The sequence below is a fragment of the Papaver somniferum genome, unplaced genomic scaffold (genome assembly GCF_003573695.1).
Source record: "Papaver somniferum cultivar HN1 unplaced genomic scaffold, ASM357369v1 unplaced-scaffold_15, whole genome shotgun sequence".
NCBI classification, from domain to species: domain Eukaryota; kingdom Viridiplantae; phylum Streptophyta; class Magnoliopsida; order Ranunculales; family Papaveraceae; genus Papaver; species Papaver somniferum.
Window position 1 is genome coordinate 5,948,845 of NW_020624376.1, and position 50,584 is coordinate 5,999,428.

General features: G+C 37.9%; 2 protein-coding genes across 3 annotated transcripts; both read right to left on the reverse strand.

Annotated features, from left to right (window-relative positions):
- Positions 1-5,825: 5,825 nt before the first annotated feature.
- On the reverse strand, positions 5,826-10,496 carry LOC113335540 (inter-alpha-trypsin inhibitor heavy chain H3-like). Of its 2 annotated transcripts, XM_026581578.1 has the most exons (14): positions 10,428-10,496; positions 9,815-10,307; positions 9,035-9,196; positions 8,720-8,932; positions 8,523-8,627; positions 8,308-8,424; positions 7,948-8,217; positions 7,693-7,855; positions 7,440-7,517; positions 7,244-7,344; positions 6,936-7,106; positions 6,732-6,806; positions 6,404-6,511; positions 5,826-6,280 (listed from the first exon to the last, which is right to left on the reverse strand). In XM_026581578.1, the coding sequence occupies exons 2-14, from the start codon at positions 10,256-10,258 to the stop codon at positions 5,942-5,944; spliced, it is 2,346 nt and encodes a 781-aa protein (XP_026437363.1). In that variant the 5' UTR covers positions 10,259-10,307; positions 10,428-10,496; the 3' UTR covers positions 5,826-5,941. The 2 variants fall into 2 exon arrangements, with proteins under 2 accessions (XP_026437363.1, XP_026437364.1); XM_026581579.1 differs by lacking the exon at positions 10,428-10,496 and having other exon boundaries at positions 9,035-9,183; positions 9,815-9,944.
- A 37,704-nt stretch (positions 10,497-48,200) lies between these two features.
- LOC113335740 (trichohyalin-like) lies at positions 48,201-48,770 on the reverse strand. Its single transcript, XM_026581752.1, has one exon. It carries the CDS (start codon positions 48,768-48,770, stop codon positions 48,201-48,203), a length of 570 nt encoding a protein of 189 aa, XP_026437537.1.
- Between the last annotated feature and the right edge of the window lie 1,814 nt (positions 48,771-50,584).

Sequence of the window (50,584 nt, forward strand, 5' to 3'; positions counted from 1 at the left end):
TAGAAATGACTTTTAAGCCAAAAGAATCTTATTTTAGACACATTACAACACCTTCATGAGTGAAGGTTCAATAACGGTCTCGGCATATGACTTTTGAGACCCGGTTGGAGATATATGGTCTTAGACTCCTCTAAGTATATGCTGGTGGATATCTCGTTTTCATGGTTATGTGACAAATCCATCAGATAAATTTCGATCAAGATAATCATCACCATCATCCATAGCGAAGTCGTTAAGAAGAAGAAAAAACACCCACGACATCCAAAAAATATTTGGGGTAAGGTAACCAATCAGTGGGATTTGCAGATTGTGTCTATTATTGAAGATCATAATTCTCTATAGGGGGAACACATTGGTAAAGGTCAATAAATAATCTTGTCGACTTAGAATCTTATTTGTGTTTTTAACTTCTTCTTGTTCTCTTGTTGATTTTGATCTGATTTATACTTGCCACTCTCAAGAAATCACACTAGTAATTGTGTTTCGTTTATCGAATAATTTTCTCATTTATTTTGATAATGGACATCATGAATCCCCCGATTGACAATTCTCATTTTATTGTCATGACCGTAAAATCGATGATGTCGATAATTCGTGGGGGAAATGATACCCTCACTGTCATCATGAATCCCACGATCGACAATCCAACGCCAATGAAAAGTGGGATTATCAATGGATAGATGTTTGAGACGGTCCGAAGTGGGCTCACTGAATCTAGCATTTCCGGCCAGTCCCTGGTTTATTTTTTAGAAAATGGGCTATATAGCCAAAATTGTGTGTTTCCTAGGCTAAACGGACAGTTAGGATTCAGCCTGGGTCAAATGGACAGAGAAATCTTTTTAATTGAAACCGACCCAATTACCCCTCTCCAGATCTCCACCATTTCCATTCTTTCTTCTTATGCTCTCGATCTTCTGTTTCTCCACCACCACCGTTTCAGTCATGGTTTTTGTTACTTCTATGAGATCGAGAATTGAGAGATTTGATGGGAAGAGAAGATGGTGGTCGGCGTGATGGGTATGATTCCTAAGATCGAGAATCATAATGGGTTGACTCGAATTTGGATTATGAAATTGAGAGTTGCAGTGAATGAATGAAGTTAGGGTTTTCTTCTTCGGGTAAATCAGATGAAGAAATTGTGAATTGATAAGGGTTTCCGAAGATAGAGAGGATGAAATTAAGATGGGTTCGATCTGTGAATCCATGATATGAGAGCTTCCACAATTAAATTGATTCGGGAATGTGTAATTGATGGGTTTAATGACCGATTGAGTTCAAGAAGATGAAGTTGCAGAAATTGATATGGGACTGAACTTAGTTACAGCAATGGAAGATTGAGAAGCAGATGGGATAGAAGGAGGAGCAGCAGATGCTGCTGTTGAATCTGAAACGAAATTGTAATGGTTTTGAGGTTGGATCTGTGATGGCTTGCAGTGAGGTTATGAACTTGAAATTCAGGGTTTGACTCAACAGAGGAAACGGGGGTTTGAAGCTGCTTCCGATTGAATGCAATGGTGGTGCTGAGCATTAAAAATTTTCTTCCATCAATTTCACTGGTAAGTTTCTTGATCCTATTGGTTTAACTTTTGTAAAATCCATTTTAAAATTCATTGAATTTTGTTTGTATGTAATTAGTTTCATCAGGGTTAAGCTTGTGTAAAATCTGGATTGACCTGAAATTGCTTTTATCCATTTTATACTAGGATGAAACCAGTATCATCCTGTTTTGGATTGACCTGAAATTATTTTCATCCATGTTATACTAGGATGAAACCAGTATCATCCTGTTTTGGATTGACCTGAAATTATTTTCATCCATGTTATACTAGGATGAAACCAGTATCATCATGTTTTGGATTGACCTAAAATTATTTTCATCCATGTTATACTAGGATGAAACTGGTTTCATCTAGTTATAGTCTGTGATATAATTACGTTTTCGTCAAAATACTCAGGATCAAATCAGTTTCATATAGATCACTCATTGGTATAACTTTATTTCGTGAAAATACTCAAGATGAAACCAATTTCATCTAGTTGTAGTTCTAGATTGACCTGAAATTGTTTTTATCCATGTTATACTAGGATGAAACCAATATAATCCTGTTTTGGATTGACCTGAAATTATTTTCATCCATGTTATACTAGGATGAAACTGGTTTCATCTAGTTATAGACTGATATATAATTGTATTTTCGTCAAAATACTCAAGATGAAACCAGTTTCATATAGTTTACTCATTCATATAACATGCAGATGGTAGTAGTACCGGTGGATGTGCTCGAAATGAGGTTAGATGGTACTCGCAATGGCTGCAATGTTGGTGGTCTGCTATGATGGTGTAACTATAAACTGAAATAAACTGGTTGGTGCAGAAATTGCAGTGGTGACAGATATGAATACGCAGCTGGTTCTATGTACTGTGGGTGATGGATGCTGAGTAAACAAGGAATGGAGGAAATGAAATGTGTTTGAGGTGCTGGGGAAGGTGCAGCTGTTATGAGTCCGAGTGCATCTGAAATTATGAGTAAATAAGTCATGTGTGTTCATGGTGGAGCAGTTGGATGCAGTGAAAGTTGAAGTTGCAGCTGTGGAATGTGGAATGATGGAACAACAATCATGGATGGATGTAGTGACTCAGCCTCGACATTTTTTTTTTCTTTCAGATTTGGTATTGCTGGTGCCGTTCAAATACTCAAAAATTTTGGGATATTGATGTTAGATTAAATTTGTACGTGGGACAAATTTGTTTGCTATAAAAAACTTATTTTAAAGGGTCAAAGGGGTATTTTAGGTGATTGATATCTTTTTGTTTTTATTTTTTTGGGTCAAATATCCATTTTGGCTAAATGAACAGTATTTTTCTAATTTTTGGTTATATAAATAGTATTTAAAGCTAAGAATTTATTTCACCCATGAATTTTCTGTTTTGGTCTTTTTGACCAATTTTGTGTTTATTTTTTTATTTGTTATTGAAAGAAAATTTGGTGCGATGAATTTTCAACCATTATCATCTAATAATTTTACCATTTTATTATAACGTGATCATAATAATCCGTGTTTCAGCAAGTCAAGCCTATTTTTACATACGTGATTTACTGCTGTAATTCTTTAATTTTTTTTTTTTTTGAAGGAAGATTTACCGCTGTAATTTAACTCTTCAAAGCTATCTCCAAATACAGCATTTGGAAGCCATCAAAACTGCACGTGTAGTTGTCCATTGCGAGCATGTGCTAGCCACATCAGCAGACAAGTTGTATAAGCAAGTGGGAATAATAGAATGTCAAGTGTCACGACAATGATGTTATGATGGGGTTGGCGGATTGGCTGTCGGAATAACTCGTCAACACGTGTGTCGAAGAGGTCGGGTTGACTTAATTTGGACTTTGGTAGAGTTGTGGTTATGGGCATTCCAGAGCTGTTGTTGCATTGAACTCTCTTTCTTTCTTCATTCAATAATTCTCGATTGGATTCGTGCATGAGCGCTCGCATGGGTAGAGGTGAGTTAAAACTTAATAGCAAATTTAGATACCAGAAACAAAAGTACTTTCACCTCATGGAAGTTTCTATAAGGTATAACTACGTAATTCATGATCAGTGTTCAGAAAAATAAGTGAGGTAAATTATTTACGTCTACACCATTAGCTCATTATGGAAATAATTTTATACGATCTTTCGGATCATGTCATTCACCTAAATATAAACACACTATACAGGTGACATGCATCCAAAAAAGGCACATCGAAAGATCAAAAAATGACGTGAGATGAACGTATTAGTAGTAATTAGAATGCTAGCATATGACTTTGACATTGTACTAGAGAGCCTCAAATCAATCTTAAGTCAAATCTGATAGTTTCAAAAATCACAGCACCACTACTAAGAAACTTCAAAGATGAATCTCAAACAAACTCGCAATCATCTCAATTCCTATTTGCAAAAATCTTTCGTATTCAAACTAGTGCACACCTTCCATCACATTTCATATACCTAGAATTTCACTCCAATCACATCTTGAGATTCATGCATATCAAGCATATAAGAAGGAAAAAACAGGTGTAAAGGGGTGGAGCACTTAAACCGAAGACCTATTTTTATCAAAACCAAAACTACCATGTGATCAAACCTAATCTCCTCAACAATTACAACTAATCTTATCTTATTATCATTATTAGAAACAAACAAAAAAATTAAAATTATTTTGTTTCTGGATTTTTCTTTAAAAGGTAACTTTTACAAATTTGGATTTCTAAAAGTAAAATCATTGCAAGACCTTTAACCAAGTGATCCTTAATGTTCCACGATTAACACTATCTTTTATAGTTTGACTAATTAAGATTGCATTTCATTGGCTCCTAAAGTAAAGTTGAGAAACATGTGTTTTGAGTTCCAAGGCTTTCAACAAGATGTTGGGTATTTGACCAATACTTGAATTTCGTTGACTTTCTTGACCAATAGTTGACTTGCATTGACCTCCCCAACATTTCTGACTCAATGAGATACAGGAATTTGACCTAAAATCAATACATAGCTAGAATTGAGGCTAAGATTAGTGGGAAAAAAAAAACGAAGATAAATAATGAAGAGAAATGACACATTTATGGGAAGTTATAAATGCCAAATATATTTTGGGAGCCAGATGACAACCGACAAGTGTTGCCAATTGCTTGACATATCGAAAGTTGATTTATTGAGCATCGATGACCTCACCAATATTTTGAACTCAACTCCATAATATATCAAAGATGTCCTTGACTTCGATTGACTTCCATTGACGTCCTCACCAATAGTTGACTTTCATAGACTTTCCTTGACCTCTCCCAATATTTCTGACTAAATTGAGATTGAGAAATGTGACCTAAAATTAATACAGAGGTAGAATTGAAGGTAAGATTAGTGGGGAAAAAAAGGAGCATACATTTAAGGAAAGTCATATGACAAATTAAAATGTAAATGCAAAATGTATTTTGGGTGCCAATTGACAATATATGGTAGTCACTTGGCATATCAAAAGTTGACTTACATTGAGCATCTATGAGCTCACCTATATTTTGAACTCAACTCCATAACATACGAAATAATATAATCTATGCAGAGCGAGAACTAAAACTAGCTAGGAAAGAACAATAAAAAAAGAATCTTGAAAAAAATCATTTTTTAAAAGGTTACGTGAAATGGTTCATAATAGGTTTCGAGAGTCAGTCGCCAAGTCGGGTCATGACCTCCTGCTCTAAAATCATTCTATTAGTTCAATATCGTATTCCTTTAGATTTCGTGGACATGTGCTGGCCATCCGGTTTGCAATCATACTACAAGGTTTGCAATGAAATCCCTTTAGATTCTAAGAACAAATGTTTCTTCCTTGAGAAATGAAATTATCTTATCTTGTTTTCCATATGCCCATATTCCTCATTGAGATAACTAGATGTGCAGTGGCCTAGTTGGTGAACAACAATCTCATGCGACTGTTCTCGACAACAATATGTTCAAAGAAAGATTTTAATTTCCAACTCAATCTTGTAGATTTTGATTAGAAATCCGTTTGTTTAGTAAATGAATTGAACCAAGGCCATTGTTCATGGGTAGCAAACACAACAAATCCGGAATGATGAACCATAATGGCAATGATGCAAATGAACTTTAAAGACACAATTTGTGTTCCTAGCATAAGATTTGTATTTTACACCGGCACATATGGAGATTATTGAACATATAATTACTATTTAGAACTGCAGATGTGTCTCTAGTAGAGTCGTACATTCAATGGGGGTTGGTGTAATAGAGATCGAGAAAGAGGTTTATCATCTTTGTAAATATGAAAATAATAGTAAAAAGTGATTTTTTATTGCTTCCTAATTTACAAACTTCTTATTGCTTTTGTGGATTTTTTCTCATATTGCCGCTTGCAGGAACAAACGGAATTATAAATTTTCTGTTACCATTAGAAGTCACAGCACAAATCCACGCAACAATTGAGTAATCCAAAACATGACAATGCGGTGCAAAGCTGCGTAATAACAATAGCACCTTGATCATTTATTCGAGAACAAGCCCGGATAAAGCACATACAACAACAACAATCACAGTACTCCGCGCAAAAGGTTGAAGCAGCCTTGGTGATAGGGTCTGATGCAGACTCAGGGAATAATGGATCTCCAAATCCTGGGAAAACATTTTCTGCTGTGGCTTTTATGTTACCAAATCCAACACCCAAGCTTCTCAGCAATATTATCTTGTGTCCTTCGGAATCTACAAGCTTTTTCAGGTTAACCTTGTGAACCTAATTCGACATAAAGAAATATCAAAGCGTAATTAGATGCATATACACAAAAATAAACGAACGAAGGTCCTTTTATTTATGCATGAGCACTGTGCACTATAATGCCATAAGACAAATCCATACCTCTTGTAATCCAACTGATTGGAATGCTTGTGTCTCTCTTTCGGTCTGACATAAGATCATTCGAGTGTATTCAGATGGAACACTACTTTGTGTGCTTATTCTTGCAACCTTCAACATAAACATAACTTGAGTCAGTCCATCTAACTTTGTACTATTCAAAGCCATAAGAACATTGATAGAACATATCGATTTTGAAGTCCAAATAACAGATGAATGGAATCAATACGAAAAGTCCTAGAAAGTGCACTCTGACAGCCCCTGGAATCTTATGTATACAAAGCATCTCAAGAACTTCCTAAATTCAAACTATTGCTCATAAACAATCAACCTTCTCCCCGAGTTCAATACTTTGTGAAAGCCACGCTTGAGCTGTGAGTAAGTCGATCTGTTGCTTTGCAACTACCTGTTACAAAGTAAGGAAAACTAAGAACATAATCACCAAGGTGTTTACTTCTTCTACCAAAGAAGAAAAGATTCCGAGAATTATCTCGATTCTCGAAAACACCATCATAACTAGAAGTTAGCAACTTACCCTGTCAAGAGAGACTCCCTTTTCCCTTTGTGCTTTCAAGTTTAATGTGAAGTTACTCATATCTGAGAAGAAACCACTAACTTTAAGAGAATCAGGGAATTCCCCTTTATATCTTCCGGAAACTATCAATGGGTTTCCAGAGGAAAGATCTGGAATATATTGAGGATAAACCTACAGAAATGAAAACAGAAAACAACTATTATTAAGACACGGAAGAAACAAAACCAGTCGAAGTAGAAAAAGTTCACCAAGTGCATATTTTTACAACTTAGCGGAAACTTATATAAAGATAGTCAGAGTAAGCAAACCTCAATTGCATCTAAATAATTTAATTTATCGACAGTTACATTCGCAACAACTGTGGATGAGGCTGAAGTATATAGCCTTTGGAATTGGATATCAATAAGATCTGGATAAAATGAGAAAGGCATGACAAAAAAATTTGTTTCAAATGAAGATCTTATAGTCAACAAAAAAGTTTGAATGTCAAAGTATAGGATTAACCTGGATGCACTGCAGCACCATAATGGCCTTTGCCGATCAGTGCAAGCATTCGCAAGAAGTAATGGTTGCAGTGCGAACCTATGAATTATACTTCACAACAGTCAGTTAGATTACACAACTGACATACAAATTAAGTCTTAGTTGCCAGCATGACTTCTGCATAATGTTTTATTTTGTCTATACTGAAATAACATTTCGAAGAATATGCAACGAAAAACTAACATTGTTTGAATTAAAATGAAGAATTACTTACCTATACCAAATGTGGAAATACGAGGAAATCTCGACCCTCTAGTTGTCACTTGATTTCGTACAAGTTCACAGATGTGTTTTTCATTTTCAACACTTCCATCAGTAATGAGAAATATGAGAGGTACTGTTTTGGAATCAAAGGTATTAGAGAACATGTCCATTGCCTAAAAGAAAACGGGATTGATATTACCAACTATGGATAAACAAACCAACTTGATAAGGAAACCAATTGAAAATTACTCCAAAGAAAACTCACTTGACTCAGGGGTAGAAGAATGTTAGTTCCACCCGCTGCAACAAAATGTGTCTGCATCCATTCAGTAGCTTGTTCAATTGCTTCTGTGGTTGCCAATTGAAGTGATGATGAGAATAAGAAAGTTTCTCCACTGAAAGCTATAAGACTAAATGAGTCCTCTTGATTGAGATTCATTAGGGATGCATAGAGAGCTTCCTTGACGGTCTCGAGGGGCCTTCCTTGCATGCTTCCACTAATGTCAATGAGAAATACAACTTCCTTTCTAAACACCTAACAAAAATTTGTAAATGGTGTAAGAGTGCACATATCGGATTTACCATGTTCGAAAGATATATATTCGCAATCAATAATATCTCACACCTTTTTGCTCTGGTTATTGCTGGGAAAAAGGTAAAAGCAGAACATCTCCCTTTGATCAAAGTCTTGGTTCGAAGGAGAATGTAACAGCAACCCCCCCATTATGTTACTAGAAGAAACCTGAGACAATCACGATAAACCACGCAATTAAATCTATTTCTGCTCTTTAATTCATGTAAAGTGTAGGGCAAAGATAGGAATCTTGTATAGCAACTAACCGTTGTGCAACTTATCGTGTATGAAAACCTGAATTCAATTCCTGACCATGTCGACACATCTGCTTCATATGAACACTCTAACCTCCCCGCTTGCTTTGTTACAACCTGAAAATCATTGATTCGTTCACTTTGTTAATTTGAAGCAATACAAATGCAAATGTCAGATAATACAAGTTTGAACTTTGATGGACACTGACCTTCAAAGGATGGCTAGCTTGCAGGCCTAGAACTTCAGTTCCAGCACCAGATTCTACATTCAAAGTTATTTTTTCGATTTTGGGATTTCCCTTTCCAGGAGGACTGACGAATTCGGGAAATTTGAAAGGTATACTGAGTGAGAACTGCCCACTATTAAATGACAATTTCTGTGACCAATTGATTTTAACTGAAATATCTGAACCTCCTTCAGCCTTAGGAAAATGTGGGTCAAAAATGGATACGGTTAGCAAGAAAATATTTACACTAATACATTAGACAACAACAATAATGCCAATGGATTCACTGAGACCTACCTGCGGTATTGTTAGGGCAAACATTTCAGGTGTTAAGAAGCCTCCGCGGTGGGATTTCCCTAGTTTCCCAGTATCCATTTTTTCTTCCAAGGGGATTAGCTCAGTTGTGTATAGTCTATGTTGTTTCCCATTAACATCGACCTCAACACCTAGAACTGAACCCTGTTAGCCAAATCATGTCTCTCTTAAGAACAAGGAGTATGCAAATTCCAGTGTCTAGAAAATGTATTCAACTGGGATGGACAGTATTACACTAAACACCTCCGGCAAAAGAATGTCATCATCTAGAAATATTTTAAGCAACACCCCTTGTCTAAAATGAAAATGTTCCAAATAAATACATTTAGCACATATAACTAAAACTAAAATGAAATGAAAATTGTCTTCCCAAAACTGCTTCAAATTGGAAGAAGCTTTTCCAAACATGGATGTTACTTCCACTCGACAGTGAGAACGACCGAACCGCTGATCTTCAATGGTTGACGAAGTTAAGACGGTCTCCCGGTACATACACCTAAGATACTCATCCTTCCTATCAACTCAGAATGACATTCCAACATTTTTCCTTCGTCATAGGAATTACTCAGTCACAGGTATCCTTAAACCAAACAAGTGGCATTCATTTTCATATAACGCACATTTCTACTCAAACATAAAGCAGTAGTATCTCTAAAGGCTCAAAGTCGAACTAAAACATAATTACAACATGCAAATTTGAAATCTCAGGGTACTTAGAACAAAACTTAAAAAAATTCTTCTAACAAACACACAAAAACTGACCTGTTCTGACATTGGCACGATCAATCGACAAGAACAAATCCGATTCCGCTTAACGCAATGAACTCTCCATACCCCAATAACAGTAACAAAAGCAGTATCCAGAAAACAATCAATTTTCACGGAAATTTCATTCATATGCAGAGGAATCAAAGCTGACGGAACACATTTTCCATGTATATGTGGTTGATAACTTGGTATATCAGGATTATCAACTATTATTGGATCAGATATCACTGCATAAACCATTGGAGATGTTGGTAATAGATAAGAAGAATGGTTAAATGATGATGAAGATGATAATTTCTTGGATAGAATCTTCTCCATTATAGGTTGTTGTGGAGGTGAAACAGAGTAATATTTGTTACTGTTTTGTTTACACAATAGAATTCTTTTTGATAGTTTCATTCCTTCTTCAATTGCTCTTGTTAGCCTTTCTTCTGCCATGATTATCAAGTTTTCTGATCGGAGAAGTGATCAAAGGGTTTTGGTTATGGTTTAAGAAGAAGAATAATCAAGAAGAAGCGGAAACAGAAAAGAAAACTGTGGAGTAATTAAATTTCTTTTGCATTTGTGTTGCTAAGAAGAAGAATCATGGTTCAGAGATGAATTTGGGGTTTTTGGTTCAGTATTGATGCATCAAACAAAAACTTCCAAAATTGTTTGTCTGGACTCTGGATATTGTTTTTTTGTATTTTAAGAGAGAAAAGAGAGAGTTAATAAATAGAAAGTCAAGAGAAAGATGCATTTGATTCTTTGCCGTTTAAAAGCTTTAGTCCTTTCACATTCCCCATGTCTTTTGCTGGCCCCTCCCTCCCACTAAATTGTGATGCCCAAATGGCTCATGTCAATTAAAACCTGTAGTAAATATATTTTTTTTCATTACAATTTGAGGTTTTTCATGGTGATGTTATTTCTTTACTCTTTCCTTCATTAGTAGATAAATATTTTGATGTCGAGGAGTTTTGAATTTTGATCGTAAAATTCCGAGGTTTTGGAGACCATATAAAACAACTCGACAGAAATCGGTTGTAGCACATTGTTACTCCAAATCAATAGAGTTCGTTTGAATGGAGTGGACACACTATACCTGTACGTAGTAAATGCCTTAGAGGGTCAGGGAAGTTCTCCTTGGCACCTGCGAGTTTGATGGAATAACTGCACTTGTTCTTAATAATAATTCAATTTAGGTGTACGCATAACTTTCGAGAGGGAAATTGACGTGTGTAAATTGGGCGACACCAACACGAACGTAGTCCAACACAATATGTTAAAGTTTGAGCCCGACTTAGCCTAGCACGGGACATGACAACAAATTCGTGGCTTGTGCTGCGCTAGAATAATCGGCACAATGGCACAATATAGCATACGATATAGATAAACATGTGGCACAGCACAACACAACATGTTAAGAAAGCACGTCATAACATCCATAAAACACTATACAACATGACTCAATACATTACGTTTCGTGTATATTTCACAAAAGAGTCTTTATTCTAGCAAATATCTGACGTTTTATCTGCATTATATTGATTTATTTTTATAACATATATAATGCCTAAATATTTGGAAAAGATAAATGTGTTAGGCACAACGTAACATGGCACATCACATTTATTTTTCTGGCATAGCACATCAAAGCATACCGTCTAGCACGACACAACACTGCATGTCTTTATTTCCTGCACAACACGAGACGTAACATGCTAAGCAGGTGACTTCATGAGATGGGTTGGGTTGTGTTGTGCCAGGAACATCATAACATGGCACATCTCGTTTATTTTTCTGGCATAGCATAACAAAGCACACCATCTATCACGACACAGTACACCTTAATCTCCGGCAAAACATAACACGACATTTAGGATTCTAAGCATGTGACTTCATGGTCTGAGCTTTCCTGGGCCGACACTTTTTATACCTTTAGATGTGCCGACCTCTACGTTGCACAGACACTTTAAAAATGTTGCCTTAGCCGTGTCAAACATACGACTTTTCCGATACGCAATGGACACGCCATGTCGCATGTCGCGTAAAAATCGACATTGGAGTAAGAGTTGTCTAAACTCACGGTTCATTAGAGCATCTCCAATGCTAAGGGTGGAAGTCATCCTATGTGGGGGTCTTATTAATATTTTTTTATTGGGGTGATTCCTATGTGGCTAAAACAAATGAAAATTTGACATTTTACCTCAACTTTCATCTCCAATGCTAAAGTCTTCTTGCACTAAAATCAATTTTGGAAAATGGTTAAAATTATGGGGAGAAAACATCTTTGAAGTTATCACCCAATAAAAATATGTTCTAATTAAAAGAAATTAATTTTGGAATAGAATATTGATGATGTGTCAATAGACCCAGGGTCATGAAGAAGGTGAAGATATGACTTTCTCCTTTACCCCTTCTTATGAGATGGCATCCTTGTCATGATTTTCATTAACCTTTACCTTAGCATTGGAGATTAATTTTTTGTTAACAAAGTGTTAAATCCTATGTGTCATGTCTTTTTAAGACCTTCACCCCTAACATTGGAGATGCTCTTTAGAGTAAGAGTTATGGGATAGTAAGTTTGAATGCACCATCCTGTTAAAGCAGAGGAGATAGAGGAAATAAAGTAGGATAAAATCCACTATACTAAGTACTTTTTTTAATCCCGAAATGGAGGACTGAATTCCATGCCGGTTTTATAAAAACTAAGCGGCAATATTTTAACCGCTCACGCCCAAACGATGTATCCTTAACTGCTTAGTGAAGACTTTCAGACACTAGTTCACTAGATTCTAAACAGATTTTGGAGAATGACAACATGATATTGTTTGAATCTGACTCGGTGTTTGCACATGTATCAATTCCTGTATCAACACGATTTAGATGTCAGATCGTTTGTTTTTTATTTTGAGTCAGATTTATCTCGTTGTTTGATTTAGGCCTAACCTCTGATTCAGATCCGTTTGGGTCAAGTGAAGAAATGCCCCTGATTCGCATATTATTGAGTCGGATGTATCAGATCTGACTTAAAAGAAAAAAAAAACATATCAAGTCAGATGCAGGGAAACCGGATGATTTCAGTTAGATCCAGAAAAATCAGATCCAGGAAAAAAAAAACATTGTGGGAGTGTAATCATTACTCGCAAAGTGAAGTTATGCCCTTCTCCGGGTAGCCTTTGCTGTTAAGGATTTTTGGTTAGGCCAAGCACAACGGTGAAGCATTTCGCTTCGCTATAGCTTAATTTAAGCTGAGCGAAATGAGCACAAAAATTCTCATATTATGGGGGAGGGCCATCATTTGGTTTAGCCACACAGAAACTACCAAACGGAAAATCAGTTTTCGTTTTTTTTCTTCTTCTTTTTTTCCAAATTTTACTTTACGGTTTCAAAGGAGAAAATGGAAATATAACAGAAAAATATAAGTTTTAGTAAAATGAAAGAGTTAAAAGTGAAACATTATGAGAAAAATTGAAAGTTAGGTACCGCGTTTTCATCTAAAACGACACGGAAATTGAGTTTATATAAAGTAACTTTTCATAAGGAAACTCAGTTTTTTAGTCATATTTTTTAGCTATAAGTACGATATGATCTAATCATCTTTGTTAAGTAACGGAAAGTTGAAAACGAAATGGATCATACTAAAGCGAAACGAAAGATCGTAATAGATGGATTTTACTACAATTAAACTATAGCGAAGCGAAATTGTTTGTGATTTTAGCCTCACGGGATCTCTCCTTGAACTTTCAAAGTGACGGTGAAACTGTTGAAAAAAGAATAACATAAAAGAATTCCAATCTTGAATATGGAAGGAGGCGAGGCCAAACCAAACGACAACAACTTGAATAATAAAGTAGTGAAAGACATGACAAGAGGTAAGACCTAACGACAGACAGTAAGGACAACCGGACTTCCTATTAACCATCGGAAACTGAACGCGTGTTTAGTTAACTAATTAATGCGATGAATGGAATAAGGTAATTCTGATCAGAAAAAAAGGAATAAGGTAATAAAATAAAACACGTGGTGGACACCACTGGAAAAGTGGAAACGGACGTTAGGACGGCGCCTGGAGAGGCAAATATATTAAAAGCGATGACTTTTTTTTTTACATGGAAAAATCGATCCGTTTGATAGCATACAATCAAACGCAATGTATTAATCTACTACTCCGTTTAGCACAAAACTTGAACTTTTCTAAACTCACTCACGTCACAAACTAGAAATCGAAAAGATTGCCGAAGGGGTGCTGGTTATAGCAGGGACAGGAACGAGATCAAGTGATTCGGATTGTTTTAGTTTATATGGATTGATAACAACTCATATTGTGGTACGGGAAAAAACTTGTTTAGTGGATGGATTAATATGCAGTGTTCAGTGTTTGAAATTTGTTTACGCCTTATGGTGACAAAATATTTGTCTCTTAGTTTAGTGGATGGTGGAATAGTTGAACGTTAATGGCGTCTTTTCACATTGTATCCTCTCTATTAATGTATAGTGTATAATAATATATGCGCCTTACGATTGAGGTTGGCAAAAGAAAATGAGCCAAAAAGGTGTCACTGCTACTTTAATCATGCCACTGAATGGTCATATCAATTGTGTATTATTATGAGCACTACTGCTTTAATCACGATTCAGATATTTTTACATGCAGATACTCCACAGTCGCAATGTTATCGTTTGCCATTGGCAGGATTTTCTGAAAATCAGAGTAGGGACTCCCTCCATACATTCATGCCCACTAATTTGGTGGCGGCGGGATGGAAAGCCTTTCATTTGGGCCACCACCACCCACTGTCTCGCACAGAGAGAGAGGATGTAGCTCATTCAACACCTATTTAGCTGGTGAACGATTTCTAAATGTAAAATGTAATTGGTAATCTCCTGCGCAACTTGGTAACCCCAGCAGCAATCTTGATATTCTTGCATGCAAGTCCACTCGTATGTGACTGAAAAAGACACAAACAAATGGTTTCATATCCTGGCTGGCACAGCCGATATTGCTTCAAGTGTTATTTGCTAGCAATCAATTAAGATTGTGTTATAAACTATTGTCTTATTAAATAGTTTATAACATAATTAATTTAGTGACCCTGATTTCACAGAATTAATTCATAGCATCAAATATAGCCGAACAGGTAACTGAAGAAGAAAAGAAACAAGGTGCTGATGGTTTTAGCTCCTACCCAAGTGTTTTAGGTTGTCGTCTCTGGACTCATCAGAGATGTTGTTGTTAAATCACCTTTTGCTAAACGTTAGTTATGTCATGTCTAACAAGTAATTAACAAGCAAAAGAAAATGACAAGCGGCGTGCAACTCCCAGAAATGACTCCGTAATCGCTGGCGTGCCAATGTCGACAATGAAGTGAAGCAACATCGCTCTTTGTTCATCAAAAAAAAAAAAACATTTTTTCTAGCGCAAGAGAAAATGTGCCAAAACAGTCTCCCCTCTACAAGTGAAATGAAGTCCACAGAGTGAAAGGGCATGTAATATCCTAAGATATCTCTTATGCATCTTGTTCCACCCAAATATAGTGTTTGAAATTAGTTTTCGGAGAAACTTTCACGTTGGCTCTGGCATCTGTTGTACTCAGGCCACCAAGTGAATAGTAGTTTCATGTTCTTCGTTTATCCTTGAGAGAGACTATTTCCAAGATTACATTCATATAATCTAACTATGTGTTGGCACGTACAGAGAAACTGCCATATATAATCAAGTAAAAATGAGAAATGTACCAGATGACCAAAACCAACGGTTCGTAGATTAGACTTTAGAGTACATGAAAAGGCAATACATCAAGTGAAAGTGTGTTCGGAAAAAATAATAAAAGCATGTACTAACCCTAAAGTATTACGCCGTCTAAGCCATGAGAGGACGAAGAAGGGGACTCCCACCGACACTGAACGCCCGACTGGTCTTATTCATGTATGTATTATGGTACTACCATTATTATCACGAATCAGACTAGTACGTACTACTTTATTATAGTTATGATTTACGACAAAGCAAGTTATGATTTTCGACAGAGCAAGAAACAGCGACACGAGAAAGTGCGTACGTGCACGATGGGGTAGGGGCGCCAGTAAATGGCCTGCACAAAGTGTAGGAATAGGACTAGCTAGGACTACCCCATATTTGTACCCAGTTACCAACATTGCTATTTGCTAGAAGACTCATCAATAAATGCATCCACCAGAAATTTGAGCCGATTAAAGCTTCATTTAACGCGGACACCCAACAATAGCATACCTAAACCCGTAAAAATCTTCCTTCTACACTTGATACTCTCTATAAACTCAAAAACCATGCTTGATTCAACATATTTCTTTTGATTAATCGAATTTAGGATGCATGCACATTTTGATGTTTCAGTTTTGGATCGTGAGTATCCCCGATCCGATATCTTTACCATGCTAACTGAAAAACATCAAAGTAATGCTAGTTGTCTTTACAACGGATCAAGAATGTGTGCATCCTAGCTACTGGAATGTGGCTTCTCAAGAATCGAGTAACCACAAAGCCCATACGAATTAGAGCCCAAGCCTAAATCCTACCGAGGCTATGTCGAGTATTTCTTTTCACTTTGCGAATTTGACACCTTGTCAAATGTTACGACAACTAATTGAGGCACAACAGGTAAAATGTGTTGGAACTGCAACAATGAAATACTCAAAAATGATGTTAAAATTAAATTTCTGAAAATGAAATAAAACATTCAAATATTTAACCGCACATTGAGGACAGAGTCACTTGATCATCAAGCTTTCCTTAACACGATAGTTCACCGGTACGTCTCAAAAATGAGTGATGCTTATACCCTATGGTGAAGTCGTATTCAGGATAAAACTGCTCGTTGCAAGTACTATAAGCATTACATCACTTGCCCACTTACGAACCCAACAACAAGGATTAGGAGGAGAAATAAACACTGAAGTGCACAACAAAGCTACAGGAGGTGAAAATAGCTAGGGATATTATCCTACTTTGGTACACATTGAAATAAAGAAATTCTTTTTCTTTTATAGGCAGTGAAAATAAATTTGACATAAATTGTATTTGGTAACTTCCCCCATTGAATATAAAAATATTTAAGGAATTAAAACCTTGTTTTAATTTTAACAAAAACAATAGGTTTTAAAATCTTGTTTTAGTTATTCCGTTTAGGAATTAAAACTTCTTTAAATAATCCCTTTAGAAATCTAAAACTTGTTTTGCTTTTAATCCTTTTGGAATTAAAACTTGTTTTAATTTTAATCTTGGTTCACTTATGCATGTGCATACATGCATTAGGCATGATAGGTGTTTCATGCCCACCCATATTTGTATTTCATTCACTCATAGAAAATGAGTAAGCATCCTTAGACCTTCGGGTCATTTAAATCAATTCTAACCAAGACCAAAAAATTAAAACATATTAACAAGACTCATTTTCTCCAACAATCCCCCACATGAATGAAATATCGATAAAAAAATCAGAAATCGGAAAGCGAAAAATACCACTTTAGGCAAGAGGTGTCCATGAGGTCTTGAACCTTTGCTTAGTGAGAAATTGCCGGAACTACTTGATGGACAGTGTACGCGATGTCTTGAACTGCCATCGTTTGGTGTAATTCGCGATAATATCCACGCATGATATCTCTCTAGGTGCTGTTAAGTTTGTGCCTTTATGTCCGTTTTGGCCCTGGACATATCCCGTTTCACAGAATGCTCTAGAGAATCAACTCCATTCTCATTGGAAGCGGCCCACTTCCTCATTCAGATAGGTGAGTTTCATTAAGAGTGTTTACTGTGACACCCCACTTCAATTTGAAATTGAAACTATAGAACTCATTAAGACTTATTAAAAAGTCATCCTCCATATGCAATCACACTATCACGTCTACACCATAGGGAAGGGACAGAGAATGAAATTCTCTGATAGTGTTTACATTTACCCACCACAAATTAGTTGTCTCATTCAAAACCTTGATCTTGGGATCTCCAGTCAGCAAGGTTGAGTATCCTTCATGACAAGTTTAATTGATGAGCTTAAGCCCCATCCCCCTCGATGCATTTCTAACTATCTCTTTGGATAAACCTTTCGTCAAAGGATCCGCGATATTCTCCTTGGACTTTATCCAATCAATGGAAATAACGCCTGTTGGGATTAGTTGTTTTTAGCTTTAGCTATTACAGCTTGGCTAACACATTGTATAGATATAGATGGCACAGGCCTATGCCAGAGAGGGATATCTTCTAAAAAGCATCTTATGCACTCGACCTCCTCTCGTGCTTTATCTAACGCAATACTCTCAGATTCCATAATGAATTGAGAAATATATGTTTGTTTGGAAATCTTCCAAAAACAAACCCATCAAAACATATCAACTCATAGACTTAGACTCCTCTGAGTCAATTATCCAGTTTGCTTCACAATATCCCTTAAGGACAGCAGGATACCTTTCATAAATCAAACAAAAGATCGTAGAGTATTTTTAGGTACCGTAATACTCTAATAGGTACATCCCAATGCTCCTGCCCTGGATTTAAAGTATACCTACTTAAATTACTCACACTATAGGCAATGTCTGGACTCTTACAGTTCATTTAAATTCATCAGACTTCCTATAACTCTTGAGTAAAGTTGTGATACTCCACCCTTATTCTTCTTGAGTCTACAAGAACAATCGTATGGAGTCAAATCAGGATTGCAATCAAACTGATTGTATCTCTTAAGCACATATTCAACATAATGAGAACGACTAAGACTATGACCATTAGAAAATATTCTAATCCTCATCCCTAAGATCACGTCAACATGGCCTATGTCTTTTAAGTCAAAGTTATCATTCAACATGCTTTAAGTGGAATTAACCGCATCTATGTTTGTATAAAGTATAAGCATATCATCAACATACAAGCATACAACCATACAGGTATCCTTAACAAATTTAGTGTAAACACACTTGTCGGATCCATCAACTTAAATCCACTATTCATTTGCACATGATCAAATTTTTCATGTCGCTATATAGATGCTTATTTCAAACCATACAAATATTTGTTCAGTTTACAAACTTTGTATTCACAACCTTTCACCACAAAGTCCTCGGATTGGTATATGTAAATTTCCTTATCTAATTCACGATTTAGAAAAGTTGTCTTAACATCCATATGATGTATCTCTACGTTGTGTATGGCAGCAATAACAATTAGCATCCTGACGGAAGTAATTCTCGTCAAAGGTGAATAAGAATTAAGGAAATTTATAGCTTCTTTTAGTTTATAGCCTTTATCTACTGACCTGGCCTTATATTCTCCTACAATTCCATATACCTTATTTTTCTTCTTAAAGACTCATTTACATCTATGGTCTTACTCTCTGGAGGTAAACTAGCAAGCTCCCAAGTCTGGTTCTGACAGACTGAGTCCATTTCACTAAATGAAGCTTCTTACCAGAATGGGGTTTCACTAGATTTTATATATGGATTCTTTACAAGTAGGTAGATCAGACTAAGCTAGGCATTTCATGAAGTCAGGTCCATAAGAAGTCTCGGTTCTAATCATTTTACTTCTCCTAGGTTCAACCTGTACTTCATTTGAAGCTAAATTCTGACTCGTGAAAAAGACATCTAGGAGATCATCAACTCATCTCTAATGAGGGACAGGTTTTAAAATAAACATGTTCAAAGAACTCAACATCCCTAGACTCCATAACAATGTTCACATCAATGTCAGAAAAATAAGAACGCATAATCAAAAATCTGTACGCAGTAGTATACCCATGATATCTTATGAAGACACAGTCAACATTTTTTGGTCAAATTTTAGTTCTCTTAGGAGGAGGAATAAAAATCTTATCCAAACACCCCCACACTTTTACATATGCATAAGAAGGTTGTCTAACTTTCCGTAACTTATATGGAGTTTTCTTTGATCCTTTAAAGGGTACTCTATTCAGGATATAACAATAGAGGACGGCCTCCCCCCACAAGTTGGCGGTTAATCCTGAACTAATCAACATGACATGTATCATCTCCTTAATAATTCTATTATGACATTTAATTATACCATTAGAGTATGGTGAATAAGGAGGTGCGATCTCATGAAAAATCCATTTAATAGGTAAAATTTTCTTATAGGAATTTCATACTCGCCACAACGTTCAGACCTAACCCTTTTTAATGGTAACATGTAATTGGCTTTCAACTTGAAATTTAAACGTGTTAAGGCTTCTAAGGCATCATCCTTACCCCTAAGCAAGTATACAAGATAGTACCTCGTACAATCATTTACGAAATTTATGAACCACTTTTTACCACCTTAGTTTGGGTTGATTTCATGTCAACTGGTCTGAAGAAATTAATTCTAAGGGATTTATAACTTCTCTAAACATTTTTGCTAAAAGATTTTCTAGCATATTTTGATTCTACACAGATTTCACAACTGTGTTCATTATCCAAATTAATTTTTGGTACGTAGCCTACGCTAGCCAGTTTTATGCATTGACCTATAACTTACATGTTCAAGTTTATCATGCCAAATATTCAATGACACACAAAAGAAAGTATAAGAATCAACCATATTCACATACAGACCCTAAGTCTTATAAGCCTTGCCTAAAAAATCATTGCCGTTAGTTACAACAAGTTTTCCAGATCTAATTACTATCTTAATTAAATCTTTTACCATCTACAATAGAATAAGATATAAGATTCTTGCATAGGTCCGGAACATGAAGAACTTCATTCAACATGAGAGTCTTTTACTGATATGAGCTTCTGCTTGACCTTTCCCTTACATGCAACCTCTATTGCAGATAAGCTACCCATATAGAGTTTGTCGACATCCCCTATCCTCTAATAGGAGGTGAACATGTCTCTGTTTCTACATACATGCTAGGTGGCTCCAAAGTTCACCCGCTGGTCTCTTACATTAGGTATTAAAATAACTTCCGACACTATTGCAGAAAACTCGTCCTAGTTTGTTTCAACTAAATTAGCATCAACTTTAAGGTTTTTATGTTCTTTGGAATTTAATAACAATAACCCTTAATTAAAGTATTGGTATATTCATTTTTAAGAAAAATACCTTTCTTGTGAGGACCTCACTCAGAGTTGAGTTTGATATTCTCACATTTGTCAGCTTTCGAAAAATTTTGTTCAGCCACATGCGCCTTATTAGCCATGTCAGTTGCAGACAACACATCTTTGTCCTCGGTGAAAAAAAAAAAATTCTTCCACTTGAATCATAGATCTTAGTCGATTCAACCATACTGACCTCGCCAGTTTCATGTTACAATCTCCATCTGTACTTTGACTAGGAAGATGGTGATTTATCCATCACCTAAACGCTTGAAACTCTGACCAGCAACCCACAAATAATAAGTAGTAAAGTTTTCATTGCATTGTAATCATACAATGCATCCTCCAAACAATTCAATATATGATTTATAACCATATAATTCAGGCTAACCGAATCATCCAATTGTTTCCGTACAAATTCATCTAGATTATGTTAACCCAGAAACATATCTTAAAGTCCTTCCCCTCTAAATTTTTCTGGTCTTTCAACATCATATTCAATTGTTACAGAAAAGTATATCGTGTTAAGATTATTGGAACTGCAATAATGAAATACTAAAAAATGATGTTAAAATTAAATTTCTGAAAATGAAATAAAACACTCAAATATTTAACCGCACACTGAGGACGGAGTCACTTGATCATCAAGCTTTCCTTAACACGATAGTTCACCGGTACGCCTCAAAAATGAGTGATGCTTATACCCTGTGGTGAAGTCGTATTCAGGATAAACTGCATGTTGCAAGTACTATAAGCACTACAACACTTGCTCACTTACGGACCCAACAACAAGGATTAGGAGGAGAAATAAACACCGAAGCGCACAACAAAGCTACAAGAGGTGAAAATAGCTAGGGATATTATCCTACTTTGGTACACATTGAAATAAAGAAATTCTTTTTCTTTTATAGGCAGTGAAAATGAATTTGACATAAATCGTATTTGGTAACTTCTCCCATTGAATATAAAAACATTTAAGGAATTAAAACCTTGTTTTAATTTTAACAAAAACAGTAGGACTTAAAATCTTGTTTTAGTTATTCCGTTTAGGAATTAAAACTTCTTTAAATAATCCCTTTAGAAATTTAAAACTTGTTTTGCCTTTAATCCGTTTGGAATTAAAACTTGTTTTAATTTTAATCTTGGTTCACTTATACATGTGCATACATGCATTTAGGCATGACAGGTGTTTCATGTCCACTCACATTTGTATTTCATTCACTCATAGAAAATGAGTAAGTATCCTTAGACCTTTAGGTCATTAGATCAATTCTAACCAAAACCAAAAAATTAAAACATATTAACAAGACTCATTTTTTCCAACAAAATGATGGGCAGGTCCCTTAACATTTAACAAACTCAAACAAGCTCAGCTGGGGTTTGTGCCAAACATCTATGTTTAGTTTCAGTACTTGATCTGTCAACAGTAAACTGTTTCTTCAAAGCCACTAATAGACCTTCTGTCAGTTGGATTGCCTGCTTGATCATTGAACCCTAGATAATCAATCTCAAATAGAGACAAAAATAAAGACAGGCAGGAAAAATCCTTAGATAATCTCAAATTGAGATTTTTAATCACCATGATGATTAACGTATAATCCCTTATATGCCTTGGTGTAGTTGAAGATAACAAGTCATTTGATAGACTAGCATACGTTACTCGCTTTCAAAGATGTAATAACTCAAGATCCACTAGGAACAATCAGTTTTGCGGACAACAATAATGATTCTCTTAATTATTCTGAGTGGAGAGGGGTTACATGTACTCGTCGTTATCTAATTATTATGAGTACAACCTTGGTATAGTAAAGATTTGGAGAAGTATTACAGATACTGGTAAAAATAAGTAAGTCAAGGAAAAATCAAAAGAAAAAGATTGGTAGTAAGACATATGTTGTGTCAGGGTGAGTAAGAGAGGTAGAAACATCACGCTTCATTTTGTTAGCTAGCACGATCTGGCTTTAGATGCCAACCACCGGCAAAAACAAATCATACACTTAGACATACGTGCATGAGTCTCACTCTTACATATCTCCACTATATATATAGAGGTTGCATGTAAGGGAAATCCAGCAACACTAGAACTTAAACTTATTTAAATTTCAAGCGAAATATAAATTACACTCGTGGGTTACAAGGAAACCCTAATCCCTTCTCCCAGCCTATGAATTACGAGGAAACCCTAACTCTCTCTCTCTCCTATGCTAGACCTTTTCCTCTCCAAAAGATCTCTCCGTTTACATTGTCCAAAGGTCTTTATTTATAGGCCTAAGCAACCTTAGTGGCATATAGCTCATATCATCTCGCCGAGGTTACTTTATGCTTCGCCTAGAGTATATTTCATAAAGCTTTTCCCCACCTTTCGCTGACTTCACGTGGTCTTGTTGGGACACCTGTCCTCTTTCTTGCGCCCTACTGCTCCTACTTCGCGGTTTTATCTTCTTCGCCAAGTAATCTTTTCGTGACTTCTCCTTAGTATCTTGATGGTCCTTCTACTTTATTCGGGGTGGAGAGTTATCTCGCGCTTGGGATTTGTATTTCTCCTTCTGATGTTGACTGATTTGACAGGTCACTGACACAGATCTTTGACTAGGATTTCCTTACCTTACTTGGTATGACACGTGGCAATCCTATTTCGGGTACCTACATTTTGCATTTTCTTATTCTTTCCAAGTTGCTGCGAGGATGGAATAAGAAACGTTTCAGTTTCCTTAACCGTCACGTTCTCCATACCCATAGTTCCACGTGGCCACGTTCCCTAGGTAACCGTCCGTCATCGGTCACCTTTACTTCGATCATGTCGCTTCCCGGCTTTACCGGTCCCTTCTTCTTGCTATAAATACACTTCTCCACCCTTACTTGAGTTTCTTTTCTGCATGTAGGATCAGAATCTCACAGCAATAATGCCTCAGCGAAATTATCAACAACACAACAGCGTCGCAGAACGATTTCAGAAACGATATAATAAACGACGTCAGCTAAAATCATGAGAAAGATATGATGGTCCTGCGAAAATTAGAGAGTTTGCGAGATTAACATTTGTAAGGTTGCGAGAATATCGCAAACCATATCCGAAAATAAAGGACAGATTAGCTGTCATCCACTATGTATTTCCTTATAAATAGTCGTTCAGTTGTAAAGGAGAGAGATATCTTTTTTGAGTAAGAAACAAGTAAGTAGGAGAGAGAAAATCTAGATCAGTGGTTGTTCTTGATTCCTTTATCTTTTCTTGTAAGATTGTTCAAAGATTCATCAATAAAATTAAAATTGTTAATCTAAAATGAGTTGAGTGTTAATGAAATCATATGAGGGGTGTAGTGTAGGATTTCCTGCAACTACATAATGGCGCTAGAAACAGGGACGCATCGAAGATTATTCTAGAAAAATTGAAGATTAATATTGAGATTTGCAAAGATTTGGAGTGATTGATTAAGAATTTTACATAATTTCTTGCAATTCTTTAACATTGAAGAAATGGCTAGGACAAGAAATACATCAGAACAACCAACTACAGTTAGAAGAAGCAAGAGAATTGCTGGAAGAGAAAGAAGTGAAATGGGAGAATCTACTAGAATGAGAAATAATGGAGAAAATCAAATTCAACCACCAGTTCAACAAACACTAGTACAAGGAAGGAATATAGATTATGATAGGGTGAGTATAGACACTTCGCAATCAAATTCCGCAGAAGAAGCAGAAGAAGAGCAGCAAACCAGAAACCATAGACAGGTAGAGAGAAATCAAGAAGCAGATGAAGGAATAATTCATGGAGATGAGGAAATTGGAGCATTAGAAACATTGAGACGAAGAATACATGAAGAAAGAAGAGCTGAGGCAGAAGAACGTGCAAATCTAACAAGGCAAAATCACGAATTGAGGATGGAAAATATGAGACTACAGAGTAGAAAATCGAGAAGTATTACGAAATCATATTCAAGATCGACTAGAAGAGAGACGATGCGAAACTCACCCACAATTAATGCTGGAAAAAATATTCAAGAAGAAATATCAAATCCTAATGAACAAAATCGCGAAAATAGAGAAAGAGCTGATGATCGTTATGTTCCACAAAATGAAACTTTTGATGATAGGAAAAATGGTAGAAATCAAGAGAATGGACAATGTCAGGGACAAAATGATCAAGATGGCGAAGGAAATCGAGAGGAAGGAAGGAGAATTTTACATGAAAGAGAAACTCAAAGAAATCAACAGACGATTGAAGAAGAAATTGAAAGACATTATGCTGAACAAGCACGTTTAATTTGCGAGTGTGAAAGATTGAGAGCAGAAATGGAAGAACAAGAGCTTCAAGAGACAATTCGCCAGAACAATAACGACAATCGAGAAAGAAAGCGTACACAAAACCGAAATAATGGTAATATCAATGAAGAATACAGAGGATGGCTGAAAGACATCGAATGGTGTTAATAAGAAATGAAGAAAATCATGAAGGGGAAAATGAGAGACATAATCATATGCGAGTTCAAGATAGAGATGAAGAAGAGACTCGCAGAAGAAGACGAGATGAGGATAATGAAGAAGAAATACAAAATTTCGCGAGAGAAGAAAGACATGAACGCAGAAGAAGAGAGGCGAAATTAAAAAGACCAGTGGATCAAAATTCAGGTGTAAATAAACAAATTTTGAAAGAGTTAGAAGAAATGAGAGGAATGCTAAATAATAGAGGAGGAGTATGATTAATAATTTTTCGTGGTTGTAGTAATGAGGTTCAAACTCTCGGACTTGTGAAGGATAATTTTTTAAACTTAATAAAAAAGATAAATATATACAATAAAAATATTAACACTGGTGCGAGAAACTGGGACTAAAGATTCGGCCATTTTTCATTTTCAAGTGGTTCAGAATTTAATTCTAGGCGATTATAGTTCAAAACAAAACAAATATTAACTCTATTCTTTGTCAAAGTAGATTCTATAAAATATTACTTGTATTTTATGAGCATGGCGCATCAAGAATCCCTAGGACTAAGCATACTCCATCAAATGAAATCACAAGTAATTAATTTAAAATCTTAATTCAATTAAAATTAGTGCAAAAAGTAAATAAAAGAATTAATGAAATTACCACATGGATGAAATTCGACCTCCTCCGTCGTCCCAGTGTTGGGTTTTATCTCATCATGATAAAAACACGCTCAAAATATTTATTTATTGCTCAAATGGTGTTTACAATGAAGAGAAGAAGAGAAAATGGTGTAAAACTGTAATATGCGACCCACAGAAGGCGTCACAGAATGAACGATAAAAGACAAGTGCTGATGTTGTTTAGACTGCACTGCGACCCTCGGATTGCGTCTTAGACACAGTTGATAAACGACTGTCCTCGCGAGTCCGTTCTTCGTGTTCTTGGTGTTCTTCATCATCATCAGCAGCAACAAAGTTTCATCAACTCTTGATTTCTGCTTCTCTGGACCTCATCTCGACCCCAAACTCTCGACCCCCTCTCTAGTAGACCCAAATAGCCTATTTATACCCAACAACAGCTCCAAATCTCGCCAATAACTCCAATATAATTCTTCATTATGCGGGCAGTGAATAACAATATTTTCCGAATATTTTCTTACCAAACTTGGAATTTCTTGCGTAAACTTCCTCCCTCCACGCTCCAAATCGATTCTTCACGATCCAAAGTGATGCTCGAGCCATTCCACATCATCAGAACACGTCCATAACTCTCCATGACGCGTGATTATCATCCTCCAGTGCATGCTTGCCCTGTTTTGAACTCGAGAATCAAAACATGTATTCCAGCCAAATTTGATCGAAACCACCACCCAAACTTTGTTCCTTATTCCAAATCACATCTTTCTGCCAATTTTCAGCGATTGAATCACACTCTAACCCATTCATTTTGACAATCAAAATTCTGCCAGTTGAAAACTTCATTTCCCGCCAAAAACACAAATTCAAATTGTTGAAGAAGGTGCCCCTTATCCAGAGTGCTGGGGTGTGAATATCAATTGGGGTGGAAATAGTAATTTTTCTGGGTTCCTCCGGGACATTTCTGGGACGCTTCCGGTGCATTTCTGGGGGTGCCTACGGTACATTTCTACGCGATGTAAAACACTGCTTTTTGAGCCCATTTCGCCGCAAGGGCTTATTTCTCTAAAATTTCCTACAAGAACACAAAATAACACAATAAGTACTTAATCGAGTCTAACAATACAGAACATTGAGAAAAAAATAGACACATAAATGCGTCTATCAAATACCCCCAAACTTATTATTTGCTAGTCCTCGATCAAATTTATTCTAGAAAGGAAAATCATTTGAACCCCTAGGTGGCCCTAGTGGCGGAGTGTTGTCTGCGGAGGGTTTACCGGAGGTGTACCCACAAAACCTTTACTCCATACCCTAGCTATCTACGCAAAACCTTGGAAAGCACTAAAGAACCTCCTTTGTTGGCATACAATTATTGACTCTAAGAGGAAGAACCCTGATGCGAAATTCCAATTGCTGTACACGAGTTTGCACTCAAGCATACTAAAATTCATATAAGTGACAGAGCTCTACTAAGATAGTTTCACGATGGAAATCATACTCGGAGTCAGACTAATCACATGAAAAGATTAAGAAGATGGAAAAAGAAAAATGTAGATTGTTGAAAAGCAAACGGTGTTTCCCATATCTGTCTGAAGGCCTCTGCCAAGATGAACCTAACCTAAATGACTGAGATACCGGTCTGACTAATATTAACACACTGGCATATACAAGGGAACCAGTGGTTAATAATCCTAACTCTAGGTCAACACAACTGGCATATACAAGGGTACCAGTGGTCGACTTTATTAAACACACATTTATTTAAGAACTAACAACATGATTGGACCTTGTGGACCGAAGCGCATGTTTCTTGTCAGCATATTACATGGTGATTCCCTTGGATCCTGCATTCCACGCTTGTTTAGGAGACGGAGACAGGGAGAACACACACATATTGCTATCCAAGTGTTAGTATTTATTCCGATTGGTCCACTGGTCTGGTCTAATTTTTATTTTTTTTGAAAAGGTAACTCAGTCACTCTATTTCACCCTAGGAAAGGTAACAACTTGAATCGTGTGCCCCACCAAATCACTTGAAATAAAAGAAAACTAAAAATATAAAGTGAAAAGGACTCGACGAGATATGGCGAAACTATCATGTTAATTCTAACACCTGAGCTCTGTGCTTTTATAAATAGACTCTATAGATGTTTCCATCTAGTCATATTGGTTCCTCAACTCCTAAAACAAAAATGTTTCCATCCACTTAGATTGGTTAGTGCTATCCTTAATAGGCGTAAATTTCTAGGCTCTAGAGTTTATTTATTGCAACTAAAAAGTTTTTCCCATACCCCAAAACTTAAAATTAACATTGTCCTCAATGTTCTAAAGATGAAATTAAAAGCATGAACAAGGAGAGACAATTACTATTTGAAGCAAAAGAGTGAAGGAAGGATATTACCGGGTTGCATGAGATTGGGTTACCTCCCAAGAAGTGCTAAGTTTATAGTCTTCAGCCAGACTAAGAAAGGATTAGTCAACTCGAACCATAAAATAACAGTCGAAATAACTGTGGGTCTTCAAAACTAAATAGAGCTGACCAAAGGAAACTGCAATGAACCAAGAAAGTGAACAAGAATAGCATGCCCTTACTTAGTTTCCTGATTAAGAAATTTATATCTAATTGTGGTTCAGGTTCAGGTTCTATGAAAGGGTCTAAATAGAAAATTTTCATTGGATGTGTTTCTTCATAGGTGGGATCCGAATCATTAGGTCCTAGAGTCTGGAAAAACTCAAATATGATCTTAGAAGCGCACAATAATAACCTAAATAATTGAGGATCCTCAATAAGATTTGACTTACATAGCTGACCACAATGAAAGAGGTGGTCTTCCTTAAGAAAATGTGTCGACCCTAATATCCTAAAGTGATTAGGTTTAGTCTCAAAACTTAATAACCGACACATCTTAAAATCAAAAGTTCCCACAATTGGTTGAAAAGTTTTTGGTGGGAAAACAAAGTCAATCTTGGTATCATATCCTGGGTTAACCACATCAACCAGAGGATGGGTTTCTAACAACTGAGCTTCTTTCTGGACATCATTAGGTTCGGGAAAACGTGTATGAAGATAATCTTGTAAGATGGTTGAGGCACAAATGTCAAGTCCTACAGGAGGGTACTTTCTAAGAGTTAAAGAACACGGAGAATGATAATCACCCCCAAACTTAGAGTTTTCTGTGTCTCTAGAAAGACTAGTCACAACTTCCCTAATTTCTAGGTCATCAGATTCCTGGAAATGGTCAATTGATTCTTCTAAGTCAGGTTCATCCCCGCTAATCTCTACGAGTTCATCTAGACTATTGTTTCTAAATCGTTTGACTCGAAAACAGTACTCTCAAGATAAACTGGTTCCTCTAAACCATCATCGGTTTCGTAATCATCGTCTAAAACGGGGGTATTTATAGTCAACTCCTCGTCCTTTTGAATAGGTAAATAATTATTTAAATTTGAACTATAAATATCATTATAATCATCATCACCATCCTCCTCATCATCATCATCACAATATAATTTTTGATATTCACGAATTCTCAAGCTTTGTTCCCAACTACATGGTCTATGTTTATAATATTTCTCATAGAACGTTAGAGGTGATTCCTCAATAAAAGTTGGAGTATCCATATATCGCTGCCCACGCATATATTCACCAAGAGTCATTTCCGAAGACGTCTCTTGATAACGAGAATTTCTAGACATATATTCTCGTAATGTCATCTCAGGTGGCGTATCCTGAAAAGGATTCATCACCGAGGAAACACAAACTACAGAGGAATTCTACACAATCACAAACAAGGCTGACTCGACCAAATCAAACCTATAAATTCTAGCAAACAAAAAGCATGATGGCTCCACTTAGATTGTTTCTAGACCAGCTTCTATCTTTTGAAAGGGAATTCGTTGCAATTTGAGCAAACCCGTCTGGAATCAATCCGAGTCAAAGTAAGTTGAATAGAGACGAGGGAAGCTTAGTAGAGCTTTGATACCCAAGGCCTCACCGCATTAGAAGGCGGCGCAGTCACGCATTCAACTCACAGAAACCATCATGAACTTTGATGTGTGCTTAAAGAGCAACCAATATTTTTCGAACGAGTTTCCTATTAAGCTCGTTACCCTATAGGTCTCCTTCTAGTAAAAATTTTAGGCTTAGGATCGCGTTTGGTTTCGTTTTCCTAAGGCGGGCAAGAAGAGAACGGTGATGAAATCCGAACCCTTATCTTGTATTTTCCAGGCCTTGCCCTTTACTAGGAATTTAAAACATCCGTATTCAAGTCCTCAACATATATTCACCTTAAGGCAAACAGTAAACCCGCTTGCAGGAGATTCGCGGGTGTTTAGAAGTTTACCTCCCGTACCAGACGGGCGAAGAACCGCTGTAGTCGACTCGGGCCACTGACTCCGGTGTCATTGTGCGAACCCGAGGGGCCGAGACGATATAGTAATCGTCGTCCTTCCCTGCAAACAATTTGTATTCAATTTAATTTTTTAATTTATAACCCTTCCGTAGGGTTTTAAAAATAATGTTCAATGTCCGGAAAAAAAAATAATGTCCAAAAATAAAAGATTACAAAATAAAAACTTTAATTACAGTTTCTAAAAAAAAATTAATAAAAAAAAATCTAAAAAATAATAATAAAAAAAAAGTCCTTCGTCTTCTTTTCGTTCTTTTTGCTTTAAGCTTTGCTCCTAGTCTTTATGAAATCGCCAAAAATCTTTGACAACTTCTTCTTCTTTTTCTTTTCGATCCAAGCCTCAAAACCTGTATCACATAGACAAATACCCAAAGAACGTAAAAAAGAACAAAGAAAAATAAATCTAAAAAAAAAAATTCTACCTAAAAACAATTCCGCGTCGGCGGCGCCAAAATGATTAGAGATTTTTCGTGGTTGTAGTAATGAGGTTCAAACTCTCGGACTTGTGAAGGATAATTTTTTAAACTTAATAAAAAAGATAAATATATACAATAAAAATATTAACACTGGTGCGAGAAACTGAGACTAAAGATTCGGCCATTTTTCATTTTCAAGTGGTTCAGAATTTAATTCTAGGCGATTATAGTAAAAAAAAAAAACAAATATTAACTCTATTCTTTGCCAAAGTAGATTGTATAAAATATTACTTGTATTTTATGAGCATGACGCATCAAGAATCCCTAGGACTAAGCATACTCCATCAAATGAAATCACAAATAATTAATTTAAAATCTTAATTCAATTAAAATTAGTGCAAAAAGTAAATAAAAGAATTAATGAAATTACCACATGGATGAAATTCGACGTCCTCCGTCGTCCCAGTGTTGGGTTTTAGCTCATCATGATAAAAACACGCTCAAAATATTTATTGCTCAAATGGTGTTTACAATGAATAGAAGAAGAGAAAATGGTGTAAAACTGTAATATGCGACCCACAGAAGGCGTCACAGAATGAACGATAAAAGACAAGTGCTGCTGCTGTTTAGACTGCACTGCGACCCACGACTGTGCGTCTTAGACACTGTTGATAAACGACTTTCCTCGCGAGTCTGTTCTTCGTGTTCTTGGTGTTCTTCATCAGCAGCAGCTGCAGCAACAGAGTTTCATCAACTCTTGATTTCTGCTTCTCTGGACCTCCTATCGACCCCAAACTCTCGACCCCCTCTCTAGTAGACCCAAATAGCCTATTTATACCCAACAACAGCTCCAAATCTCGTCAATAACTCCAATATAATTCTTCATTATGCGGGCAGTGAATAACAATATTTTCCGAATATTTTCTTACCAAACTTGGAATTTCTTGCGTAAACTTCCTCCCTCCACGCTCCAAATCGATTCTTCACGACTCAAAGTGATGCTCGAGCCATTCCACATCATCAGAACACGTCCATAACTCTCCATGACGCGTGATTATCATCCTCCAGTGCATGCTTGCCCTGTTTTGAACTCGAGAACCAAAACACGTATTCCAGCCAAATTTGATCGAAACCACCACCCAAACTTTGTTTCTTATGCCAAATCACATCTTTCTGCCAGTTTTCAACGATAGAATCGCACTCTAACCCATTCATTTTGACAATCAAAATTCTGCCAGTTGAAAACTTCATTTCCCGCCAAAAACACAAATTCAAATTGTTGAAGAAGGTGCCCCTTATCCAGAGTGCTGGGGTGCGAATATCTTGGGGTGGAAATAGTAATTTTCTGGGTTCCTCCGGGACATTTCTGGGACGCTTCCGATGCATTTCTGGGGTGCCTACGGTACATTTCTCCGGGGTGTAAAACACTGCTTTTTGAGCCCATTTCGCCGCAAGGGCTTATTTTTCTAAAATTTCCTACAAGAACACAAAATAACACAATAAGTACTTAATCGAGTCTATCAAAGTAGGCAGAAGACAATTGGATGAAGCTATAGAAGAAGCTGCAGAAACTCCATTTAGAAGGGAAGTACAATTAGGAGGAATACCACCGAAATGCAATTTGCCCGCATTAACCAGCATTTTTGATGGAACAACTTATGCAATTCAACACATTAAAGCCTATGTGAGGTGCATGTTGCAATGGGAAAATCATGATTCTGTATTATGCAAGTATTTCGCATCCAGCTTAACAGGGGAGGCGTTAAAATGGTTCGAAGGTCTACCAAAGAATACAATAACATCCTTCAATCATTTGCAGACTACATTCCTGGGGGAATATATAAGTAATAATTCTTCGCGACCTGGTATTGAAGACGTGTTTGGATTAAAACAAAGGATCGGTGAAAGTTTGAAGCACCCCACTAAAAGATGGAGGACTATGTATAGCGAAATGGCTGGCCGTGTAGATGAGAGATATCTTATATTATCATTTATCAATGCTATGTTTGCAACCAACCTATTGTATGTCCAAATTTTCAGAGTCAAGAATACGATCACAATGACTGAATTGCGAGAACTTCAAGAAGAATATATTGCTCTAGAGGAAAGGAAAAATGAAATAGAATCATACCCAGTTGCGAACACCAGTTCACAAACAGCGAATGCAAGCTAATAAACACAGTAGTGAATACTTCGCAAGTACAACAAGAGAAGGTGACAGGTAACAACCAACAGAAACTGGTGTCTATGGGAAGCCGAGATCAAGAGGAGTATGAATGAGAAAGAAAATTCTACAATCGTGGTGGAAATAAAAAGATTCAAAGACTCGATGAACCACAAGAAACTTATGGAGGTCAAAGACAAAACTATAATAGGGGACAAGGAGGTCACAAGGTAGTATGGGAAGAAATCAAGATACCACCTCTAAATGCAAGTTTGGAGAAAATATGGGAACCTATAATTTTAATGGAGAATGTACCAACACCATGGAACATGGGAACGGAACCACCTCCAAACCATATAAGTCATGAGTTTTGTTCTTATCATCATTTTAATGGACATACAACAAATGATTGCAGAAATGTAAAAAGAATTATTCTGAGAATGATAGATCAAGGAAATCTAAACCACTTTTTGGTAGGACACCCACAATATCAACCATTACCACCACCACCAGAACATCACAAAGTAAACACGGTGAAAAAGAAGGAAACATTCTTCATAGAATTTGGTGCAAAAGCAAAGAATCTATTTTGTCACTCTATCGTACATTCATACAAGACAATTGAAGATTTTCATGACATGTTTTAAGTAGAGTGTTCGCAAGAGATAATGATGGAAGAGAAGTTATGAATATCGCGAAAATCTCACCACTAGAGGAATGGCAGAAACAAATCATTTCTTTTACCGCAGAAGAAATCCCCGAAGGTGAAGAGGTACATGATAATCCATTGGTAGTAAAATTAGAAATTAATCCAAAATCGAAAGAAGATGAGGATGATGAAGCTGAAGATTCATGGGCAATAAATAGAATTCTAATCGATACTGGAAGCTCTGTGAACATCTTATTTTATCATACTTATAAAACTATGGGAGGAAGATATGATGATCTTACACCATCAACATATAAGATACATGGTTTTAATGGTACTGCTAACAAGCCTAAAGGGGAGGTTACTATGCGAATTCCATTGAAGGGAATATCTTCTGAAATCTTATTATGTGTCATTGATGTAGAATCACCCTACAATGCATTAATTGGTCGACCTTGGCTAAATGGGATTCTAGGTGTAGCTTCAACTTTCTACCAGTGTATCAAATTCCCTCACCCCAGCGGTGTAGGAATCATAAAGGGAGAATTGGGTTGAAGGAAAGAGGTGTTACGAAACTGAGATAGAATCTTGCGAAGGAAGAGCAAACAAGAAGGAAAATTGGAGACACAAAATCAAAGAGACACAAAGAAGTGAGAGGTTGATAGTGGATGAAATCGAAAGAAAAGAAGAACAGATGTTGCGAAACTAATGCTAGCTCATAGTAAAAATGATGAACATATCACTACCAAGGAAACAGTAGCAGAAAATAATAAAGAAGCAGAGGATGGCAAAGGTAATAAAAACAAGAAATGTATGAATGATTAATTTGTTGCGACACTCTCGCAATGAGTAAAATTCTCAAAAATGCATTTTATTGAGTGACAAAATTGAGATTGCGAAATGAAAATACAATATGATGATATGCGAGACTCTCGCAGAGATAATAAATTTTACAGAAGACAATCAGAGAAAAATGACAAAAGAGAAAGGGGCGAACCTTTATGGCGTACACCCTAGTTCGTGAATACAATTTCGCAAGAGGCAAATGTAAGACCTAAAATACGTCATATAAGGGGGTACCTGTTGCATGGCTCAGGGAAAGGTTACACCGCCACCGGAACCTGAGTCATGGAGATTTGGGGTCAATAAAGCCCATCCGGGAGAGGCACCTTGGATTCTCAGCTTAAGCATATGACTTAGGTTGGGCGACTAAGGTAATAAGGACTTTCCCAAGGAGTGCAGATCTGATCAAGGCACCGAGGTACACAGTTGAGTCAAGAGTGTCAGGGGCGTTTGAAGCCCACCTTGCCATTCTTGACAAGTCTTGGCTTATACTGCACTCGGCCTGAAGAAAACCCCACTTAGGGTGCAGTCTCGTAACCATAAGCCCTATAGGTAAAAGGGATAAGAGGCTGCGAAAACAACTGGTTGTTGATAAGACTGGATGGGAGGATCTAATCTTGTGTGGTATAAGTACGCCTCCTTGAAGGGGAAACCATGGGGGAGATAAGGGCGGCACCCTCCATTAGAAAGCTGATAAGTGTCTTAAGACACAAATGTCATGAGGCTTTTTATTCGCAAGGGTATTAAGGCTTGTCATATTTGTGCAACAATCCTGAAGAGGCAATAATAAAAAAGAAAAAGATAAGACGAGATCAATGGGTTTTCGCATGAAAGTGCGAGAATGTCCTGCGATTTCGTCGCAAGACGGCAATGTCATGGGACTTTATTTTCGCAAGAATATTTAGGCCTATCATATTGTCGCAACATTCCTGAAGAGGCCACAATACAAAAGAAAAATTTAAGACAAGATCAATGGGTTTTTGCATGATAGTGCAAGGACGTCCTGCGATTTTGTCGCAACGACAAGAGGTGGCATAATAAGACCTTTAATTAGGAAGGAAAAATAAGACCACACAGTAATGAGATTTTGAAGAGAATCAAAATTCACTTCGCATAAGATTGCGAAATTATGCATAATTATGAAATCTCTCATTTGGATACAAATAACAGAGGAAAGTATGGGAATGAATGAAATTAGAAAATGTTATTTGTCTCCATATGATAGATTTACACAAAAATTCAAAAATTAATGATTATATTGATTAACTGTATTAACAGAGGATCAAAGAAAGAAGCAAAGACTACTTCTTAGTTGATCCTTCATTTTCTTCATCAAACTTGTTCCCTTCTTCGTCTGCGTCAGAATCTTCATCACCATCAGAACCTTCATCACCATCAGATTCCTCATCATCAGCTTCACTATCAGAAATAATCAGACTGGGAGTATTCTGTGGGATCTCCTCCAAGAGACAAGGATAATCAAAATGAGGGATACTATGGTCGTCACAAACCATTTGGATAGTTTGATTGCGAAAATGCATAACATCATTCTTAAAGTTCGCAACAATGATCTTGAGTTGATTCTTTAATCTAGAATACTTGTCGTTGCGAGAAGAAAGATTCTTTGCAAGTTCCTCTTTCTCAGCTTCAAGTTCCTCAATCTTTTCACGATATCTACTTTCAGAATCTGCGAACAAAAGACAATCAATTAATAACTTGATGAAAATTCATAAGAAACAAAAGATTAGTAAAGAAGAACATTTAATAACCTTCTCTGTCAGAAATCATATCTCTAATCAAGGATGTATGCTCAACTTGGAGACTAAAATTTACACCTAAATCTTTTCTGGCATCATCTAAGATTTTCGCAACCCAAGCAAATTCATCCTCATCACTTATAAGAAGACGAGAACGAATTTGGTTTTCTCTTTCGCAGAGCTCGATGTTCTTGCGGCTAGCTTCATTTCGTTCAAGTTGAACTTCAAGAAAGTATCTTGGAATTTCGCCAAAGCCTTAGCACCTTGATCAGAGATGCGATCCTTATCATCTATGAGACCGCTAATTTTGGTTCTTAACTCATTGATTTTCTCTTTAGAATCAAAAAGGAGACGCTTAAATCGGTTGGCTAAGCCTAAACTAGATCTATGGTCAATTTCTAAGAGGCGAAATTTAGATCTAAGCTCATTCATAGAGAGAGATGAAATTATATCATTTGAGAAACTATTTAAAGAATTATTAAGACGCTCAAGAAGGGTATCATTATCCAAGGCATTAGGAAATGAACGAAGAATGGTAGCTTCATCAGAAAGACCATAAATATCTGCAAAAAGGATCAATTAAATAAGATAAAACAACAGGATGAATGAATGAAGGGAAAGGAGAAAAATAACATACAATAGAGCTGATTATTAGCTTGCTGAAGACTGGAGATTTTGTTCTTGTATGAAGAAGAATCAATTTCTAGTTGTCTGTTTTTCTCGCGAAGACATTTGACTTCAGCTTCCAATTCTTCATTCTTTGTGCGAAATTGAAGATTCTCCTTTTCAATATTTTCGCGTCTCCTCTCTAGATCTGAGGCAACAGCGAAAGAAGCTTTTCCAACCTGCGAAAAAATATAAAAAGTATTAATATAGAAAGAGATTTTGAGTTATGACAATGAATAAGTAAAAGGATGAAAGTATACCAGACTATTAAGAGAATGCAGAAAATCGGGAGTCACTGATCTAGAAACTCCACGAAGAGAACTATCACCATCCAGTAAAGGAACATCGCAAACTGTAGAGAGAGATTTGCAGGTATTAGCGAATTGGTTATCTCCCATTCCTTGCAGAGAATCAGAAAAGAGGCCAGAGAACTTAGCCATAGAAGATTCAGGTGGAGAATCTTCACTTGCGGCAAGGTCATCATTGTCCTCATCATCCTTGTCACTCTCGGAATTTTCATAAGAAGGAATAGTTGAAGGAGAAGAAGAACGGATTTTTCTTTTCTTTGAAGGAGGAGCAGTTGATTTTTCTCTGCGAATAACACCTTTGCCTTTATCACTAGTCTTCGCAACATTGGCAGGTTCTTCTATTTCAGCAATAATCTTCACACACAAATAGAAGTAAGAAATGGAGGCAACAATATACTGTTTAAAATCATAAAAGGATATTTATTAACTCATATGTGTATGAGCAAAGAGCTAATAAGGTACTAGTCTTCCCAGTCCTGTTATAGCTATCTTTCAGTTTTTGGATCTGTAGAATTTCGCAAGAGTTAGCGAATAAAAGAATAAAAATAAATAAAGAGATGGACATGAGCGAAACTGGAAGAAACATACCTCTTTATCCTTCTCGGGCCAAGAGAATACCCAAGGTTGATAAGTAGCGAGATTCTCAGGAAGAACGTTTGACCCAGCAATGTAAGGTCCTTTCAGCATCAAAGGAAAAACACACCATTTATCATCTTTGGATTGGCGAGGAGTTGTATTCTTACCAGAATGCCAATCAATGTCTTGCATGAGTATTTTAGCTTCATCAATGTTATCTTTCCTTTTCAAACGAATACCCCAGCGAGTATTCTCTTTCTTCATGGAAATAAACTCATAATTGTCGAAGAAACTTGTTACTGTGTATTTCTCAGCAATTATCTCCAAGTCTGCGAATTTAGGATACCTAAGTTCTTTGGAGTACAAATATCCTTTACCAGCACCACGGTTAGGGAATTCTAGCAGCATGCAGATGCAATTCCCACTCAACTGGAAGATAGATCGCGAAAATCCTGAATGAGCGAGAATTTCATAGAACAGAGGAATATCTGGGTCGTAAAGAGGAATTGGGAGACCTGCGAGAATATGACCTAGAGAAATTATGATTGATTGATCATCACAATATTGATCAGAAAACAGTTTGGTAGAAAGAATTGACTTGGCACTTTCACCAGGAATGGTAGAAAGTGTGAAACCTTTCTCTGCAAGATCTTTTTGGACATCTTTTAAGTTTTTCTCATGTTTATGGACACTTGGAGGAATATTTGAATATAGAGTATGGGAATGAATGAAAAGTAATATGATCGAAGAAGGAAGGATTATAGTAGCGGAACTTACGGAAGAACAATAGAGTTGCAGAGATGAGAGAATAAAAAGAGAAGAGAAAATAAAAAGAAAATGGAAAGAAGAGTAAGAAGAATATATAAAGAAAATTTTTTACTCGAAGAAATAAATACTATTAAGACGAACAGACATGAGCGGTTGGAAAGTAGCGGTTACAGAAGACGTGTCAAGAAACAGATGGAAGAAAGAATACGTGTGATAAATGCAGAATATGAACATCTGCGACATTTCTCACATCATTCTCTACTTTGCAGAGAAGATATGAGAAGAGGCAAGATGTAGGATCAGAATCTCGCAGCAATAATGCCTCAGCGAAATTATCAACAACACATCACAACAGCGTCGCAGAACAATTTCAGAAACGATATAATAAACGACGTCAGCTAAAATCATGAGAAAGATATGATGGTCCTGCGAAAATTAGAGAGTTTGCGAGATTAACATTTGTAAGGTTGCGAGAATATCTCAAACCATAAAGGACAGATTAGCTGTCATCCACTATGTATTTCCTTATAAAAAGTCGTTCAGTTGTAAATGAGAGAGAGATCTTTTGTGAGTAACAAACAAGTAAGTAGGAGAGAGAAAATCTAGAGCAGTGGTTGTTCTTGATTCCTTTATATTTTCTTGTAAGATTGTTCAAAGATTCATCAATAAAATTAAAATTGTTAATCTAAAATGAGTTGAGTGTTAATGAAATCATATGAGGGGTGTAGTGTAGGATTTCCTGCAACTACACTGCCTCTTCCAATCTCTGCTCTTTTCTAGTTTGAACTCTGCCCTTACTTTTACCTTATTTTCCCGAAATACTCTACTTTCTTCATCACCATGTCTCCTAAAGGTGTTTCTGCATCTGCTTCACTTAAAACTCTCGAGGAATTTCAAGCCGAGCTCTAGGAGTTAGGTTTAACCTTAACTCCAGCTGTTGATTCTTCCACAGATCCTGCTGTTCTTGCTACCCAAGAGATGGAACTGAACTACCGGTGGCTTGGTTCGGATACTTGGTCTGCTGATAAGGTGATAATCTCTCTAGGTCAGTTGAGAGCGGGACTATCTTCCCCTTGTATGATCCTTCAAACCCCATTTTCTTGGAGATTCTCGGTAGGCTGCAGTGCGGGGTTTTCCATCTTACTGGTAATGCGATTCGAATCTCCAACGAGTTCAAAGTCCGTTCTCGCGATCGTATCTCGCAAATCCCTTCTTCAGCGGACGAATTTGATTCCTTGGATTTCAACATAGACTCTTTCATGGACAACTATTCATCTATGTTTACAAGCACCAGGGAGCATTAGGAGTGGGGTCTTGAGCTTATTAGTAAGTTGGTTTCTCCCCCCATCAAGGAGATTCTACTGGATGTGGATTCCAAACTTCGTCTCTCTGTTGATGATTGGGTGAAGTTTCCTTTAGTATTTGGCGGTCCCTTCGTCTGGAGTTACGACGAAAAGGGATTTTCTCGCAATGGCCCCCTTCCCAGACATTTTTACCTCGCGGGATGTGATCCCTGGAGACTTCGCTGGACTGTTCCTAGCGAGGTATGATTTTTCTTACTGCGAGCTGTATTATTTGGAACTATCAATTATACTTATGTTTCTCAATTCGTTTTAGTATGTGATGCCTGCTGTTGGACTTGGCAAGGCGCGACAGGATAAGAAAGTGGTTGCTAAGAAGACTCCCTCTGAACAGGTATCATTTTCGTCTGTTGTTAGCGATTTTGTGATAATTGTCCATCCTGACGTCATGCCTCTTCGCAGAGCGAACTACCCACTTCTGGGGTACCCAAGGGTCACAAGAAACGTTCTCATCCCACTCCTCCTCCTTCTTCTCAGGTACCATCCTTCTCCTTTTATTTGTAAATTTTAGCCTTTTTGGTTTTTAACTTTTGACTTCGCAGATGAGTGCTCCTCCGTCTGGTGCATCCAAGAGGCCGCGAAAGACCCTGTATGTGGATGCCTTAGCTGCAATACATCCCTCCCCTACAGTTAGTGCTCCTGCTCCTCCGAAAGAAGCTGATTCTATTACCCGTTCCAAGGTCGCCGATTCCCCTATTCAGCCAGGATTTGATCATCCTAAGAGTTCTTCGGAGGTACCTCCCTTTGGCGAGAAGGGAAAGCAACCTATCCGGCCTGTAATGTTAAATCCTCTCTTCGACCCTGACATGCAATTCCTTCGAGGTATCTACCACAAGGCTCAAGAAGATCCGGCTACGATATCTCGTGCTTTGGAGTCTTTGTCCTCCTTTGTTTCTGACGACTTCCTCTCCCAAGACTCGTCTGCGCTTTTGAGTGCTTCAATGAATCTGGCTCTCCAGCAGCACTCTGCCTTGATGAACCAAGTGATTTCTTTGTGCCTTTTCTGCCATTTTTTCTTTTCGTCTCCGAGATCTATTTTCCGAGTTCAAATTTGCTTCGCAGGAAGTCTACTGTCACATGGCCACCCTCGTGGAAATTCGGCTTGTTCGCGAGATGGCTAGGAAGGATGAAGCTAAAATCAAAGCTTTATCGGAGGACCTTCAGAAAGAAAAAGATCATTCCCGCAAGCAAGGACAAAAGATATAGAAGCTTTTGAGTAAGTTCTTTTTTCTTGGATGTCCCTATATTGTTCTTGCCTTTGCTTCCATTATTTTTCTTATTTTATGCTTCGTCAAGCTCGATGCATGCAACGTCAAATGAACGCCGACGAAGATTCCTCCTCGCTAGAAGATATTCGCGCTGAGATGGTGAACCTTACAACCCAAAATGATATTTATGTTTCTGAGAACTCCATCCTTAATGAAAAGGCCGAGACCCTTTGCTTACAAGTGGACCGTCTGTCAGTTGAATACTCCCGTAACGAGGAACTGAACCTCCATCTCCGCAATGACAACCTGTGCCTGAAGTCAGAGATTCAACGGGTATCTAATTCTCTTACTACCTCGCGGATCCTACATTATTCATCGATAGACAACTATAAGAAACTGGAGGAAGATTACGGTCGACAGATCAAAAGCAAAACCGAGCTCGCAGCTACTCTTCGTAGGTCTTGGAATACTATGGATGGTCTAAACGAGGAGGTTGACTGTTTGAAGAAAAAGGTGGAACTATTGCAAGCTAAATTAGCCACTTCCTCTCGTCCAAAACCTGCGAAATCCTCTCATACGATCAAGCCTGCAAGTCTCCGTGGAAAAGGCGCTCTCGCCATTCGGTATGACAAGAGAACTTTGAAATCCTCTCATGGTGAAGGTTGGGATAGAATGTATCATGAGTTATATGTTCAACTTGAAGATTCCAACCTCAAAGTCGCCAAGCTCGATCATCTATACTCTGATGTTCAGAGTACTTTAAATACTACTATCCTTCAGGCGGAAGGTAGTTTTTAGGTGTATTATTATCTTTGTTTGACCCGGCTTACTTCCTTGTTTCTAATGTAGTTTCTCTTATCTTCGCAGAATCATATGAGCGTCATAAGAGTCAGGTCCCTCGTATCACCAGGGAGAGAGATGAAGCTCGTGGTGACGTTTCTCTTCTTATTGAGGAGATTGAGAGTCTAAATGATAATATGGACGAGATCATTGATTCTTCCAAGAAGGTAGCCAAGACGGCCCGCAAGAATACTCAGATCTATTTGGTTTCACTCTTCAATGACTATTGCGCTGAGCATGGCATTCCTCCTCCTTCTTTTCCTTTGGATATTTTTTCTGAGGATGAGAAGCCTCGGGATGAAGCTGATGATCCTACCAACGAGGAATTGTCTCTTGATGACGACGAGGAACTAAAAGTTGACACCGCGAAGGACAACGAGGGGTCCAAGGGAGCTTCTACTTAGCATTACCGAGGCAGGCGGCGAGATCCCTGAGTGAACCATCATCGATAGTGCCATTACTCAGTAGCAGTTTTAGTTTTGTCTTCTCTCGTCTCAAATTAGTGTTTTATAACTAATAATTTTTTTATGGGCGCTCCCAAGCTTGGGGGGAAAACACTTTATTTTGAGAATCATCACATTTTATGATATTATGATTCTGTTTTATCAAGCGTGTGTTTATTTGATTTACGCTATTTGCCTCAAGTATATGCTGACCATGGAAACTCTCAAAAGAATAGTGAAGCCTTTAAGTATATACTTTCCTTTTATTCCTTTGCGAGTTTTCATCTTCGTTTCTGCCTTCACCTTTCAAATCACCCTCAGTTCCGGCTTTCTTTCTTCACTCATCCTTGATGCCTTTTGCTTTTCGGCGAGGTTGAGAATGCTAATTTAAAAGAGTGAGGAGCACTGGTTGCTAAAGTATGCGCCCGGTCTTAGTTTTTTGCTTAAGGGTCCTTCTTGCCCTGTCCTGTAGCCTTGGATTGTATCTTAAGCGCTTTGTAGTTTCGTGCGGATAATGCCAAAAGAACAAAAAATATAAAAGCATATACTTTCCTCTTGTTCTTGTTGGCATTATCCAATCGAGACGAGATGGTTCTGAGAATGCTCTTTATAACTTTGTTGTTTTAGTAGCTGTGTCTATTTCTTGCTTACGACAAGATTCACAGGTTGTTGACTAATATCGAACACATTCAATTCTACCGTCATGTTGCCAAAAGACAGTTTCAACACTCCATTACGACAATTAATGATTGCGTTGGACGTAGCCAAGAAAGGACGTCCTAAGATGACAGGAATGTGACAGTCTGGGTTTTGTACAGGTTGAGTGTCTAAGACAATGAAGTCTACGGGAAAATAGAATTTGTCAACCTTGATCAAAACGTCTTCGACCACTCCACGAGGAATCTTGACAGATCGGTCTGCCAGTTGTAGAGTGATAGATGTTGGCTTCAACTCCCCAAGACCTAACTGCTCATAAACAGAATATGGCAGAAGGTTAACACTTGCACCTAGGTCTAATAACGCTTTATTGACCGTGTGTTCTCCTATAGTGCAAGAAATTGTTGGACATCCTGGATCCCTAAACTTGGGTGGAGTTTTGTTCAGAATGATGGAACTCACCTGTTCAGCTAAGAAAGCACGTTTTTGCACATTAAGCTTGCGCTTTTGAGTACACAAGTCTTTGAGGAATTTAGCATATGCCAGGATTTGCCTAATTGCTTCAAGAAAAGGAATGTTGATTTTGACTCTCTTGAACAGATCTAACATCTCATTATAATGGGTACTTTTCTGTTGATAGATCAATCTTTGAGGAAATGGGGCAACAGGAGAATGAGTTGGCAAAGGGACATTCACAGCAGTAGAATTGTCAGGCTTTCCAACTTGCTCAGATTCTTTGGTTTTCTGGGGTTGTGGAGACAGCGTGGAGTTTGTATCAGATTCATTAGGTTCGCCCACGTTGTTCTCGATGATTTTACCACTTCGGAGGGTGGTAATGGCATGTACTTGATCGGGTGAGGTTTCAGTGCAGGATGTTGTGCCTGTTTGAAATATCCTCTTTGGATTTTGTTGGGGTTGGCTAGGAAGTGTACCCTTTTCTCTCTCGCTCATGGAATCGCACATTTGACTCATCTTTTGATCAATATTTTTCTGACCTTGCACCAGACTCTGGACCATCTCCTCTAGGGTGGATAATCTCTTGTCGGTATTGTGTTGAGGATATGATTGTTGAGAGTTCGATTGTTGTTGAGGGTTCCTAGGATATTGATAACCTTGATTGTTCTGAGATCCCTGATTGTTTTGATAGCTCTGATTGGGTTGAGATGGTCCTCCCTGAGTGGGTCCTTTGGACCATGAAAAGTTAGGGTGGTTTCTCCATCCTGGATTGTAGGTCTGTGAATAGGGGTTATGCTCTTGTTTTTGAAACATGGCCTGTGCCTGTTCAAGCCTAGATTCCTGGACTGCAAGCAAATCAGGGCAATTTTGGAATTGATGGTTGGGATCGTTACAAGCGGCACATACAGACGAAGCGACATGTTCTCGGAGAGTAGTGGTGGAAGGTTTTGAATTTTTATGTAGTTCTAACTCTTCTAATCTCCTAACTATTGATGTCATGTTTGCTCTTCCCTCGAAATCTGCTTCAATCCTAAAAGCCTTAGCTTCGGAAGTAGTCTTTCTGGGTTCACGGATGGATTCCCACTGTTGCGTCTTTTCAGCTACTTCAATCAAGAAGTCCCAAGACGCATCAGCAGTTTTGTCTACGAATAGACCATTACACATTGACTCAACCGTTGTTCGGGTGGACACATCTAGACCTTCATACAAAATTTGCACAAGTCTCCATTTTTCAAAACCATGATGGGGACATTGGAGCAATAATTCATTGAATCTCTCCAGGTATCTAGCTAAGGTCTCACCCTCTAATTGCACAAAGCTATTCAGACTTTGACGAATTGTCGCAGTCTTGTGATTCGGGAAAAACTTTTTGAAAAACTCCTTTATGAGGTCATCCATGTCATGATGGATTGAGGCTGTAAAGCATAAAGCCAGGCCTTTGCCTTATCTTTCAGGGAGAAAGGAAAGAGCCTTAACTTTAGGGTTTCGTCGGACATTTGAGTGAAACGCAGAGTTCCACAAATTTCCTCGAATTCTCTCACGTGGTGGTAAGGGTTTTCATTCTCAACACCTCTAAAAATAGGGAGCATCTGTATTGTGCTTGATTTCAGCTCATAATGGCCATTAGCCTCGGGTAGCACAATACAAGAAGGTTGACTGGCTCTAGTTGGGTACATATAATCCTTGAGGGTACGGGGTTCTCCCATTGTTTCAGATTGGTCCGGTGTGTTTTCCTCAGAAGTTGTGGGTATGTCAATTGGGTCTATTTGATTTACTCTAACTAGTCTATTTGATTGGTCTCTAAAGGTTACAATCATATCCCACTCATGAAATAACAAGCCCACAGATAAGGGAGAAAACAGGGCCCATAAGGATTTATGAAGATTTGGTTTTGAAAGGGTTAAGTGGAATTTTTTAAGGAGTGGAATTTTGGTTTTAAGAAGGGATTTTGTTTTTGGTTTAAAATTGGGCTTTGGAAAAGTTTTTGAACTAAACCTAGCATAAATTAACACAACCCATAAAAGAAAATAAAAACAATAATAATAATTACAAGCCCATAAAATAAAAGAAAATAAAAGAAAAAGAAAATAAAAATAAAAATAAAAATAATTATTACAAGCCCAAAATTAAAAATAAATTAATTATTACATACCCAAATTGAATATTTAATGAGGCCCAAGTGGGTTACTCATGGTTTTAGGCTTACTTGGTTAAGGAGGGAAGCCCAGTTAGGCTTTTGTTCCCTTTTAGTTGCACAGCCCAGTTGGGCTTTAGGATCGTCCTAAGCAGCTCACGCTCAAGCCCAGCAACAACAGGTGGAACAGAGCCCAGCAGCAGAAGGAGGCAGAGCCCAGCAGCACTTGGCAAGCCCAGTTCAGTTGAAGTTGGTGAAGCCCAATTCAGAGAAGTACAAGCCCACCAGTAGAAGGCAGAGCCCAGCAGCTTCAGTTGGCAGCCCAGTTGCTTTGGCTTGGCAGCAGCAGTTGCTTTGGTTCACCAGCAGCAGCAACAGCAGCAGAAGCAGCAACTCAGTGGCACCAGTTTAGGAACTTCAGCTTCACTGCAGTTCCAACAGCAACAGCAGCTTTGGCAGCAGCTTGGCAGCAGCCAAAAATACTGCACAACTCCAGCAGCACTTGGCAAGTGAACAAGATAGCAATTAGCTCAGACAACTCTGCAAGTACAGCAAGGCCACAACAGCTATGAAAACTTCAAAAATATGGCAGCCAGCTCCCCGGCAGCGGCGCCAAAAACTTGGTGTGAAAATGGGGAGCACACAAAACACTTGCAAGTATACAAGGCCAAGTTTTATAGTATAGGGATGAGTAGGGGTTTGTCCACAGGGAGTGGGAGCATACAAGAATTCTTCCTAGCTAAAGTTTACAGTGAGCTAAGGGAAGTAACTATGGTGACAGTGACAATGATCTAGAGTGGTAGTGAAACAAAGGCAGCAGCCTAAGGCAAGGGTATTGAGCAACAGTGACAGAAAAGGAGAAAGATGCAGAATTGTGTGAAGTTACTAAGGAAATTGAATCCACCTTGTGCCCTAATCAAGCAATGCAATCTAGGTTGAGTTGGAAATCCTATGCATACATCTAGAATGAGATGAAAATCAGCTTGCTCACTGATATGCCCCTAGAATTGACTGTCTTTTGACAGCACAATCAATCACAGGCATGCCAGAGCACTGAGTACTTCCCATTGCTCAAGAAAACAGGCATTAAGAAAACTACCCTAACCATGCATCATCTAACAGTGCACTAGGCTTCATCAGAGCCTTAGTTGCAGTGAATTAGCTCATGCTAGACATGAGTATAACAACAACATTCATCCAACAAACTAAATTAAAATGCAACATGCATACAGGTTACACACAATCAACTGTTGCTAAAATAGAAATTGGAAAATGAAAATTGATTAAAAAAATTGTTCACTGGCTAGCCCAGAGATGTTTTCTACAACACCCATAACATCAATTTATAGTTTGTTACAACACCCTAAATTTCTACAAACCCTAAATTGAAAATCCCCAAATTTGCAAACCCTAATTTTTAAATTCCAAATTAAACTCACTGATTTCTGAATTTGTCTCCCCTGTGCTCGACCCATGCTTTTTCTGACCTTCCTGCTCCTCTCTCATGCTTCAATTTCTGTCTCTAACCTCACCTATTTCATCAACTTCTAAACTAGGGTTGTCGGGTTGAGAAGTTGATGTAATAGATGGCTAGAGAAGAAGGGGACGTGATGGTGGTATCTGCTACGGTCGGGGAAGAAGTGATGGTGGTGGAGAAGGCGAGGTAGCGACAGTTTGCAGAGACAGGGCATGGAGGTGTTGGTGGTTCTGCAACTGATTTTGGGAGAAGGGGAAGAAGCTCGACTGTTTTGGGAGAAAGGGAGTGTTTGTTTGGGTATAGGGTATCGGGTTCTACGGTGTGAAGCGGGGATAGCGCGGTTTGATGATCTGCGACAAGGAGCGATGGATGGGAAGATGGCAGGTGGATCCAACGGCGATACGGAGGTAAGCGTGGAGCGACCGTCGGATGAAGGGATGTAGCAAAACGGACGACCCAAGATGGAGATGGGCATTGCGATGTAAAGCGGGGGCTTCGGAGTTTGATGTGCGATGATGGAGCGACCGTAGGATGCTGAGATGCTTCGATCTGACGGCTGAAATCCGAGACGGGCTTGGATAGTGGAAATGTGTTTGAGTAAGGGTTTTGGGCCTTGGGTATGCCAAGCCCATATCTTCTTTAAGGACAATCCTTCTTCTTCAAGCCCACTTCTAGCCTTTTGGTCTTGTGCACACCATTCTTCGCGGCTTCCTTGTGTAATTCCTCCCGGCTTTTCACTACTTTTCTGCTCTTTTCCGCTCTGCTATTCATCCAAACTTTATTTATTACCTAAAAATGCAAAATTAAGTAAGAAAAATATTTATTCTTGAAAACAATGAAAATACAGAATATGGGATAAAATGTAGAATTAATGCACAAAAGATGAGTTAAATGCCAACAAAAAGGGATAAATATATACAATATTTGGCACTCATCACCCCCGCAAGCTTTCAGTTGGCCTTCTCCTCAAGTTGAACAGTGTCTCTATCCCTGGTCTCAACAAGTTGTTGCTTATGTACGTCATCAAGAATATCCTCTACAAATCTTTAAATGATGATATTGACTTTTCCGGCAGTCCATCAAACCAGGCTAATGCCTCCCCTGTTAAGCTCGCGGGGAAATATCGACAAAGTACTGCGTCATTTCGTCCCCATTGCATAAACGAAAGGGTATATTGCTTCAAGTGTTGCACTGCACTTTCCACTGAATATGCTTGCAAGCGTTGGTAATACACATTTCTCCGGGATGTCCGCATGCATGATCTCATAGGTGAATGGCGATTTATCTGCTTCCTCTATTGCTTCTGCTAACTGTACTCTTCCACCTCTCCGTGAGTTATTAATTAAAGCCCTAATGTATCTCAACTCGTTCAGGACTTCTTGGTTCAAGTTTCCTCCATCTTCCTCATGGGGACGGCCTCTCATCGCGCTAAGCCTCTCTTCGCCTGGTCGTCTCCTTTCCTCCTCGTCTCGGATTAGGTTCTCCCGACGTTGCAGTTCGTCCTCCTTCCTCTGTTCCTCCTCATGTCTCCGCCTCTGATCTTCCCATTGTGAGATCTCCAGTGCTCTTCTCAAGTCTCTTTCTCCGTTTTCATTCATTCGTCGTCTTCTTCTTCGTCCTCCTTCATATTCCTCGTGGTCATATCTCCTTCGCCGCAGTTCATCTTCCTCCAAAGATACATTGTTTCCTTCTGAATATATGGTATTCATTCCACGTTTTCGTTAAGTTGCCGGTTTTGTTGCCTCAACCTAGCATTATGCCTTTCCAACTGCACCTGTTGTTCCGCCAAGTCCCGGTCCCGTTCTCGTTCACGATGGAGCGTCTCCCTTAGCTGGTCCAACGTCATGTTTTCTTCTCCGATATTCTCTTCCATCTCCTCGCGAATCATCTCCTCCTCGACAACGGTGTCTGTATCGGATGTGTGCATTGAACCTTCCCTGAGGCCATCTTCCTCCGTCTGCCGCTGGTTCTCTTCTCGTCTGCCTCCTACAGCTGATGTTCTGGCCCGTTCCATCCTTCCTCTCCTCGCCTCTATACGTTTGCTTCTTCTTTTTGCTATCAAATGCCTTGCTCGATCTGGTGCCCTGGCCATCTAACAATCTTCAACTTCCACGATCTTTCTCTGCTCTCCACGCGAAATTCCAAGACCTCTTCCTATTCTATGTCCCTAACCTTGTCTACGAATGTAAAAATTCAAGATCTAGAACCCTAACTTCAAACAACTCGCTAGATCTATAATCTCTACAATCTCTAAGACAACTTCTTTCCTTTTCTAACTCTTAGATGAGGATAAATCCCCAATCTAAGTTCCCTGTTTTTGGACGCCAAAATGTGATTACTGGAAATCCAGCAACACACCCAAATGGAGAATACGCAAGATCTAAGACATAATAAACACTAGAACTTAAACTTATTTATTAATCTCAATCGAAATACAAGTTACACTCCTGGGTTACAAGGAAACCCTAATCCCTTCTCCCAGCCTATGAGTTACGAGGAAACCCTAACTCTCTCTCTCTCTCCTATACTACACCTTTTGCTCTCCAAAAGATCTCTCCCTTTACATTGTCCAAAGGTCTCTATTTATAGGCCTAAGCAACCTTAGTGGCATACAACTCATATCATCTCGCAGAGGTTACTTTATGCTTATCCCAGAGCATATTCCATAAAGTTATTCCCCACCTTTCGCTGACTTCACATGGTCTTGCCTGGACACCTGTCCTCTTTCTTGCGCCCTACTGCTCCTACTTCGCGGTTTTATCTTCTTCGCCAAGTAATATTTTCGTGACTTCGCCTTAGTATCTTGATGGTCCTTCTACTTTATTCGGGGTGGAGAGTTATCTCGCACTTGGAATTTGTATTTCGCCTTCTGATGTTGACTGACTTGACAGGTCACTGACACGGATCTTTGACTAGGATTTCCTTATCTTACTTGGTATGACACGTGCCAATCCTATTTCGTGTATCTACAGTGGTAGAGAAGTTCATCTTCAAAATAAGAAGTAGCTTGAGATACATGGTCTTTCCTTCTACTACCTCGATGGCTCGATCTCACTATAATCTCAAGTAAAACTTTGCTTGGCGCTTGCAACAACTCAGTCAGTAACGGTTGTCCGCTCTGATGATGATCAAAACATCAACAATATACATGTTAGTTTAATTTCTTGTTTGGAAATGCTAGTTTGTTAATTTTATCGTTCATTCTTTGATCTTCCTCTTATTATATACGTGTTGCGTTCGCAGGAAATGGATAGTACTAACATCAACTGCAAAAGGGTTGAGTGTTGGATTGGAAGCACTAGGCCAGCTGCAGTCAACAACTAGATCAATTTGATAAATGGAACACCCATTTGAGCAAGATGATACAACTTATGTTGTGTAGGTGTAGGATGACAATTTCTGAAGCTGAGAGGGCCTCAACCTCGAACCTTCGTTTATTTATTTTCACCAAGAGATTTTATGGATAAAAAGAAAAGAACTATAGGGACGTAAAGTCGTAACCTCTGGAAAAAAAAAAAAAAAA

What these genes read in the sequence shown, in the direction of transcription:
- LOC113335540 (XM_026581578.1), bottom strand. Translation starts at nt 10,258, where the DNA reads ATGGCAGAAGAAAGGCTAACAAGAGCAATTGAAGAAGGAATGAAACTA. An exon ending in TATTTCCACATTTGGTATAG is followed by an intron (nt 7,518 to 7,692) that starts GTAAGTAATTCT and finishes TATAATTCATAG; the next exon opens with GTTCGCACTGCAACCATTAC. An exon ending in TGGTGCTGCAGTGCATCCAG is followed by an intron (nt 7,345 to 7,439) that starts GTTAATCCTATA and finishes CATTTTATCCAG; the next exon opens with ATCTTATTGATATCCAATTC.
- LOC113335740 (XM_026581752.1), bottom strand. Translation starts at nt 48,770, where the DNA reads ATGAATACCATATATTCAGAAGGAAACAATGTATCTTTGGAGGAAGAT.